The 72089-nt window shown below is 46.0% G+C and overlaps 1 pseudogene; it reads right to left on the minus strand.

Moving 5' to 3' along the window:
• Nucleotides 1–25363: 25363 nt before the first annotated feature.
• LOC102413304 lies at nucleotides 25364–56556 on the minus strand (annotated as a pseudogene).
• Nucleotides 56557–72089: the final 15533 nt, after the last annotated feature.

Raw genomic sequence — 72089 nt, forward strand, 5'->3', positions numbered from 1 at the left:
ATCAATACTACAATCAAGATGGTACTTTACCTACAAAATGCTCTTAATTTTGCTTGGGGATGTGAATGTCAGAAAGATTATCACTGGTGAATTATTGGAAAGTGGTGAAAAGAGGATTATCTGAAGTTGAAGGAAAGTTCACCAGATGTGGGTGAGTGGAGCTTACCACACACGCGATGATTGCAAGAGCTGGTAGTCTTAAGGTGTGTGTGTGTGTGTATGTGTGTGTTTTATGTGTTCCTACTGTGGTTTTTCCAGTAGTCATGTATGGATGTGAGAGCTGGACTGTGAAGAAAGCTGAGCGCCAAAAAATTGATGCTTTTGAACTGTGGTGTTGGAGAAGACTGTTGAGAGTCCCTTGGATTGCAAGGAGATCCAACCAGTCCATTCTGAAGGAGATCAACCCTGGGATATCTTTGGAAGGAATGATGTTAAAGCTGAAACTCCAGTACTTTGGCCACCTCATGAGAAGAGTTGACTCATTGGAAAAGACCCTGATGCTGGGAGGGATTGGGGGCAGGAGGAAAAGGGGATGACAGAGGATGAGATGGTTGGATGGCATCACCGACTCGATGGATGTGAGTTTGAGTGAACTGCAGGAGTTGGTGATGGAGAGGGAGGCCTGGCGTGCTGCTTCATGGGGTCGCAAAGAGTCAGACACGACTGAGCGACTGAACTGAACTGAACTGAACCGTGCTTGGTTAAGCTGGGGCCAGATTTCTGCATTCACTTGATGTTTCTTGTGAACAAAATTGCAAGCAAACAAATGCAAAATTTTCATTATGCTCAAATTTCTCCCCAATATTAAGCCACAGTTGGAAGAAATATGTTTTTAAAATAAGCATGATGTAGTCGAACTATTATATGAATATTATAGAGTACTTTATTTTTGTTTTTTGCTAATTTATTGTTCTTATCAAGGACTAGGGGTTGGCCAATGGCTGTTTATTACTCTGTGACTCCACTTTTGTTGTTGTTATTGTGTATTCACTCAGTCGTGACCGGCTCTTTGTGACCCCACAGACTGAAGTCCGCCAGGTTCCTTCTGTCCATGGGATTTCCCAGGTAAGAACACATCTGGGTTATAGAGTATTTTATAATGCATGTTCTTCTGTGCAAATGACAAAGTGACAGATCTGCACTCATACACAGTATTCTTTTTTCCCTTTAAAAACGGTTATACCACACTTCCTGTGTGTTCAGTTCAGTCGCTCAGTCATGTCTGACTCTTTCTGACCCCATGGACCACAGCACGCCAGGCTTCCCTCTCCATCACCAACTCTTTGAGTTTGTTCAGACTCATGTCCATAGAATTGATGATGCCATCCAAGCATCTCATCCTCTGTGGTCCACTTTGCCTCCTGCCTTCAATCTTTCCCAGCATCAGGGTCTTTTCCAATGAGTCAGTTCTTCACATCAGGTGGCCAAAGTATTGGAGTTTCAGCTTCAGCATCAGTCCTTCCAATGAATATTCAGGACTGATCTCCTTTAGGATGGACTGGTTGGATCTCCTTGCAGTCCAAGGGACGCTCAAGCGTCTTCTCCAACACCACAGTTCAAAAGCATCAATTCTTCAGTGCTCAATTTTCTTTATTTGGAGCTCAGTCTTCTTTTTCTTCCTATGTGACTTTATGTTATTTTATTTACTTACTTGTATAGCTTGGCTTCCTCATTCTCTGCCAGTATATGTAGATTGTCTCAATTTTTTCTCTGAGGTTCAGTTTTCCAGTGTCTGGATGTAAACTAATTCATTAAAAATTTTCCTTTTTGACGGTCACCAAACTTTCCCATTTATTTTCCTATTATAAGTTGTGATGAGGACTCTTTTGTCTTCAGTGAAGTCTCCCAGCTTCCACTCAGGATGTAGAAAGCTACAGAGAACATCAATTCCACCTTTACAACAAATAAGTTAATTGCTGAACAATTTCCAACCCACAATGTTTCCTGAATTCATTAACGAGCTAAAACCACAGGGCAGCTGACTAACCAGAAGTCTAAGGAAATACTTGCACATCTCAGGAGGTGTGGGATGGGAACATTTGCTTGCTTGCTCACGTGAACACTTACTTGTCTGCAACCAGACACTGTACAGGCCAGTTCTCTTTCTCTCTCTAGTCACTAAGTCGTGTTGGACTCTTGGGACTGCATGGACTGTAGCCCGCCAGGCTCCTCTGTCTATGGGATTTCCTAGGCAAGAGTATTGGAGTGGGTTGCCATTTCCTTCTCCAGGGGATCTTCCCGACACAGGGATCGAACTTGGGTCTCCTGCACTGCAGGCAGATTATTTACTGACTGAGCCACAAGGGAAGACCAGTTAGAGGAAATTAAATTTCTAATGAATCGCTAAAGCCCTAAATTTCTAAAGAGTCACGGGCCAGCATGGGAACACAGCCCGGGGAGCCATGGAGACTTGCTCCTTCTCATGGACTCTGCTCCGCACACCTTTTGGGGTGTCCCCAAGACAGACTGGAAACCCAGAGAGGATCTCCAGAAAGCCCCCCTTGCTGGGCAGACCCAGAGGAGGAGGAGATGCAGGAAAGGTGTGGACCCTCCTCCTCCGTCTCCCTTGCAGGCCAGGATCCTTTAGCCGTGCAGGGACATGCAGGAAACCCTGTCACCCCTGGGGCCCTGATGAAGACCCACATCTGGTGGAAGGGGACAGAAAGAAAGCATGGTCACGTGAGGGAGCAGCCAGAAGTCATCCTGGGTTAAGGCCATTGGAGACCTCCCGCCCCTTGGAGCAGTGCAGTGTCACTGAGAAGCCCCCTCCCCAGGCCTGAGGGCACAGCGCTGGCCTAAGACTTAGACTGAAATAGAGCAACAGAAATGGACCGCTCTGCCTCCTACCCAGTGCTGGGGGAGGAGAAGGAGTGTGGAGGAGACCAGCCCGAAAAGAAGACCTAGAGACACCCAAAACCCTGTAGGGCTTCCCTGGTGGCTCAGTGGTAAAGAATCTGCCTGCCAAAGCAGAAGACTCAGGTTCAATCCCAGGTCCGGGAAGATCCTACATGCTGTGGAGCAAATAAGCCTGTGTGCCACAACTATTGAGCCTGTGCTCTAGAGCCCGGGAGCCACAGCTACTGAGCCCACATGCAGCAGCGACTGAAGGCCATGTGTCCTAGAGCCTGTGCTCTGCAACAAGAGAAGCCACCACAGTGAGAAGCCCATGCCACGCAACCAGAGAGTAGCCCCCACTCACTGCGACTAGAGAAAGCCCTCATGCTGCAGCGAAGACCCAGAGCAGCTAAGCATAAAGAAAGAAAGAAGTGAAAGTTGAAACAGTAAAAAACAAAAACAAAAACAAAAAACCAACTTTTTTTTTTAATTGACAAGATTTAAGATTAAAAATTTATACTGAGGTATAACATACATATGGGCTTCCCGGGTGGCTCAGCTGTAAGAAGTCCTCTGGCCAATGTAGGAGACACAGGAGACTCAGGTTCAATCCCTGGGTTGGGAAGATCCCCTGGAGGAGGAAATGGCAAGCCACTCCAGTATTCTTGCTTGGAGAATCCCATGGACAGAGGAGACTGGCAGACTATAGGTGCAAAGAGTTGGACACAAATTAGTGACTAAACAACAACAACATAACATATATAAAGCAAAGGGCACAAATCTTAAGTGGACAAGTTGATGAATTTTTACATTGTTTTGGTGATTGCAGCCATGAAATTAAAAGACGCTTACTCCTTGGAAGGAAAGTTATGACCAACCTAGATAGCATATTCAAAAGCAGAGACATGACTTTGCCAACAAAGGTCCGTCTAGTCAAGGCTATGGTTTTTCCAGTGGTCATGTATGGATGTGAGAGTTGGACTGTGAAGAAGGCTGAGCGCCGAAGAATTGACGCTTTTGAACTGTGGTGTTGGAGAAGACTCTTGAGAGTCCCTTGGACTGCAAGGAGATCCAACCAGTCCATCCTAAAGGAGATCAGTCCTGGGTGTTCTTTGGAAGGAATGGTGCTGAAGCTGAAACTCCAATACTTTGGCCACCTCATGCGAAGAGTTGACTCATTGGAAAAGACTCTGATGCTGGGAGGGATTAGGGGCAGGAGGAGAAGGGGACGACAGAGGATGAGACAGTTGGATGGCATCACTGACTCAATGGACATGAGTTTGAGTGAACTCCGGGAGTTGGTGTTGGACAGGGAGGCCTGGTGTGCTGCAGTTCATGGGGTGGCAAAGAGTTGGACACGACTGAGCAACTGAACTGGACTGAACTGACAAGATCAAGATAGAGAACAGTTCCAGAAGGTTCCCTAGGGCCGCTCTCCTAAGTCAGGACTCTTCCTTCCTGCACATCTCTCAACCAGAGGCAACTAACTTTGTGACTTCTATCGCTGCTGATCAGTGTTACTGTCAGTGAAGCTCCTGTACGTTGTGTTGTTATGTGTGCAACTTCTGTGTGTCCCGCCGTCTTTTGCGTACAGTCCATGGGGTCACAGAGCTGGACACGACTCAGTGACTTTCACTTTTCTCTCATCTTTGCTCGTTATGTCTGTGAGATTCATCCATGTTGTATATGGAGGAGTCGTTCATTTTTTTTATTGTTGTGTGCTGTGTAATTATAGTGAATAGCTATAGCAGAATATTTTAATCCACTCCATTGTTAATGGACAGTTGGAATGTTTCCAGTTTTTGAATTTGACAGATAAAGCTGTGATATATCCTTGGATAGATCTTTTGGTAGCAATATATGCCAATGTTGGGTGCTTATGTATTTATAGTGAGAAGGCAATGGCACCCCACTCCAGTACTCTTGCCTGGAAAATCCCACGGATGGAGGAGGCTGGTAGGCTGTGGTCCATGGGGTTGCTGAGGGTCGGACACGACTGAGTGACTTCACTTTCACTTTTCACTTTCATGCAGTGGAGAAGGAAATGGCAACCCACTCCGGTGTTCTTGCCTGGAGAATCCCAGGGATGGGGGAGCCTGGTGGGCTGCCGTCTCTGGGGTCGCACACAGTTGGACATGACTGAAGCAACTTAGCAGCAGCAGCAGCAGCATAGTGTATTGTGAAGTCACTCAGTCATGTCCGACTCTTTGTGACCCCATGGACTGTAGCCTACCAGGCTTCTCTGTCCATGGGATTCTCCAGGCAAGAATACTGGAGTGGGTTACCATTTCCTTCTCCAGGGGATCTTCCTGACCCAGGGATCGAACCCGGGTCTCCTGCATTGGAGGCAGACACTTGAACCTCTTAGCCACCAGGGAAGCCCAGAATACTGGAGTGGGGAGCCTTTCCCTTCTCCAGGGGATCTTCCCAACCCAGGGATCGAACCCAGGTCTCCCACATTGCAGGCAGATTCTTTACCAGCTGAGCCACCATCTTATATTCTTTTGATGAATTGACCACTTTATCACTCAGTGATGACCTTCTTTATCCCTGTGACAAGTTTTGACTCTTTTGTCTAAGCATAGCACCCCTGCTCTCTTGTGGTTACAATTTGCCTTGAATATCTTTTTCCATGCCTCTACTTTCATGTGTGTCTTTAATATTAAAGTGAATCTCTCTCTCTTTTTTAAAATGCGTATGTGACTGAGCTGGGTCTTAGTCTGGCACTGGGGGTCTTTGCTCTTTAGTTGTGGCCTGTGGGATCTAGCTCCCTGACCAGGAACTGAACCTGAACCCTCTGCACTGGGAGTGTGGGGTCTTATCCACTGGGCCACCAAGGAAGTCCCTAAAGTGAGTCTCTTACAGGTAGCATATACCTGGATCTTTTAAAAAAAATCCCTTCTGCCATGCTATGTCTTTTGATTGAGAATTAATCCATTTACGTTTAAAGCAATTATTTATAGATAAAGCCTTACTACTGCCATTTTATTGTTTTCTGATTATTTTGTAGTTTAAAGTTCATTCTTTCTTGCTGTCTGTCTTTTTGAGTTGACGATGATTTTTTGGTGGTGGCTCCTTTTCCTTTCAGGTCTGCTAATTTAGTGATCGGAATTAGCATGAGGCTTACAGAAGTGTTCTGTTGTAGCAGTTGCAGAGGTAAGGAGATGGGCTTGTCCTCACGTACTGAATTTGAGGCACCTGTGGGTCAGTAGATGGGGCTGTCACTGGGAGCTTCGGAGAGAGAACTGCGGTACAATGATGGCCTAATGGTGTAATCATGACCAATAAAAATTTAACACTGGAGGCTCAACAATATTCTTGACCACAGCAGAGACAGCTGTTGATTATGAAAATGGATTTCCATCATGAGAATGATTTTTCTTATAGGTGCAGAAATAGAAAGGTCTTCTTGATCTCATGACCTTTCAAAATTGGTGTTGGCTTTAGCGCTCTGCTTCATAACTGGTTTTGCCTGCCAACTTGTTCTGTGTGGTCCCTTGGTCGGGCTCATTTGTCTCACTTTGGCCAATCTTGGTCTCCAGCCTCCATATTGATCCATTTACTCTGGGTGTGGAACAGATTACCCCAAAACTTAGTGGCTTAAAAAATGAACATATATTTTTCTCGTAAATCTTTGTTTTGTGTGGGAATTGGTGAGATACCTGGTGTTTACCCACTACAGCATCAGCTGGTGAAGCCCAGGGCTGGAATCTCCTAAAGGCTCACTCAGTCACATATTTAGTAGTTGATGCTGGATTTTGGGGCCAATCTGGAGTTGGTCTCTTGTCTGAAACACCCTCCATGTGGCCTCTCTATGTGGTTTGAGCTTTGTATAAATATTGTGGCTGGTTCCAAGGGCAAGGTGGTGGGGGGAGGAGAGAGAGAGAGGATGAGAGAGAGGGAAATGTAGACAGGACTGTCTCTGATGATAGCTTGGCAGGCATGCACCATTACTTGCCATGGCTTCTATTCATCGAGGCATTCACAAAGTCCCTCCCAAGTTCAAAGTCAATAGATTTCCCTTCTTGATGGGGAAATGTTGTTCCCTACAATGTTGTGGAGGAGCAGTGGGACTGGAAGTACTGCTGTGGGTGTTTGGGAGGATGCATTCTGCCACACTCGTGTTTGTGGTTCCCATCATTTCCTGAACCCACTCCCAGCCCTTCCTCTCCCCTCTCCTGGCACCCGCTGGTCTCTTTCCTTCATACACTGCTGATATGGCTCAGACTCACAGGAAGGATGGGGGTGAACGTTGTCCTTTTTTACATTCTCATGTTCAAACAAACAAAGTGATCAAAGTGACAGCATCAACTTGACAACCCCGGTGGGAAATGCCAAAGCCAAGAAAAATGTCTGCAAAGTCTGGGCCTTCCAGATTTTCTTCTCTTGTCAGCAAAAACAGTTAGATTTAGGGACTTGTAGTTAGCAGTGAGATTTAAGATGTTTGGTCACACAAATCAAAAACCACAGATCTTCTTGGGTTAACCAGGACAAATTTATGATGGAGAATTATGTTTTTTTTTTTTTTTTTTTAAAGTCTCTGTGAGATGAGCTAAGATTCCCTCTGCCTGCAGGGTAATTTTTCCTTTCGAAATTTTAAATTTCTCATCAAGGTGAAAGGCACTGCTAGTGACCTTGTTTATGACCAAGAGAGCAATATATTTGCAAAGGGAAGTTCTTCCCAGGAAGTTAGTCTGTCCCTGACTCTTGTTGCAGAGCTGCTTTGATTTATCCACAAGCCAAACTTTCCCGACAGTAGGGATGATTAAACTGGCCAGCTATTGAAATATGATACAGGGTAACCCTGAATGGGAGAAAATACATGACTGGGACAGTTATTCTCCACCAGCACCTGGTGACCCTGGGCCAGGTGTTTTGAGAAAATTTACAGGATGAATGGAAAAACAAAAAAGATGGATGGAAATGGAAAAAGGAAACCCCTGTTCTGAAACCATGGAAAGTCAGACAGTTTGAAGGACACTCTGAGATAAAAATGATTCCTTTGCCAGCATTTTTCTAAGTGATTATGCAACACATGGTATAAAGCAAGTGATATATTTGTCTAAGACAGTGACTGAGCACCAGCCATGGAAACGCAAAAGTAGCGGTCTTGATCATAGAAGTAAAGGTGTGTCAGTTCATTCACTTGGCAAACTTTGTTGAGCACTATTTACGTTATGAGATACTGTACAAAGATCCTGCAAATACAGAGCCTAAAAGGCTGTTCTTGCCCCCTAGGAATTCATAGTTCATTAATACTGTTGTGCAACCATCACCACTGCCCATCTCCATAACTCTTCTTGTCTTGCAAAACTGAAACTCTGTATTCATTGAACAGTAACCATTCTCCACTTCTCCAATCCCCTAGAGCTTTCTTTTAGATTAGTTTTAGGGTTACAGAAAAATTGAGCAGAAAGGCCAGCAAGGTTCTATGAACTTCTCCTCCTCCTGCATGCCATCGTTTTGAAGACACTGTAACCAGCAAATACAGTCATGTAGGGTGGACCATGCATGCTACTCAATAGCAGTGAGGATAGGTGAGCAGTCAAGATGGGTTTTGAGGACAGGTGATGGCAACTACCATATGAGATGGTTGGATGGCATCACCAACTCAACAGACATGAGTTTGGGTAAACTCCGGGAGTTGGTGATGGACCCCTGTCCGTCACCTGGCATGCTGCAATTCATGGGGTTGCAAAGAGTTGGACACGACTGAGCAACTGGACTGAACTGAACTGATGGCAACTACGCTGGGACCATCACTCAGGAGACAGTGGCTGTTGGATCATACACGGTACAGTAGGAGGTTGTAGAGCAGGGATGGTAGGGCATCTTGATCTCAGAGAGGTTGAGATGTGACAAAAAGCATGCTTGTCGGTATCCCTGGAATTTATTGCCTTTGCGTAAGATCGTGCAATTTAAAATCCAAGGATAGCATCTTACTGCAGACATCATTATTCACCATATTATGAATAAGTGGCAGTCTAGAAAGTGAAGAGATTTGCTCAAGGTTAGACACATTCAAGGACATTGACCCTGGGCCCAGAGTCAGTAGGGGAATCATTCTGATTGTTTTCTTTCTTTTTGTAGAGATAGGATGTCTTAGAGCAAGCTGTTCTTAACAATTTTTGAGAAGTCTGTGCAGACACATTTCACACAGGAAGGCAAATCCCCTTGCTCTCCATGTTGGTTCCTGCATGGTTGATAGTAATTGCAGAGGAAGATTTATGGATGTGAAAGTTCAATGGAACAGAAAAGGGTCTTTATGTGTTCGGTTTAACATGTTCAAATGGTAACTGAGTTTTTAGATAGCAGAAGACAATTCTGTTTCCTTCTCTTACTCTCTCCTTTTGTTGTCTAGTTACTCAGTCATGTCTGATTCTTTGCGACCACATGGCCTTTAGCCTGCCAGGCTCCTCTGTCCATGGGATTTCCCAGGCAAGAATACTAGAGCAGGTTGCCATTTCCTTCTCTAGGGGATCTTCCCAACCCAGGGATGGGAGTTGCATCTCCTGCATTGGCATATAGATTCTTTACCACTGAACCACCAGGGAAACCCTTGCTCTCTTCTGCTTGTGAATTTATCCTCAAATGTTATCCCCAGTAGGAATGGATCCCAGTTTTTATTTAAGCCCTTTAAAACACTTCCATTTAAAAACCTCATTTGCAGGGACTATTGATTTAATTAGCCTGAGGTCATTTGTTGGATTACTAACATCTCTGTGTTCTCTTCTGAAAGTGGAAATTTTGGTGCAAGGAGAGTTTATTAGCTCAGCTCTGGTGAACAGTTCAGCTAAGTTCTCCTGATGATGTCTACCCTGATTTCCCCCCATTATTTAACTACTTGATTTGCTTGACTCCTGTAAGAGGCACATAAATTATTGGTAAACACTGAAATATATGAAGTTTAGAAGAGATGGTGTCACAGGCTATTGCTGCTGTTCTTCCAGTTCATGGAGAAGTTGTATTTGGAGGCTTCATCCTGAATTAGCTGCAGTTTATTAACACCCAGTTGTGGATGTGACTGGTGATGGAAGTAAAGTCCAATGCTGTAAAGAACAATATTGCATAAGAACCTAGAATGTTAGGTCCATAAATCAAGGTAAATTGGAAGTGGTCAAACAGGAGATGGCAAGAGTGAACATCAACATTTTAGGGATCAGTGAACTAAAATGGGTGGGAATGTGTGAATTTAATTCAGGTGACCATTATATCTACAACTGTGGGCAAGAATCCCTTAGAAGAAATGAAGTAACCCTCATAAAAAAGTCTGAAATTTAATACTTGGGTGCAATCTCAAAAATGACAGAATGATCTCTGTTCATTTCCAAGGCAAGCCATTCAATATCACAGTAATCCAAGTCTATGTCCCAACCATTAATGCCAAAGAAGCTGAAATTGAATGGTTCTCTGAAGACCTATAAGACCTAGAACTAACACCAAAAAGAAAAATGTCCTTTCCATCATAGGGGACTGGAATGCAAAAGTAGGATGACAAGAGATACCTGGAGTAACAGGCAAGTTTGGGCTTGGAGTACAAAATGAAGCAGGATGAAGCCTAACATAGTTTTGCCAAGAGAACGCACTGGTCATAGCAAACACCCTCTTCCAACAGCACAAGAGAAGACTCTACTCATGGACATCACCAGATGGTCAATACCAAAATCAGATTGATTATATTCTTTGCAGCCAAAAAGCTTCTCCATCTTGGAGAAGCTCTATACAGTCAGCAAAAACAAGACTGGGAGCTGACTGTGGCTCAGATCATGAACTTCTTGTTACCAGATTCAGAGTTAAATTGAAGAAAGTGGGGAAAACCACTAGGCCATTCAGGTATGACCTAAATCAAATCCCTTACGATTATACAGTGGAAGTGACAAACAGATTCAAGGGCTTAGATCCGATAGACAGAGTGCCTGAAGGACTGTGGACAAAGGCTTGTGACATTGTACAGGAGGCGGTGATCAAGACCACCCCCAAGAAAAGGAAATGCAAAATGGCAAAATGGTTTTCTGAGGAGGTCATACAAATAGCTGAGAAAAGAAGAGAAGCTAAAGGCAAAGGAGAAAATAAAAGATATACCCATCTGAATGCAGAGTTCCAAAGAATAGCATGGAGAGATAAGAAAGCCTTCCTCAGTGATCAATGTAAAGAAATAGAGGAAAACAATAGAATAGGAAAGACTAGAGATCTCTTCAAGAAAATTAGAGATACCAAGGGAACATTTCATGCAAAGATGGGCACAATAAAGGACAGAAATGGTATGGACCTAACAGAAGCAGAAGATATTAAGAAAAGGTGGCAAGAATGCACAGAACTATACACAAAAGATCTTAATGACCCAGATAACCATGATGGTGTGATCACTCACCTAGAGCCAGACATCCTGGAGTGCAAAGTCAAGTGGCCCTTAGGAAGCATCACTACAAACAAAGCTAGTGGAGGTGATGGAATTCCAGTGGAGATATTTCAAATCCTGAAAGATGATGCTGTGAAAGTGCTGCACCCAATATGCCAGCAAATTTGGAAAATTCAGCAGTGGCCACAAGACTGGAAAAGGTCAGTCTTTCATTCCAATCCCAAAGAAAGGCAATGCCAAAGAAATCTCAAACTACCACACAATTGTACTCATCTCACACGCTAGCAAAGTAATGCTCAAAATTCTCCAAGCCAGGCTTCAGCAATACATGAACCGTGAACTTCCAGATGTTCAATCTGTATTTAGAAAAGCCAGAGGAACCAGAGATCAAATTGCCAACATTTGTTGGATCACTGAAAAAACAAGATAGTTCCAGAAAAACATCTATTTCTGCTTTATTGACTAGCCAAAGCTTTTGGCTGTGTGGATCACAATAAACTGTGGAAAATTCTGAAAGAGATGGGAATACCAGACCACCTTACTTGCCTCCTGAGAAATCTGTATGCAGGTTAAGAAGCAACAGTTAGAACCGGACACGGAACAACAGACTGGTTCAAAATTGGGAAAGGAGTACGTCAAGGCTGTATATTGACATCTTGCTTATTTAACTTCTATGCAGAGTACATCATGAGAAATGCTGGACTGGAAGAAACACAAGGTGGAATCAAGATTGCTGGGAGAAATATCAGTAACCTCAGATATGCAGATGACACCACCCTTATGGCAGAAAGAAAAGGGGAACTGAAGAGCCTCTTGATGAAAGTGAAAGAGGAGAGTGAAAAAGCTGCTTAAAACTCAACAGTCAAAAAATTAAGATCATGGCATCTGGTCCCATCACTTCATGGCAAATAGATGGGGAAACAGTGACAGACTTAATTTTTTGGGCTCCAAAATCACTGTAGATGTCATGGTGACTGCAGCCATGAAATTAAAAGACGTTTGCTCCTTGGAAGAAAAGCTATGACCAATCTGCTGCTGCTGCTAAGTCACTTCAGTCATGTCCGACTCTGTGCGACCCCATAGATGGCAGCCCACCAGGCTCCCCCGTCCCTGGGATTCCCCAGGCAAGAATACTAGACTGGGTTGCCATTTCCTTCTCCAATGCATGAAAGTGAAAAGTCAAAGTGAAGTCGCTCAGTCGTGTCTGACTCTTAGTGACCTCATGGACTGCAGCCTACCAGGCTCCTCTGTCCATGGGATTTTCCAGGCTAGAGTATTGGAGTGGGGTGCCATTGACTTCTCCATGAGCAACCTAGACAGCATATTAAAAAGCAGAGACATTACTCTGCTGACAAAGGTCTGTCTAGTCAAGCTATGGTTTTACCAGTAGTCATGTACTGATGTGAGAGTTGGATCATAATGAAAGCTGAGCATGGAAGCTTTGATGCTTTTGAACTGTGGTGTTGGAGAAGACTCTGGAGAGTCCCTTGGATGGCAAGGAGACTAGTCAATCCCTCTTTGATTGACTAGTCAATCAGAAAGGAAATCAGTTCTGAATATTCATTGGAAGAAGTGATGCTGAAGCTGAAGCTCCAATATTTTCGCCACCTGAAGAACTGACTCATTGGAAAAGACCCTGATGCTGAGAAAGATTGAAGGTGGGAGGAATGGGGACGTCAGAGGATGAGATGGTTAGTCGGCATGACTGACTCAATGGACATGAGTTTGAGAAAGTTCTGGGTGTTGTTGATGGACAGGGAGGCCTGGTGTGCTGCAGTCCATGGGGTTGCAAAGAGTTGGACATGACTGAGTGAATGAAGTGAACCTTTCCTGTCCTATTAAGAGGAGTTTCATTCTCAAAAGCTTTGAGTTGCTAAGTGTATTAGTTTCCTAGGGTGGCCATGGCAAAGCACCACAAAGTGGGTGGCTGAAGACAACAGACATATATTCTCTCACAGTTCTGGAGTTCAAGGTGTTGGCAGGGCCATGCTCTCCCTGAAGGCTCTAGGGGAGGGCCCTTTCTGGTTGCTTCTTGCTTCTGGAAGTGACCATCCATCCTTGGTGTTCTTTAGTGTATATCTGCATCACATTGTCAAGTGGACTCTTCTGTGTCTCTGTCTCCAAATCTCTTTCCTTATGAGGCCACCAGTCTTTGGATTCAGGGCTCGCCCTAATCCAATATGACCGTGTCTTAAGTTGATTACATCTGCAGAATCCCTTGGGCATGCAAGGCAGCATATTTTCAGGGTCTGGAGATTAGAATGTGGGTATCTTTGTGTGTGGAGGGGCACTGTTTTGCTTGCTGGACCATCTAATATCAAAGTGAAGAAATACCTACGGGCAGCACCATGGTGGCCATCGTGGTGCCTTACCCATGACGGACACTGGATGCATGTTTTTGAATTAAATTGGAGTTTATTCAGAATGTTGCTCGCAAGCTGCCATCAGTAACAGGAAAGTTTTTGGTTGATCTTCCTCCTGGGAAACAGTTGAGTGTGAGGCCATACAGGACTGGCCCATGGGCTGTGAGGTGGGAGCTGAGATTCCTAATGGACTCATGATGGATGGCTTTGGGGAGAAAAACCAAATAGGTACAAAGCAGAGGGACAGCAGCTAAGGCAGCAAAACATAACAAGGAAGGGTGGGAGGCCTGAGAAGGGAGAGACTAATACTGATGTTAGTAATAATAGTTCATTATGTGAACAATCATTCTGTACAGCCACTGTGTTCAGCTCAGTTCAGTTCAGTCAGTCAGTCGTGTCCGACTCTTTGCGACCCTGTGAACCGCAGCACGCCAGGCCTCCCTGTCCATCACCAGCTCCCGGAGTCCACCCAAACCCATGTCCATCGAGTCGGTGATGCCACCCAGCCATCTCATCCTCTGTCGTACTTGTCCCACATCAAGAGCTAGCAAGGAGAGTGATTTTTTTTTTTCATTTGTTTATTTATTTGGTTGCATTGGGTCCTAGCTATGTCATGCGGGGTCCTCACTGCCGCGTGAGGGCTCTCCAGTTGCAGTACACAGGCTCCAGAGCTTGGGGGCTCAGTAGGTACAAGATCCAGGCTTAACTGCCCTGCGGCTTGTGGAATCTTAGATCCTGGACGGGATATTGAAGCCTTGTCCTCTGCATTGTGTTGACTAAAAAAATAGAGTCACAACCTGAGAGTAGAGAGCTGTTTTATTTGATGGGAATGTTTAGGACTCCGAGACCAGGAGACAGCAACCCTGCAGCTCTGAGAAAACTGCTCTGAGGAGGCTAGAGTTGGGGGAGTCAGGCTACATACAAGTTTGAAACAAAGGGTGTAGGCAGTCTGAACATCAAAGATCAGATATCAAGTTAAGGAATTTAGTATTTTTTGTATGGGAAGATGTAAGCTTCTGGACTCACTGAATTTATTCCTTTCCTATGCACCTCAGGGCTTCCCCTTGGCTCAGTGGTAAATAATCTGCTTGCAATCCAAGAGCCGCAGGAGACACAGGTTTGATCCCTGGGTCAGAAAGATCCCCTGGAGAAGGAAATGGCAACCCACTCCAGTATTCTTGCCAGGAGAAGCCTGGCAGGCTACAGTCTATAGGGTCGCAACGAGTCAGATATGGCTGAAGCAACTTAGCATGCATGCATTTGGGGCCTCAGCTATCTGGGGCCAAATCCTGTTTCCTTGTTCACCTCTGCATTGGAAGGTAGACTCAACCATTGAAACACCAGGGAAGTCTCAAGTGGGATGATTTCAACTGAGGTCAGTTCAATTGCATGTCCACAAGATCAACCCGCTTTCACTTGTCTCAGTAACATTTCAGTCCTGATTCTTTGTATATTGCATCTGCTGCTTTTTCCATTGGCCAGGCCCCCAGAAAAGCTAGCCTGAGGGAGCTAAACCCAAGATGCTGGCTCCGTTTGCACCAAATCCTAAACAGCTGAGCTGTCTACACTCAGTTCATTGAGAATAATTTGGTTTGCTTCTTAACAATCAGTTCTTTTATTATTATTATTGTTATTTTTATTGTTGTTATTTTCCATTTGCAAAATATCTCTTAAAGTGTTGCTTGCAGTTCTGATAAATCGATGGCTTTTAAATTAAGCCTGGTCCAGGCTGGCTGTTATGAATTCTCCTGGAGCTGCCCATTGCATTCTGGCAGGAGCACCCAACTGGGGTGAGCCCTGTATTAGCATTTTAATTGCTGGCTGTTTGCCTTCCTGTTGCAAGACTCAGCCACAAAGGTATAGCAAGCAAGTTTCAATTAGTTCTTATCCCTGATTTACTGGGTCTATAAAGAACCTCTCCCCGTAGCACTGGGAAAGTAATACCCTTCATGTACTGAAAGCAACACAGAACATTAAAGAAAGAATCGCCTTGACTAGAGTGTGGGCTTCCAGGATCCCAGGGAAAATTCCTGTTTGAATGACAGTAAATTTTCTTGGATGGGTTCTTCACTGAAACAAAACAAAATAAACTAAAACACCCTGGAGTTCCTCTAAATTCCAGGCTCCTCTCAATTCCAGGCTGGGTGTCATCTCTGTAAGGTTAACACGGAGAGAACAGTGCTGAGATTCACCACCTGGCCAGCTTTATTTCGTAGGGGAGCTAGTTCATCAAAATGACATTTGTGAGGCTCAGCAAATTCATACACCAGGTTTCTAGTTAGTTGGGCTATTATATCTAAGACCTGGAAGGTTGACACCTTTTGGAAACTTGGATAGCTTGTTAAAGAACAGATTCCTGGGCCCAGTCCACTCAGATCTGGTTTAGGAATTCTAGAGTGTGATCCAAGATGACCTTCACATTCCTTTCAGCTTGACTAAACTTTAGACAGAGCTGTTCCTGACTCTTGCCCTCTGACCTTCCTTTCCTTACAGCATTTACTTTAGAACACTAGCCTGTGTGCGTATGCGCGTGTGTGCGTGCGCACGTGTGTGTGTGCTCAGGCGCTAAGTCGTGTCCGACTCTTTGTGATCCCATGGACTGTAGCCTGCCAGGCCCCTCTGTTCACGGGATTTCCCAGGCAAGCATCCTGGAGTGAGTTGCCATTTCCTTCTGCAGGGGATCTTCCCCACCCAGGGATCAAACCCACATGTCCTGTGTCTCCTGCATTGGCAGATGGATTCCTTACCACTGGGCCACCTGGGAAGTCCCTTAGAAAACTTAACATTGTGAATTCTTTCTCTGTCCCTTGAGACATACATCTTCTAGCTTCTTGCCAGCTTTACAGTCCGGGACTGTCCTTCTTGAGGACAGGGGAGCCATCCCTTTGAAATGCCATCATCTGGAAAGATAATGCCCTATTTCTCAGTGTCCCTGAGAGAGCAGGGGCCTAACTACACTAAGTGTAAATTAGCAAACTCAGAAGCTTCATCACATTGCCCACCCACTCCCTAACTTCCTCCAGCACTTTTCTACTAGTTCACCCCAGGGATTAAAAACTCTCCTGCCATGTTTCAGCTGAGTCGGTTCAATCTCTCTCTCCTACAGCAATAGCCTAGAATAAAGCTTTCCTTGCTTTTGTATATATACATATATATGTATATGCACATACACACACATGTATTTATATATATATGTGACTGAGCAACTTTCATGGTTCATATATATATAACTGAATCACTTTGCTGTATATGTGAAATTATCACAGCATTGTAAATCAACTATATTTTAATTTAAAAAAACCCTTAAAAAAAGGAAAAAAGTGAAAGTGAAAGTTGCTCAGACATGTCAGGCTCTTTGTGACCACATGAACTATACAGTTCATGGAATTCTCCAGGCCAGAATACTGGAGTGGGTAGCCTTTCTTTTCTCCAGTGGATCTTCCCAACCCAGGGGTCAACCCTAGGTCTTCCACATTGCAGGTGGATACTTTACCAGCTGAGCCACAAGGGAAACAACAACAAAAAAAGGAAGTAATTGTGAAAAGTAGCTCAGTGGTCAAGGTACAGGCTAGGAATCCAGGCGGCCTGTCTGATCGTTTGGTGCAGGTATGGCTTTGGGCAAGTGATTCACTTCTCTGGGCCTTAGACTCTCAATCTGCAAAATGAAGGTAGTAGTGTATACCTCCCAGGGTTTCCTGAGGAGTAAGTGGGTTAAGATGTGCCAAGACCTGAGAATGGTACTTGCCCCTTGGCGCTGTATAAGGCATTGCCTCTGTCATTGCATTCTGTGGCCAGTTTCTTGACAGTCTGGAGGTGAAGGTCAGCCTTTCTGGGAGTTGGGAGGAGACAGAACTGAATGGATGTCCTGTCTTAAAAGCATTCAGTCTGAAAGCAGGTTTTTTGGTTTAGAGATGAAGGAGAAGCTGCCTGTAATATGTGGAAAGAGGCAGATTCTGTAACATTGCAGGTTAGTCTCTCTTCTTCTAGAGAAACACTTACTGGAGTTTTAAGAGACAAATAGATAACCAGGGATGCCAGGATTTGTAAAACCTTGGCTGTACTTTCTCTAGAGCAGAGTTTCCCAAACAGGCTTCGTTTGAATCACTGTTTCATAGAACCTTTTAAGAAATGAATTGTTGATTAAATGGAATTTAAAAGGATCTTTTTGTTGCTGGATTCTACAGTCCTTATTTTGCTGATGTACGTTGTAAATCTGCAAAGGAGATTTTTTTTTGCAGGACGAGGAGGATGAGATAGGCAGCACTTTTGAAACATATTTGAGTTTGTAACCTCTCTTTTTTTAAAATATAAAATCTCTCACAGAACATAGTCAGGTGCCCTGGAGAGGTGTAGATTACCTGCATCTACCTAGCTACATTTTGCAGTCTCAGCAGGGATTCTGCAGCATCAGAAAGAAATTTTCACCCATTTCCAGAACCATCAAATGGCACTTCTGGACGTGGGTGAGGGTATCTATGGGAGTGCAAGGGTGGGCGACATCTCAGTGAGCATGCGTTGTTTGTTGGAGTCTCTGTTGTTTTAACCAGTACTTTCATGGTTGATGTCATCTCTTTTTACATTGTGTGATAATTCCTCCATGTTTGGGAGTCGATTCTATACAACTTGACTTTAATGAGTACTAAAAAGTTTCCTGCCACCAAATCTCTAACTACATCTTCCACTAAACTTTTCTTGGGTTGAGTTATCATTCTGGAAGGCTTGTGGGAGGAGGCACCCCATGGGTACCATTTAAACATGGAACAATTGGCCAGATTATGCTAGGCGGCGGGTAGGGTGTCCAGTCACATTCAAGGCTCCTCAATGGGATGGAAAGAGATGCTGGGTTGGTGCCATGACTCCCAAGCAGCCTGGGATTGCAGCAGGGTTCCTGGTCCTTGAGGGAAGGCACTTCATCATTCATCTCCACCATCTTGCTTATCTCCAGGGCTCAGGTTCCCCCAGCTCCATGCTTTCCCCATGTCACCCCTTTATCCCTTCCTACAAGAAATCTGGGCTTCCCTGGCGGCTCAGAGGTAAAGTATCTGCCTGCCAATGCAGGAGATGTGGGTTCAGTTCCTGGGTCAGGAAGATGCCCTGGAGGAGGAAATGGCAACCCACTCTAGTACTTTTGCCTGGAAAATTCCCAGAAAGAAGAACCTGGCAGGCTATGGATCCTAGGGTGGTAAAGAGTTGGACATGATGGAGCACGCACACACAAGGAGTTGACTCTTGGCTTGCCACGCTGAAGCTTTGGGTTGTCAGGAAGCATTTAATAGGAGGCCTCTCCCGGGGCTGAGGGATCCAGGCATTTCCTTCATCAGTTTTTCTATATGGTGATACGTACCCTCTTCCTTCTTGTGAAACATATGGTAGAAGTGATTGCTTACAACTCTATGTTTTCTAAGACTGAATTTTAATCTTTATCTTTGCTGAGAATAACTACAGTATATATGCCCACACCATGTTGATTAAAACACCTTTGCTCCATCAGAGCTCTGATCCCCATGTCTTTCTTTTTCTCTCTCTATCAGGCTATTTCTTTGGAGCACAGAGGCCCTCTGAATTCACTTTTCTGCCCGGGCTGCTAAGACCCTCTTGAGAAGGCGCTCTGTGCCTTCACCCCATCCAGAGGGTGCCCGAGGCCTCCGTGAACAGAGCAAGCCCCATGCCAGGGGCTTTATTGGCTTTCTGCGTAAACCAAGGACTATCAGCCTCTTTCTCTCTATTTTCTTTTTGGTCAACTCTGGACCACCAGGTTCTGGTCCATTAAAGGACCTCAACATTGGGTCACTGAAGACCCAAGGTCTGGGGAAGAGATACCAAGTTCCAGCTCCACTGCCTCTCCTCTTCCTCCGGCGTCTGCTTCTCTAGAGAAGTGACTTGGCCCACACACCTGACCCTGGCCATCTCACCTTCTCCTCGAGGTACATCTCAAAGTTTTCTTTTCCCTCCAAGCATATACTGTTCTTTTCCTACAAGCATTTCCAGAGCCATCTGTTAAGATTGTTAACATCTCCTCCACCCTATCAGTTAGGATCAGCCAGAGGATGATGCTGTTTAGATACTAAAATGGGAAGAGTCTTCGTAGAGAGAATTATCAGATTAAACTTCCATTAGGTGAGGACATTATCTTCAGGAAATCTCCAAGTGCAGAAATGGCTGGAATTCTCACCTGCAAATAGCATTAAAGTGGAGACTCCTGGGAGGATATCTAGAGATGCTGCAAATGACCTCAGTGCAGAACCAAAGAGAGGTGATCTCAAAGAGCCACTGTTGTTGACCTGGCAAAGCACAAACCACCAGGAATAATGGCTTTCTTTGTTTATTCTGCCTGCAAATTCTGCAGTACTGCACCTTCTTGAAAAGTGAAAGTGAAAGTCGCTCAGTAGTGTCCCACTCTTTGCGACCCCATGGACTACACAGCCCATGGAATTCTCCAGGCCAGAATACTGGAGTGGGTAGCCGTTCCCTTCTCCAGGGGATCTTCCCAAGCCAGGGATCAAACCCAGGTCTCCCACATTGCGGGCAGATTCTTTACCAGCTGAGCCACAAGGGAAGCCCAAGAATACTGGAGTGGGTAGCCTACCCCTTCTCCAGGGGATCTTCCTGACCCAGGAATTGAACCGGGGTCTCCTGCATTGCAGGTGGATTCTTTACCAATTGAGCTATGAGGGAAGCCCAGTGCACCTTGTTGGAGGAAACCAATTGGAATCCCTCCCTGGAGTGGGAGTCTGGGAAATGTAGTTCCCAGTCCAGGGGATGGCTAAGAAGGGGAAAGAGTGCCATGGATCAGTCTGCAGTAGCCAATACAGCTACTTATTTACACGTGGTTTCAGTAGGTGAAGAAAAGGGCAGGTGGATCCAGGCAGGTAGAGTTGTGAGCACAGGGAAGGGAGGTGTGTTGGAGACGATGCTAATCCGATGGGAGCTGAGGGTGCCTATCACAGGAGAGGGGGCTGAACTTCAGAGGGTGGGCAGGTTACGAGGGCTCAAATGCCAGCCTCCAGTCCCTAGGAGACCTCGTGTAAGGGAGCCTTGTGATTAGAAAGGCCAGAGGAAGAAGCTCACTGCAGCCCCTGATGGCTCGCTTCTCCAGGACTTGATTCTGGATTTGGAATGTTCCCCTGTCACTGAGGGGGTGATAACTTGAAGGAGACAATGTCATCTGGGCGGGAGCAGTCAGGGCTGCTGTGAAGCCCTAGCATTAACGTTTGTGGACTTGTCACCAATTCCACGGGGTCCCGAACAAGGTCAAAGGAAATAGTTCCCCCCCTGATGAACTGCTGATGCACAAGATCTGTTATTGTTGTTGGAAAAATAAATCTGCTTTTATAGGCTATTGGCTTTTGAACGTGAAAGCTCTTGGAAATTACATTTATGTCACTTTTTCTGTTGCCATTTATTTATTTATTTGATACATGCATTATAATTTATTTTTTTATTGGGAGTGTAGTTGCTTTAAAATATTGTATTAGTTCCTACTGTGCAACAAAGTGAATCATCCATATGTATACATGTATCCCCTCTTCTTCAGATTTCCTTGCCACTAACGTCTTCGAGTGGCTCAGTCGTGTCCGACTCTTTGTGACCCTGTGGACTATACAGTCCATGGAATTCTCCAGTCCAGAACACTGGAGTGGGTAGCCTATCCCTTCTCCAGCAGATCTTCCCGACCCAGGAATCGAACCAGGGTCTCCTGCAATGCAGGCGGATTTTTACCAACTGAGCTGTCAGGGAAGCCCACTTAGGTCACCACTGAGTACCAGCTAGAGTTCCCTGTGCTGGACAGTGGGATCTTATTAGTTACCTATTTTATCTGTAGTGTGTATATATATTTGTTGTCCTTTTAACAGTGACGTTGTTGAGTGTTTTGGGGGATTGTTGCTTACCTCATAGCATCGCTGATTCTAACCCAGCCAATCAGCAGTCAGTCAACTAGCTCATCCCCAAAAGCTAAGCTCAGAAGGGCAAGGTTGTCTGTTGGGATAAAGTGGGAGGAATCATAGTCTGGAAGGTTCTGAATTTCCCAGCAACGAGATTGGGCTCAATTCTGATGCAGCACTGAGCCTGGGGACATGGGGCAGGGGGGAAGGAGACACAGATGTGTTAGATGCTGTGTTAGAGTCGCCGTGAACTCTCAGGAAAGACCCTAAACCATGTGAATGGCAGGAACCCAACATCCCGCCCTCCACATGACCCCTTAAGTCTAGTGAAGAAATGAAACAGGGGGCAGTAGTCCGCAGTAGTCTACAAAGAGTGATTTTTTCCTTGATGGTTCTTTAAAAATTTGATGTTGAGGCTGAAATTACGAGACTTGAATTTGTTCTCAATACATACACCTCTGCAGATGTGTGTACTCGATGGATTACTGATTGAATCTAAATTGTGGGTGATGAGTGTTACCTTAGAAACTGTGGCTACATGTCCCCCGGCCAGAACGGCAGGTTTATAAAGCCTTTGCCTGTTGTTCACAGGTACAGTAGGCTTATTAGTGAGACTGATGTGTTGCCTTCACATTGATTGAATAAAAAGTCTATCAGCAACTAATAGCCAAATGCTTACAGTGAAAATATTACCGTGGTGGGCGTTTGTTCAACACCTACCCTGTGGCCTCAGCAACAGTGACTCTGGTGGCATCAGGCCTGCTCACTTAGGAAACACTTGCTCACACACCAGTAAAGCCTGAGACAACCTGCCAGATGAGAAGAGGGGAGTGTTGGCTCTTCAGTTTTGTTTGAAGGTGACAAAACTAACTTTGAGTGAGGTCAGGGTAGGTGTGGGGGTCATAGAGCTACTCCACGGCAGCAAAATTCGTAGCAATACCACGAAGCCGCCACATTGTTAGCTTTGAAGCATGTTTTATCAAACCTTTGAGATTTTATTTACTTTGCTTTTTACCCCTGATCATCATGTTTAATGGCATATGTCAACAGAGAATGAAATCTCCTTTCCTATAATCAGATTGTCCTTAGCAATGGGATGGTAGTCTTGAAAAATTGTCCTTTCTTCTGGCCAGTCTTTAGATCACATTGCTTGTAAATGATCCCCTAGCCTCCTTTTTCTAGGCATCTGTTCTTTTTTTGAAGTCTCAGTGTTTATTATTATTTGTTGTTGTTTCTTAGTCCCCATGTCATGCCCAACTCTTTGCAATCCCATGGACTACAGCACACCAGGCTTCCCTGTCCTTCACTATCTTCCAGAGTTTGTTCATTCCTGTCCATCAAGATGGTCATGCCATCCAACCAACTCATCCTCTGTCATCCCCTTCTCCTCCCACCTTCAATCTTTCCCAGCATCAGGGTCTTTTCCAATGAGTCAGCTCTTTGCATCTGGTCGCCAAAGTATTGGAACTTTAGCTTCAGCATCAGTCCTTTCAATGAATATTCAGTACTATCACCTTTAGGATGGACTGGTTGGATCTCTTTGCAGTCCAGGGGACTCAAAAGAGTCTTCACTAACACCACAGTTCAAAAGCATCAATTCTTCAGTGCTCAGCTTTCTTTATAGTCCAACTCTCACATCCATACATGACTACTGGAAAGACCATAGCTTTGGCTATACTGATCTTTGTCATCAATATGATGTCTCTGCTTTTTAATATGCTGGCTAGGTTTGTCATAGCTTTACGTCCAAGGAGCAAACATCTTTTAATTTAATAGCTGTAATCACCATCTTCAGTGATTTTGGAGCCCAAGAAAATAAAATCTGTCACTGTTTCCATTTTTCTCCTTTCTATTTGCCATAAAGTGATGGGACCAGATGCCATGATTTTAATTTTTTGAATGCTGAGTTTTATACCAGCTTTTTCACTCTCCTCTTTCACCTTCATCAAGAGGCTCTTTAGTTCCTCTCTACTTTCTGCCATTAGAGTGGTATCATCTGCATAAGGGGCTGATATTTCTCCCTGTAATCTTGATTCCAGCTTGAGATTTATCCAGCCCGGCATTTCGCATGATGTACTCTGCATATCACTGCAGATGGTGATTGCAGCCATGAAATTAAAAGACGCTTACTCCTTGGAAGGAAAGTTATGACCAATCTAGATAGCATATTCAAAAGCAGAGATGTTACTTTGCCAACAAAGGTTCGTCTAGTCAAGGCTATGGTTTTTCCAGTGTTCATGTATGGATGTGAGAGTTGGACTGTGAAGAAAGCTGAGCACCAAAGAATTGACGCTTTTGAAGTGTGGTGTTGGAGAAGACTCTTGAGAGTCTCTTGGACTGCAAGGAGATCCAACCAGTCTATTCTAAAGGAGATCAGTCCTGGGTGTTCTTTGGAAGGAATGATGCTAAGGCTGAAACTCCAGTACTTTGGCCACCTCATGTGAAGAGTTGACTCATTGGAAAAGATGCTGATGCTGGGAGGGATTGGGGGCAGGAGGAGAAGGGGATGACAGAGGATGAGATGGCTGGGTGGCATAACCAACTCGATGGACATGAGTTTGAGTGAACTCTGGGAGTTGGTGACGGACAGGGAGGCCTGGTGTGCTGAAATTCATGGGGTCACAAAGAGTCGGACATGACTGAGCGACTGAACTGAACCGAACTGAACTGACTCTGCATATAAGTTAAATAAGCAAGGTGACAATATACAGCCTTGACGTATTCCTTTCTCAATTTTGAACCAGTCTGTTGTTCCATGTCTGGTTCTAACTGTTGCTTCTTGATCTGCATACAGATTTCTCAGGAGGCAGGTAAGGTAGTCTGGTATTTCCATCTCTTGAAGAAATTTTCCCAGTTTGTTGTGATCCACACAGTCAAAGGCTTTAACATAGTTAATGAAGCAGAAATAGATGTTTTTTTGGAATTCCCTTGCTTTCTCTATGATCCAACAAATGTTGGCAATTTGACCTCTGGTTCCTCTGCCTTTTCTAAATCCAGCTTGTAGGTGTAGAAATTCTTGGCTCATGTACTGCTAAAGCTTAGCTTGAAGGATTTTGAACATTACCTTGCTATCGTGTGAAGAGTGCAATTGTATGGTGGTTTGAATGTTCTCTGGCATTGCCTTTCTTTGGGATTGAAAATGAAAATCGACCTTTTTCAGTCTTATGGCCACTGCTGAATTTTCCAAATTTGCTGGCACACTGAGCATAGTACTTTAACAGCATCATCTTTTAGAAGTTTAAATAGCTCAACTGGAATTCCATCACCTCCACTAGCTTTGTTCATAGTGATGCTTCCTAAGGCCCACTTGACTTCACACTCCAGGATGTCTGACTTTGGATGAATGACCACACCGTCATGGTTATCTGGGTCATTAAAGCTTTTTTGTACAGTTCTTCTGTACAAAGAACTAGAATACACAGAACACTCTTCTGTGTATTCTGGCCGCCTCTTCTCTTCTTAATCTCTTTTGCTTCTGTTAGGTCCTTACTGTTTCTGTCCTTTACCGTGCCCATCCCTGCGTGAAGTGCTCTCTTGAGATCTTCAGTTTTCCTGACGAGATCTCCAGTCTTTCCCATTCTGTTGCTTTCCTCTGTTTCCTTTTTTTCTTCTTCATGTTTCTCACTGCCTCTTTGTTCAGGTCGTTATTCAAAATTGTCTGTCCAAAATGATTTGGTGTTAAATGAACAAAATTAAGGCTTCCCTGGTGGCTCAGAGGTTAAAGCTTCTGCCTGCAATGCGGGAGACCCGGGTTCGATCCCTGGGTCAGGAAGATCCCCTGGAGAAGGAAATGGCAACCCACTCCAGTATTCTTGCCTGGGCAATCCCATAGATGCAGGAGCCTGGTGGCCTACAGTCCACGGGGTCGCAAAGAGTCGGACACGATGGAGCGACTTCACTTTCACTTTCAAACAAAATTAAGTCTATGCAGCAGCCTTCTCTTCCTCTGCGGTGGGTTTCTTTTCTGTGGACTTCTTTTCAGCCACTGGTTTCTTGGCCCTTGTGGCCTTTTTTCCCACTAAAGGCTTCTTCAACATCTTATCACCAACAGCTGTCTTTGTTTCCCACCACAGACTTCTTGCCCGAACCCCCTTCTCATCTGATTTCACTTCTAGTGCCGCTGCTGCCCTATCCATCTGGATTTTGTGGCTCTTGGCCTGTCCAAGAATGGTGTTCTGGTGCATGGTCTTTGCATATGGGTTGAGCTTCAACACGATTCTCAGGTTTTCCAGTGGAATTTTCCTTCAGGGCTCTGTGATGAATCTTCTTGCGTGGTGCTTGGAGCTCTCTTTGGATTTCTGGGCTTTTTAAGATCCTGCTGAGGTCTGTATTGAGCATCTTGTGCCTGGGGAGGTTATAGTTTCTCTTGTGGGAGGCTGCTTAATGCCAAGTGCCATAGAGCTCATCTAAGTTCGGAAGGCCCTTTAGGTCCAAATGCAGAAACGTCCCACGTGACCACTAGGAGCAAGTTTCAAAATGTTCAGCTTGCTTCTATTAAGCAGAGTAATTCCAGGGATGTTTCTGAAGGCCTTGATGGTATCATTGTCCTCGTTATAGATGAGGCAGGGTCCCCTGGGCCGGATATGTCGATGATTTCTCATTTTGCCTTTGCCAGCTCTCATTTGCTGAGAGGCGTCGACCTTTCTGATATCATTCCAGGCCTTAAGTTTCTTCAGAAGCAAAATAACCTCCTTGGTCTTCTTGTGGCCTTCAACTGTATCTTCGACCAGCAAAGGGAGCTCAGGAACTTCCTCTGGACGATGACCTTCAGACACGACTGGCACTGGTAAGGCCGAGGCAGCCAGTGCAGAGCAGATGGCATATCGCTGCTGCGTCGGATTCACTCAACAGTGCCAGCATTGCCAGGACTTGGTGGGTGCGAACATGCGCCCCCCACGACACATACTTCCAGAAGCACCCTGGCCAGAATGGTGAGTCCCACCCCCTTGAACCCTGGGAATTTGAGCCACAGCTCTGCCGGTACCCCAAGCCTCAGCATGGGTTTGATGACCTGCTAATTCACTGAAAGCGTAGGGCTGTCTGCTGTTTCTCTGCAAGTTGGTGTGAACACAGTTAACAATATCTGGTCGAATGGGAGCCTTGTGCACAGCAGGCACAGCGACCTTTGTGCCACATGACTCCCGCTTTTAGGAGCACACGTGCCAACGGCAGGGAGGGCCAGGCCACGCTCCTCTCCTGTTTTCCTTGATTTCTTTGCACTGCTCACTTGAGAAGCTTTCTTATCTCTCCTTGCTGCTCTCTGAAAATCTGCGTTGAGTTGTGTATATCTTTCCCTTCTCCTCTGCCTTTTGCCTCTCTTCTTTCCTCAGCTATTTGTAAAGCCTCCTCGGACAACCACTGTGCCTTGCATTTCTTATTCTTTGGAATAGTTTTGGTCACTGCCTTATGTACAGTGTTATGAACCTCTGTCCCTAGTTCTTTAGGCATTCTGTCCACCAGATCTATTACCTTGAATCTATTTGTCACCTCCATTGTATAATCATAAGGGATTTGATTTAGGTCATACCTGAATGGTCTAGCCACTTTCTTTAATTTAAGCCTGAATTTTGCTATAAGGAACTCATGAGCTGAGCCACAGTCAGCTCCAGGTCTTGCGTGTTGATTGTGTAGAGCTTCTCCATCTTTGGCTGCAAAGAATAGAATCAGTCTGATTTCAGTGTTGACCATGTGTAGAGTTGTCTCTTGTTACTGTATTTATCTATTCTTTTTCAAATTCTAACTATCACAGCGAATTTCTTTTATCAGCACTTATATACACTTTCAACAATGTGCACAGTTTTGTACTTTTTTCTTTTTCCCTCCATTGTTTGATTATATTTATTCAAGTGGAATTTTGTGTCTCCTGAACCAGTAACACTGAAGAAGCTGAAGTTGAATGGTTCTATGAAGACCTACAAGACCTTTTAGAACTAACACCCAAAAAAGATGTCCTTTTCATTATAGGGGACTGGAATGCAGAAGTAGGAAGTCAAGAAACACCTGGAGTAACAGGCAAATTTGGCCTTGGAATACAAAATGAAGCAGGGCAAAGACTAATAGAGTTTTGCCAAGAAAATGCACTGGTCATAACAAACACTCTCTTCCAACAACACAAGAGAAGACTCTACACATGGACATCACCAGATGGTCAACACTGAAATCAGATTGATTATATTCTTTGCAGCCAAAGATGGAGAAGCTCTATACAGTCAGCAAAAACAAGACCAGGAGCTGACTGTGGCTCAGACCATGAACTCCTTATTGCCAAATTCAGACTTAAATTGAAGAAAGTAGGGAAAACCACTAGACCATTCAGGCATGACCTAAATCCAATCCCTTATGATTATACAGTGGAAGTGAGAAATAGATTTAAGGGCCTAGATCTGATAGATAGAGTGCCTGATGAACTATGGACTGAGGTTTGTGATATTGTACAGGAGACAGGGATCAAGACCATCCCCATGGAAAAGAAATGCAAAGAAGCAAAATGTCTGTCTGGGGAGGCCTTACAAATAGCTGTGAAAAGAAGATAAGTGAAAAGCAAAGGAGAAAAGGAAAGACATAAACATCTGAATGCAGAGTTCCGAAGAATAGCAAGAAGAGATAAGAAAGCCTTCTTCAGCGATCAATGCAAAGAAATAGAGGAAAACAACAGAATGGGAAAGACTAGAGATCTCTTCAAGAAAATCAGAGATACCAAAGGAACATTTCATGCAAAGATGGGCTCGATAAAGGACAGAAGTGGTATGGACCTAAGAGAAGCAGAAGATATTAAGAAGAGGTGGCAAGAATACACAGAAGAACTGTACAAAAAAGATCTTCACTACCCAGATAATCACGATGGTGTGATCACTCACCTAGAGCCAGACATCCTGGAATGTGGAGTCAAGTGGGCCTTAGAAAGCATCACTACCAACAAAGCTAGTGGAGGTGATGGAATTCCAGTTGAGCTATTCCAAATCCTGAAAGATGATGCTGTGAAAGTGCTGCACTCAATATGCCAGCAAATTTGGAAAACTCAGCAGTGGCCACAGGACTGGAAAAGGTCAGTTTTCATTCCAATCCTAAAGAAAGGCAATGCCAAAGAATGCTCAAACTACCACACAATTGCACTCATCTCACATGCTAGTAAAGTAATGCTCAAAATTCTCCAAGCCAGGCTTCAGCAATATGTGAACCGTGAACTTCCTGATGTTCAAGCTGGTTTTAGAAAAGGTAGAGGAACCAGAGATCAAATTGCCAACATTTGTTGGATCACTGAAAAAGCAAGAGAGTTCCAGAAAAACATATATTTCTGCTTTATTGACTATGCCAAAACCTTTGACTGTGTGGATCACAATAAACTGTGGAAAATTCTGAAAGAGATGGGAATACCAGACCACCTGATCTGCCTCTTGAGAAACCTGTATGCAGGTCAGGAAGCAACAGTTAGAACTGGACATGGAACAACAGACTGGTTCCAAATAGGAAAAGGAGTACGTCAAGGCTGTATATCGTCAGAGTACATCATGAGAAACACTGGACTGGAAGAAACATAAGCTGGAATCAAGATTGCCAGGAGAAATATCAATAACCTCAGATATGCAGATGACACCACCCTTATGGCAGAAAGTGAAGAGGAACTAAAAAGTCTCTTGATGAAAGTGAAAGTGGAGAGTGAAAAGTTGGCTTAAAGCTCAACATTCAGAAAACTAAGATCATGGCATCCGGTCTCATCACTTCATGGGAAATAGATGGGGAAACAGTAGAAACAGTGTCAGATTTTATTTTTCTGGGCTCCAAAAGTACTGCAGATGGTGACTGCAGCCAAGAAATTAAAAGACGCTTACTCCCTGGAAGGAAAGTTATGACAAACCTAGATAGCATATTCAAAAGCAGAGACATTACTTTGCCAACAAAGGTCCATCTAGTCAAGGCTATGGTTTTTCCAGTGGTCATGTATGGATGTGAGAGTTGGACTGTGAAGAAGGCTGAGCACCGAAGAATTGATGCTTTTGAACTGTGGTGTTGGAGAAGACTCTTGAGAGTCCCTTGGCCTGCAAGGAGATCCAACCAGTCCATTCTGAAGGAGATCAGCCCTGGGATTTCTTTGGAAGGAATGATGTTAAAGGTGAAACTCCAGTACTTTGGCCACCTCATGTGAAGAGTTGACTCATTGGAAAAGACTCTGATGCTGGGAAGGATTGGGGGCAAGAGGAAAAGGGGACGACAGAGGATGAGATGGCTGGATGGCATCACTGACTCGATGGACGTGAGTCTGAGTGAACTCTGGAGTTGGTGATGGACAGGGAGGCCTGGCGTGCTGCAATTCATGGGATCACAAAGAGTTGGACACGACTGAGTGACTGATCTGATGTGATCTGATCTGAAGCTTTGAGAATTTAAAAATCATCATTGAAAACATTTTTCCACCTGAAGTTACAACCCTTTTCTCCAGAGGCAGCTCACTGGATTCAGAGAACCAACCCCTCCCCTTTACACTTGGACTGAGGGTCAGGGACCCCCTGAAGAACTCCATCCTGGCTAATTCATCTTCCTTTTCTGATTTCTCTGAACCCTGCAGCCAACTTTGGGAAGACACCTTCATTAAACACCCCTAACTTAATTTTTGGAGACGTGCTGTTCACATCAGTGTCCTGACCGACATAGTCACTGGTGCCTGAAGCGTGGGAGGCAATTGGAATTTCAAAAGGGGACCCTGGGATTGTGTGCTCATGCCTGGCTTGAATGTATCGATTATCTCCTCGTGGTGAGAAAATGGCTTTGAACAGAATGGGCTGAGCCTATGAGAAAGGTACATTGGACACCAAGCGGGGGGAGTGTGGTGTCAGTTTATGATATTTTCAATGACGAATGCGGGAGACATGACAATCAAGGAAGGGATAAAAAGACCTTGTTTCATTCATTCTCACTGAGCCACCTTAGCGATTCCATAGGAACATCTGGCCTCGAGGAAAGACTCTAGTACTTCGAGTCAGAAAAAGAGAGTTCTGATTCCATTTCTTCTAATAATTTACTCTCTGACCTTGGGAAATTACCCTTGCACTTTGAATGGCACGTGATTCTACATGAATGCAAGTTATTTCTATTATTATATTTCTCTCTCTCTCTCTTTCATTACTACCTAACTTAGAAAGTATCTCTTTCTCTGTATTTCCTTAGACGTATTTTGAAAGCTCTGTATTATGACTTGTGGGAAACAACGCTATTACAGAACAAGAAACTACTGGAAATGCCATGATTTTCTCTGCTGGAGCTGGTAGAACTTGGCACTCTAGTGCTGATGGAATTAGATCTGAGAAGCCAGCAAGATTTTACACTCTTGACAAAACGAGTTAGGTCCAGCCTTGGCCACGTTACCCACTGAGAGACGGTCTTCACCGGCTCAAGGGGAGAGAGGACCGGGGCAGATGTGACTGGCTTAGCTGGGTTTGCATGTGGCTCAGGGGTGGTTTGGGGAGGGAGTGATGCTAGGGACGGGGGAGGGGAAGCTCTCCCCCACCCCGTGCACCCTACTGCCTGGACTGGGCTCCGCTGAGGCTTGGTGCCTCTCCCGCCCTCTTCCCGGCCTCCCTTCCTGTGGCCCTCCCTCCTCTCCTCCATCTCTTCTTCTCTCCTTTCCACGTTCTTTCCCACCCTTTGTCCTCTCTTTGCTCCTCCTTCACTTCACCTCCATCCTGGTTCTGCTGCCCGCATCTCACGCCCTGCTCCTGACCACACAGCAGCCTGAAAACCCTAACTCCCCCTTGCAGAACCAAAGCCGAAGTGGCATGTTCCCAACCCAGAAGGTCGGGGTGTACGGGGCAGTCACCTTCGATTTCCGTAAGTGCAGCCAAGAAGAACACCCAGTTTAAAGCTGGTTCACAGCATCCACACGTATAGTTCTCTGGCAGAAAGACTGATGTGTCAATGTGTCCTTAACTGTTCCTCAGACCAGGGCACAGTAAAAGTGGGGTAGCGGGGGATAAATTACAGGATGGTTGAAAATATACACAGGACCTCTGCGATTTTGTCTGAATCAAAGGCTGGCTTCTAATCAATATAATGTATTTTTTTATTATTAAGTAGCCCATTATAATATAATAGAGCAATAAATACTGATAAAAGTGTTCCCAGTGAGCAATTCCTTTTGGAATAATGACTATTTGATTGTAGAATGATTTGGCTTTTAATTTACACCAGCACTTAATGTGTTCCTCTTAACTTAATATTCTCCCAGTGCTGAGCGGAGTCCAGTCACAGGGAGTGATGAACATGCGCTGCTGGGAACTTCATTAAGGAGCAGCTCCGGTGTGGGGGCCACTCTGAGTCCTGTGGTCCAAGGGCTTCCAGATCAATCCAGAGAGAGACTTGCTGTGGTGTTGCTGCTGGGGCCCAGTCAGGGCCCAGGGGATGGAGTGCCACGTGCTTCTGCTCACCTTTAACTTTCTTTATCTGTGGACTCTGGATAACATAATACCTGGGCATTTGATCATTCAAAAGACCTTCTTTAAGAGCCTTCTATGTACCACACATACATTAAGCAGTATTTAAGGGCAGTGTTGAAAGAAAACAAACAATAAACCAATCACAAAACAAGAATCCTAAAGGTGAGGGAACAATGCAAAGAAATAGAAGAAAACAATAGAATGAGAAAGACTAGACATCTCTTCAAGAAAATCAGAGATACTAAAGGAACATTTCATGCAAGGATGGGCACAATAAAGGACAGAAACAGTAAGGACCTAACAGAAGGAGAAGAGATTAAGAAGAGGTGGTAAGAATACACATAACTGTACAAAAAGGTCTTAATGACCCGGATAACCATGATGGTGGGATCACTTACCTAGAGCCAGACATTCTGAAGTCCGAAGTCAAGTGGGCCTTAGGAAGCATCACTACAAACAAAGCTAGTGGAGGTGATGGAATTTCAGTTGAGCTATTTGAAATCCTAAAAGATGATGCTGTGAAAGTGCTGCACTCAATATGCCAGCAAATTTGGAAAACTCAGCAGTGGCCACGGGACTGGAAAAGGTCAATTTTCATTCCAATCCCAAAGAAAGGCAATGCCAAAGAAAGTTCAAACATGACTTAGTGACTGAACAACAGTGAAGGTGAGTGGGATCTTGGAGAAGACAGCCACTCCCAGTGGTGTGGGATCTGCTTCATCTGTAGCTCAGCCTTCTCTCTTTCCTTCTTTACCTCCTACAGCTGCGCCTAGAGACCCCTGCTAGTTCCAAAGATCAGACTGGGTCTCCTGTACCCAGTATTCCAAGCACTGGACCAGGGCAGCCACTCCATTCTCTGGGACAGAAGAAAGTGAGAATCGTGTAGCTAGAATTGCTGTTTTCCTGGGTAACTTGTGGGCTAACTAGACATTGAACATCGTTGTTCTCAACCTCAAGACGTCAAAAGCTGAATTCACCATTCACTGAATTCACCGTGCCTCCTAGAATATCCTCCTCGTCTTGTCTTACCCATTTATATTGGGTTGGCCCAGAAGCTCATTTAGATTTTTTTGTAAGATGTAACAGAAAAACCGGATGGACTTCTGGGCCAAGCCAGTGGGGAGATGCTCCTGCAGGGGTGTGCTGCTAAATGTGTAACCATGGGCTCTCAGCAGCTCTCCGGCTGACCAGGGCTTAGGATTCAGCACTTTCACTGCCATGGCCCCGGGTTCAGTCCCTCACCGTGGTGCTAGGACCCCACAAGCTGCATGGTGTGGCCAAAAACAAAGACGCCGGGCTCTTTTTTTTTTTTTTTTAAAAAGAAGAGTTCCCCTTCCCTGGTGCAAATGCTTCCACTGGGTCTGATTCCCAGCTTCCCACGTGGTGTCCTGACGTGAGGATGGGAGAGGTATGGGAATGGGCTCTTTGGGGCTGGCGTGAGCCAACCTTAGCCACGTACTCACTGCACCACCATCCAGACCATTCGAGCCGAAAACCTAACCTGCAGCTTTGAGTCTTCATTTCCCTTTCTTCCAACGTCCGGTGTGGGGAGAAAAGGCTGACTTTCCCCTGTGTCCCAAGCCCTTTCACGGTCCCAGCACACTCATGCAAGCTCGCCACCAGGAGAGTGAGGTCTCTGTCTCTTTGGCATTGGTTAGTTAAGGATCCACAATGCAGCTCTTTTGGAATTTGGGGGACCACACCCGGCTGTCACCAGGAGGGGACCACCACCAGCATTCAGATGGTGAGCTCCAGGGTCATCTTTGGGTGTCCTGGAAATTACTGTCCAAGGATGCTATCTTAGCATGACGTTCAAAGTTCATTCAAAAAGGTGGAAATTTTGTTTATTATTTCTGAACCTAGAACCAAATTCCAGTTTACCTAGAACCTAATTCCAGTTTATTCATAGATTATCTGTTAGTATTATTATTTTATTTTTAATGCATGCTGGTTGTACTGGGTTTTATTTTGGTGTCCTCTCTCTTTGGTTTTTCTGTACTTGTCACAATGGCTTCTGATCCTTTTTCCCCCTTTTTCCTAGTCCAAACTCATTCATTATATGTATGGCCAGGACAGCATCACTTATTTTTATTTTTGAGCTTGGTTGTGCCCAAGTATGAAACACATATCAATGCCTTAGAAATTGTTTTCTTTTTTATCTCTAATAAAGTCAGGAGTTATATTTATTTTTTTGAATTATGTAAATAAGAAATGGCACCCTACTCTAGTATTTCTTGCCTGGAAAATTGCATGGACAGAGGATCCTGGCAGGCTGCAGTCCATGGGGTCTCAAAAAGTCAGACACAACTGAGCACGCACACAGGTATCTTATATTGTCTATAAATTGCTCTACGAGAACAGAAGATTGGACCTTGGGAATATCAAATGCCATGGATCCAGTAGTAAATCATCACCCAGCTTTTCTACAAAAGTCACAACTTGAAGCCATCCTGATTCTAGAAACATAAAGAAAACTGTGTGCGTTTGTTCAAAACATGTATTTCTGGACCTGATAAATGGACTTTTCTAAGGGGTAGAAAGAAAATTTTTGTGTAAGCATACTTACATGTCACAACTGACTTTTCCTGCTCCACTCTGCATCTTTATAGGCGGGTCTGCTCTGTTTTGTGTGATATAAATTAAAGCAGTGCAGATGGCAGGGATACTAGAAACATATAGCTATCAGGGCAGCCAGCCACCCACCCATCAGGAAGGGCTCCACCACAGCAGGACGGCCGGCTCCCGGCTGTGCCAGGAGGGCCTTACGCTTGCTTGGTGGTGGGGAGGTTTACTGGGGCACGGATGAGGTCAGGGGGTGGTGGGGATGGCCAGAGGCTTTGGGACCTTGGTGCTGTGGATATTTGTCATCTGGTGTCTTAGACTGTTCAGGCTGCTATCTCAAGTGCCACAGACTGTGGGGCTTGAACAACGGACACCTGTGTCTCACTGTCTGTGGGCTGGGAGTCCAAGGTCCAGGTGCTGGCAGATTGGGTGTCTGCCGAGGGCTCTCTTCCTGGTTGGCAGATGCTGTCTTCTTGGAAAGAGAGTGCTGGGGTCTCTCTATCCCTTTATAAGATCATGAACCCCATTCCCGAGGGCTCCAGACTCACTAATCACTCCCAAAGTCCCAAATTTCAAGCACCATCACATTGGGGATTAGTCTCCACACATGGATTGGGGCAGAGGGACACAAACATTGAGTTCATAGCATCTGCTGGGAACCATTTCAATATTTTATCAACAGGTACACCACCCTTATGGCAGAAAGTGAAGAAGAACTAAAGAGCCTCTTGATGAAAGTGACAGATAAGAGTGAAAAAGTTGCCTTAAAGCTCAACATTCAGAAAACTAAGATCATGGCATCTTGTCCCATCACTTCATGGCAAATAGATGGGGAAACAGTGGAAACAGTGGCTGACTTTATTTTTCTGGGCTCCAAATTCACTGCAGATGGTGATTGCAGCCACGAAATTAAAAGACGCTTGCTCCTTGGAAGGAAAGTTATGACCAACCTAGACAGCATATTAAAAAGCAGAGACATTACTTTGTCAACAAAGGTCTGTCTAGTCAAGGCTATGGTTTTTCCAGTGGTCATGTATGGATGTGAGAGTTGGACTATAAAGAAAGCTGAGTGCTGAAGAACTGATGCTTTTGAATTGTGGTGTTGGAGAAGACTCTTGAGAGTCCCTTGGACATGCAAGGAGATCCAACCAGTCCATCCTAAAGGAAATCAGTCCTGGGTGTTCATTGGAAGGACTGATGCTGAAGCTGAAACTCCAGTACTTTGGCTACCTGATACAAAGAGGTGACTCATTGGAAAAGACCCTGATGCTGGGAAAGATTGAGGGCAGGAGGAGAAGGGGACGACAGAGGATGAGATGATTGGATGGCATCACCGACTCAATGGACATGAGTTTGAGTAAACTCCGAGAGTTGGTGATGGACACGGAGGCCTGGCCTGCTGCAGTCCATGGGGTCACAAAGAGTCGGACACGACTGAGCGACTGAACTGAACTGAACTGAACAGCTGAGCAGGTGCTCTGTTGTTCAGTTGCTCAGTGTCTGACTCTTTGCGACTCACAGACTGCAGCACGCCAGGCTTCCCTGTCCTTCACTATCTCCTGGAGTTTGCTCAAACTCATGTCCATTGGTTGGATGCCATCCAACCATCTCATCCTCTGTCACCCCCTTCTCTTCCTGCCTTCAACCTTTCCCAACATCAGGGCCTTTTCCAATGAGTCAGTTCTTTGCATCAGGTGGCCAAAGTACTGATGCTTCAGCTTCAGCATCAATCTTTCCAATGCATATTCTGGTTGATTTCCTTTAGGATTGACTGGTTTGATCTCCTTGCAGTCCAAAGGACTCTCAAGCGTCTTCTCCAGCACTACACTTAGAAAGTATCAAGTGCTTATGGGCTGAATATAGCCCTAAACCTGGCTTCTAGCCCTAGATCTAGGACTGAGCTCTCAGGGAGAGGTATGGGGTTAGGCGTGGCTGTGGCCGTGGATTCCAGGCACTCACTCCCCACTAGGCCTTTCCCACTGGGCACTGCCAATGCCCAGGTGTCCCTGAACCATCCATGCCATCTGGCTTGGCTCTTGTCCTATGGCACTGCCATGCCTTCAGGGACTTGTCTCGCTGTCGGGAGCTGATTTATGGTTTTATTAAAATGCGATTAAGAGGGGACCGATGATGAATCATTCCCACCACTTGCCATCTAAACGCACAGAGCAGCTGCCAACCGCACGGGAAGGACACACGGCGCAGTGCTGGGTCAGCCTGGCAGCAGGGCCCTAGAGGGCTCCCCGAGGGCAGCGAGCTCTGCCCTCTGGGGCTCGGCTCTCCGTCCAGCCACGACCTTCAGGCGTCAGCCTTTGAGCTTCCTTATGCATCGGTTACATCATTTACAGGAAGCTACTGGGATGTCATGCTAAACATTCATGATTCTTTTGTTTTTATAAAAACATAATTAAAAAAACCCAAGCAGCTCAAGACAGCAAAGGGTAGACATTTTTAAAAGGAGTATTTGCTTAGATAAATGTCCAAATATATCTATTTCTTGGGCTCAGCTTGGTGCCTTTCTTTCTTTCTTTTTTTTAAAAAATTACTATGAAGTATAGTTGATTTAAATTGTTGTGTTAATCTCTGCCTTACAGCAACGTGACTCTGTTATGCACATATATACATTCCTTTCCATATTTCTTTCCATTATGGTTTATCCCTGAATATTGAATATAGCTCCCTGTGTTATACAGTAGGACCTTGTTCATCCATTCTCTATCTAATAGTTTGCATTTGCTAATCCCGAACTCCCACTCCGTCCCTCCCCCAGTCTGGTGCCTTCCTTGCTTTGTGTTAGTGTTCACCAGCTGACGCTGATGAATCTAGCCTGTGTTCTCTGCGGTGATCTTGGCATCACCGTGGCTGTAATTAGAACTGGGACAGGAGCTGCAGAGACGGGGCTATGGGAAGAACAAGCCAAACCTCCCTTTGGATGAGGAGGGAACATGTGGTCCCCTGGGCATGGTTGGCCCCCATTCCTTGTCTGTCCCCAGGTATCAGGCTCCTTACTTTGGTGAATCCTTGTATGTCCCATCCTCCACTTAAACCCCAGGCCCCAGGGAACAACTTTAAAATGTTTGACCTCTTGTTAGTCTTCTCCCCTAACATTTCAATCTTCTTCTAGACTTTTTCCATTGTGTAAATTGCACAATCTTGAATGTACAATTGTGTACAATTAAGTACTTTCATGGACTTCCCAAGTGGCCCTAGTGGCCTGCCAATGCAGGAAACCTAGGACATGTGGATTTGATCCCTGGGTAGGGAGGATCCCCCACAGGAGGGCCTGGCAGCCCACTCCAGTGTCCTTGCCTGGAGAATCCCATGGACAGAGGAGCCTGGCGGGCTACAGTCCACGGGGTCGCAGAGAGTCGGGCATGACTGAAGCGACTTAGCACACGTGCACAAGTACATTCACACTGCTGTGCAGCCATCCCACGCCCATCTCCAGAACTTTTTCACCCTCCTGAATGGAACTTCTGTCTCTGCTAACACTAACTCCCCGTCTCACTCTCCCCAGCCCCTGGTAACCTCTATTCTACGTTTTCATCAGGAATATGCTTATTTCTGGGACCTCATATGAGTGGCAGAGAAGGCAATGGCACCCCACTCCAGTACTCTTGCCTGGAAAATCCCATGGACGGAGGAGCCTGGTAGGCTGCAGTCCATGGGGTTGCTAAGAGTCGGACACGACTGAGCGACTTTGCTTTCACTTTTCACTTTCATGCATTGGAGAAGGAAATGGCAACCCACTCCAGTGTTCTTGCCTGGAGAATCCCAGGGACGGGGGAGCCTGGTGGGCTGCCGTCTATGGGGTCGCACAGAGTTGGACACAACTGAAGCGACTTAGCAGCAGCAGATGAGTGGAATCACTGGATTTGTCCTTTTATGTCTGGCTTATTTCACTTAGCATATTAACCTTACATGGAAAAGCTGGTTCAAAACTGGGAAAGGACGTGTGTTGTCATCTATTTATTTAACTTATATGCGGAATACTTCATGTGAAATATGGGGCTGGATGAATCACAAGCTGGGAAACCAGATCGCTGGGAGAAATATGAACAACCTCAGATATGCAGATGATAACACTCTAATGGCAGAAAGTGAAGAGGAACTAAAGAGTCTCCTGATGAGGGTGAATGAGGACAGTGAAAAAAATGGCTTAAAACTCAACGTTCAAGAAGTTAAGATCATGGCATCCAGTCCCATCACTTCATGGCAAATAGATGGGGAAAAAGTGGAAATAGTGACAGATTTTATTTTCTTGATCTCCAAAATCACAGTGGACAGTGGCTGCAGCCATGAAACTGCAAGATGCCTGCTCCTTGCAAGGAAAGTTATGACAAATTAGACAGTGTATTAAAAAGCAGAGACATCACTCTGCCTACAAAGGTCTGTAGAGATAAAGCTATGGTTTTTCCAGGAGTCATGTATGGATGTGAGAGTTGGACCATAAAGAAGGCTGAGTGCCCAAGAATTGATGCTTCGAATTGTGGTATTGGAGACGACTCTTGAGAGTCCCTTGGACAGTATGGAGATCAAACCAGTCAATCCTAAAGGAAATCAACTTTGACTCTTCACTAGAAGGACTGATGCTGAAGCTGAAGCTCCAGTACTTTGGCCACCTGATGTGAAGAGCTGACTCATTGGAAAAGACCCTGATGCTGGGAAAGATTGAAGGCGGGAGGAGAAGGGGATGACAGAGGATGAGATGGTTAGATGGCATCACCGACTCAAAGGCATGAATTTGAGCAAACTCTGGGAGATAGTGGAGGACAGGGAAGCCTGGCGTGCTGCAGTTCATGGGGTCGCAAAGAGTCGGATATGACTTAGCAACTGAACAACAGGAACAATTGTCCTCAGGATTCATTCATGTTGTATCCGGTGCCAGGATTTTCTTCCTTTTCAAGACTGAACAGTATTCTATTGTATGGATAGACCACATGGTGTTTGTTCATTCAGGGCTTGATGGGCATTTGGGGGTGTTTCTGCCTTCTGCCTATAGTGAGCAGTGATGCTGTGCACACTGATGCATTTCTTCCAGTTTTGATCATTGAAAGGTATGCCTGCCGTATCCAGACCCTCTCAAATGCACTGAGGTTGTCCTGTGGATCCAATAGCATCTTCAGCTCCTGAAACATGCACGTGCAGACCAGGTGTATGAGCCCTGTTCACCTGCATGTGCTCTTGCCCTGCCCTCGGTGTGGAGCGGTCTCCACCCTCTTCTGTCCTTTCTCCGGCCCTCTCTCTGCTCTGCAGCAACCGGCTTTCTGAAATGCTGGCCTTGTTCGCTGTCTCTAGAACTGCACTTAGCCCTTTGGTCTACTAGTAAACTTCTTTTGGCTACGTGTTTCCTGGCAGGTGTTCCTGGGCTCTGACTCTGCCCAGGTTTCAGCCCTTCCTAACCCTTTTAGGGGCTTCCCCTGTGGCTCAGCTGGTAAAGAATCTGCCTGCAATTCAGGAGACATGAGTTTGATCCCTGGGTTGGGAAGATCCCCTGGAGAAGGGAAAGGCTACCCACTCCAGTATTCTGGTCTGGAAAATTCCAGAACCTGTATAGTCCATGGGGTCACAAAGAGTTGGACACGACTGAGTGACTTTCACTTTCACTTCACTTTACCCTTTTACAGCCATGTCCTCCAGACCATGAAGGCTGAACTCACAGAACAGGATTCAGTATTGATAGCAAATAAGCACAACAAAACTAATCAAACATGTTATTAATTACATGTATCGTGATCATATGCTACTTGGTAATTAGGCATGACTGATAAGGGGCTCATAAGTGGCTATGCTTAATTGTACTCTGACCTGAACTGCCCAATCATTTTTGGAGTCAGTAGGGAGTGTGTTTGTTGGCTAACAAAACTCCATCTAGTCAAAGCTATGGTTTTTCCCTAGTCATGTATGGATGTGAGAATTGGACCATAAAGAAAGCTGAGCACTGAAGAATTGATGCTTTTGAACTGCAGTGTTGGAGAAGACTCATGGAAAATTCTGAAAGAGATGGGAATACCAGACCACCTGACCTGCCTCTTGAGAAGCCTGTATACAGGTCAGGAAGCAACAGTTAGATCTGGACATGAACAACAGACTGCTTCCAAATAGGAAAAGGAGTACGTCAAGGCTGTATATTGTCACCCTGCTTATTTAACTTATATGCAGAGTACATCATGAGAAATGCTGGGCTGGAGGAAGCACAAGCTGGAATCAAGATTGCTGGGAGAAATATCAATAACCTCAGATATGCAGATGACACTACCCTTATGGCAGAAAGTGAAGAAGAACTAAAGAGCCTCTTGATGAAAGTGAAAGAGGAGGGTGGAAATATTGGCTTAAACCTCAACATTCATAAAACTAAGATCATGGCATCTTGTCCCATCACTTCATGGCAAATAGATGGGGAAACAGTGGAAACAGTGGCTGACTTTATTTTTCTGGGCTCCAAAATCACTGCAGATGGTGATTGCAGCCATGAAATTAAAAGACGCTTACTCCTTGGAAGGAGAGTTATGACCAACCTAGACAGCATATTAAAAAGCAGAAACATTACTTTGTCAACAAAGGTCTGTCTAGTCAAGGCTATGGTTTTTCCAGTGGTCATGTATGGATGTGAGAGTTGAACTATAAAGAAAGCTGAGCACTGAAGAATTGATGCTTCTGAACTGTGGTGTTGGAGAAGACTCTTGAGAGTCCCTTGGACTGCAAGGAGATCCAATCAGTCCATCCTAAAGGAAATCAGTCCTGGGTGTTTATTGGAAGGACTGATGTTGAAGCTGAAACTCCAATACTTTGGCCACCTGATGCGGAGAGGTGACTCATTTGAAAAGACCCTGATGCTGTGAGGGATTGGGGGCAGGAGGAGAAGGGGACGACAGAGGATGAGATGGCTGGATGGCATCACTGACTCAATGGTCATGAGTTTGAGCAAGCTCCGGGAGTTGGTGATGGACAGGGAGGCCTGGCCTGCTGCAGTCCATGGGGTCACAAAGAGTCGGACACAACTGAGTGAACTGACTGACTGAGGGAGTGTGTACATTTGTGTGTACACGTGTGAGTGTGTCTGTGTTGATGGGAGAAGAAAGGATGGGGAAAGTTATTTGGAGAGGTGGTGAGTCTAGGAATAACTGGAGAGGGAGGCTGGGACCCCTTTCCTGACCCCCTACGAGGGGGCAGGACAGGAAGTGTTCTTCTGAAGCCTCAGTTAAGACCCTGTTCTCTTTCTCCCACCTTCTGCCTGCCTCAGCCCTGATTAAAATCCTCGGATCAATTTCCTGTTCTCTTTCATTTTTCTTGTTCCCTGCCCTGACAAGGACTGTAAATACTGACAGTTCATGGTGGATATTATGGTGAAAGGAACTCCATGCTGAAACAGTTCTCTGTGCAGCTGCTTGAAATTCTAGCCACTGATTTCCTTGGCCAAGTCCAGTGACAGGGGTCCACAGGGCTGTTGGAACTTGGGGTGGATTATGGGACGTCCTAAAATAGTGTTCCCAACCTGCAGGCAGTGGAGTTACTGTGTGGGATCCAAACATTGTCTAGTTTGAATGCTTATCTTGCCCATATTTACCCAAATTAAAACAAAAAACCTGCCCAAGGACGCATGGTGATCAGTAAACTATCTAAGATGTTTATTGAATCCATAGCTGACACTGAGAACAACTAGTCAAGAGCAAGTAACTCTGTGCCCCGGTCAAGGGGTCAGGTGGGTAGCAGTCACATCATTTTCGGCTCCTGCGTGGACACCTGTGCAGTTTCCCTGGTAGCGTCTGTGGGAGGAAGTGGGGATCAGCTTCCTCTAGCATGTCTTTCGTGGTTTCTTGGGATTCCCTTCGGTCGGTTCTGAGGGAAAGGTTTAGATAGATTTGAGAATGAGGGTGTGACCATAACTCACTCTCAGCACCAGGGTGGCGAGAGCCACTCGGGGTGGACACTCTCTGTTCTCTAAGGGAGCCCAGGCTGCAGCTCCCACAAGTCACAGTGAATCTGCTCCCATCTCTGTGGCACTGAACCGAAGCCAAAAGAACAAGACGCCTGCCAGACGCCCAGGAACGAGCTGCTGCTTCTGCTCAGGTTTAATTGAAGCACTGTTGCTACAACAGCCTATCGCCAGAAGCGAAGGCAAACAGCTGGTTAGACTCTCATATTCCTCACGATTTTAAATCACATTCACGCCAACGTTTTTCTTCATTGTCTACTTGTCACTTAGTGTGAGAGGCCGAGCAACATACGGAAGGCACGGGGGAGCAGCCTGCAAGTCCACAGATGTGGGTTCTAAGCCAGCAGCCTCTTGCGGAGTAGTCACTGTGTGACAGGAAAGCACAGATCTGACTCCATATCTTATCTGTTTCTTTTACTTAAACCTCTGTATTCTATTGTTTCTGCTCAAGTTAAGAATGTTGCTTGTAGCCTGGAGTGTACAGGGCAGTGCATTAATGGAGGCTCTGAGCTTTTAAGGTCTGTTTCTCATTCATATGGATATAAAAAGTTGCAGAACAGAGTAACATGTATCTTGTTGGTGGTTTATAAGAACATTATGACCGTATGACCTGATTGAGGTGGGCAGCTGCAGGAACAAAGGATTCCACTATAAAAGGGGCCTCAGTTCTAACTGGGGTAAAATGGTTCTTTGGGAGACCAGTCTACCATCTCCTCGGTCTGCTGGCTTTCTGAATAAAATCTCTATTCCTTGCCCCAGCAACTCATCTCTCGATTTGTTGGCCTGTCATGTAATGAGCAGTCTGAGTTTGGACTCGGTAACAACTGGCTGTGTGTGACCTTGGACAAGCCCCTCACCTTGCCAGACCCCAGTTTCCTCATATATAAAATAACCTAAAATTCGATGGTGGTGTCCTGACTTTAGACCTGTATTCTTTGCGCTACAACTCCGGACTGACTTCTGTCAGCCTCATTCAAAATGTGAGTGGAGAGGGAGGAGTGAAGGATCATGGCAGACAGGAGGTGTGTTTGGAGGACCCACAGGAGGTCACTGGCTATGCTTTCTCTCCCCTCAACCCCTCACTCCGCCGCTTTGCTTCATGTTCGGACTTGGTGCCCTCCTCTTCCAACACATGCTTCATTCTAATACATGGTTCATTCAATGCTCACAATAACCTGCCCAGCTGGTATTATTATTATTTCCAATTTATACCTTGGGAAACAAAATGTAAGGAGGCTCATGTGCTCGGGGACACAAAGTTAGAAGTAGCAGGGCAGGGATTTAAACTGAGGAAGTATGACTTTCAAATCTAACCGTTAATCACTATGAACAGGCAGCGATGGGAATCCCTTTGGTCTTTGGGAATTGCTTTCCCATTGGAAGGAAGTGACTGGGAGTGTCAAGAAAGCAGGAGAGAGGGACCACGGAGGCGTGAGGAGCATGCCTTCACCATCTTCCCATTGGCACTTGGCTGGGAACCGGTCCTGGGTAACTGGCCTTGGGCATTTTCAGGGAAGAAAAATGTCTGCTCCATTTGGTTCTGTCTTTGAGCAGATGACAGAAGTCTACTGGGGAAACTGAGCCTTGGTCTTCCTTTGTTCCTCCTCTTCTTCAGGGAAGTTCTTGTGATGAAAGTGACAAGCTGGATGCCAGGTGACTAGCAGTGGCTGTTCTCTATGACCCAGAGAGTGGTTCATAGTTTCTACGCACATCACACATCTATCCTTTTAGGAGCTACCGTGGGTGGAAAGGAGAGGGTGGGAGAGCAGAGGCTTGTGCACGACAGGCCTGGTGTGGAAGCAGGGTCTGCCTCTTTGAGGTGTGTAGTCTTCAGCCTCCTTTTCTTTGCGTGTAGGAGAGGAAGATTCTGTGTGTCTTCTTGCAGTGTCGTGGTATGGATGAGAAAGACTGCACCCAGCACAACGCCCAGCATTACAGGCATCTGGGTAGATGAGTTCCCCTTTCTGTTTTGTCACATCTTCCTACTAACCTGACTTTCTTCTATTTGTCTCTGGTCTCCTTTTTCTCCCCCTGAGCTGTTCAACACCGTCTGTTCAGCCTCACATCTGAGATCCTTCATGTGTCAAACTCTTTCCCTTCCAACTCTGGGTGTGTGCCGGCTCAGGTCAGTCCTTCCTGCAGTCATTCTGACGACCTTCTTCACCTTCTCTGCATCTGCCCAGGAGCACCCCTGTCTGGCTTGCAGACAGCTGCTTCTACTGTGCTCTCATGTGGCAGAGACAGCAGGCCCTCTGTGTCTCAGACTCTGAGGGCACTAATCCCACCATGGGGCCCCATCCTCATGACCTCAACTAACCCCAATCGCCTCCCGATTGTCTCTCATCACCAAATACCATCACTCGAGCATTAGGACTTCAGCAGATGAATTCTCAGGGGATACAAACATTCAGTTTGCCACAGAGCAAAAACTGAGGCTTCCCTGAGAAGGAGACTGCAGACTGAGGACTTCCCTGGTGGTCCAGTGGCTAAGATGCTGTGCTTCCAAAGCAGGGGGCCCAGGTTCAACTCCTGGTCAGGAAACCAGATCCCAGTGCAGCCAAGTAAATAAAAGAGTAAAAAGTATTTAAAAATAAAATAAAAAGTTAAAAAAATGACTGCAGCCTCAGCTCCTACCTGGATTTCCAGTCCTACAGATTTCAGACTGGGAAGCCCCTACAGTCTCACACGCCAGCTCCTCAAAACCTCTCCCTCCGACAGCTCATGGGTAGGAATGTTTCCTATTGGTTCTGTTTCTCTGAAGACAGCAGACCAATACAAGCTTAGAGGCGGCTTGGAGTTAATGTTTTTCTGCCTTTCACATTTGGGCTGGGGGTGACTTAAATCAGCTCATACCAAGAAATTTAAAATCTGCCTCATCTTTGGGAAAATAGTGAACCTGTTTGCCCAAAGCTCCTTTTCCTACTGTGGAATCAACCTCCAGGTTTTCCGTCAACCACGCTTCCTGCTGCCTTGGGAGGCTCAGCCATTGAGTTTTTTTCATTGAAAAGTTTCGTGGAGAGCTGCGCACTTCTTTATTCTCAATCCTCGTATTATTTTAGAAATTTTTAGAAAAAGGTGCGTTAGAAAAAAGAGATGCAGGGTGACTGGAGGGTGTGGTACCTGCTGCCCGGGGATGTGTCTTTTGTTCATTTCATCCAGTTTTATCTGTTCCATTATAAATTACTTCTCTAGCAAACTTCCTCACGTTAGAGTGGACTGTTTCACTGAATTTTCATTGTCCACAATGTTTGTTTTTAACCATGCCAGGCACCTTTTGGGGTCTTATTTTCCTCCCCAGGGATTGAACCCACACCCCTGGCAGTGAAAGTGTCAAGTCCTGACCACTGGACTGCCAGGGAAGTCCACACAATGTGTTTAGATGCCTCTTTTGGAGACATGAAGGACCAATTATTATTAATAACATTAATGATGCATTGAAGTTGTACAGCTTTGCACCTCAGAAAGCACTTTTATAAATCTTAAACCTTCCTGCACAGGAGCAAAGGCTTTATACAATAATCTGTTAATATTTATGAGCGCTCTTTTTTTCCAGGAGCCTTCTCAAGTCTTCAAAATCAATTTGTCATTTCCCTTTGAAAATGGAATAGAATGTAGTGGAAATGTTTGAAGGATACCTTCACACAGGCTAGACAGAGAATGACGATGCTATAGGGTGAGGAAGAGGCTGGACCCCCAGGGGCTGAGTTTGGGGCACCGAGACCTTGGTGACCTTCCTGCCTGTGATCAGTGACCTCACTCAGCCTCTCAGTCCAGTTCAACCGCTGTCTTTTATTTGACATGTCTTGGCTGAGCAATCACCTGTGACTGTTGAAACTGACAAAGTTGGATTTTTAAGGGTTTACTGTAGGGCTGACAAATATGGTACTTATTGTCAACATTTCCACACTCTAGACCTTCTGACAGACACAATTATTCATGAAAGTACTCCCCACTTCTCTTTGGACTTGGCCTCAGATCCTTCTTTGATGTAGTCATTTTAAATAGCCACTGCCAATCGATGAGAATTGGTGCTAGATTTAGTCTCTCTTTGCTGCTTGGTGTGATAGTATTATTCTGCCTCCCTAAAGAGATAAGGAGGATCCCACATGACTCACCCAGGCTGAAGAATTGTGGAATTTCAGAATGAGAAGAGCCTTAGGGAATGCAAACAACTTCTCTACTTAACAGATGGGCATCCCCCATGGACACACACAGAACCTACATTTCCCTGCCCAGTGATCTGTTAACATTCTTAATATCTTTCCAAAGAGGAGGAGAATCCTCTTGTTCCCCCTATTCTGAATTAATGGTAAAATAAATTACAGGACATCTGAGTCAGAAGGAACCTGGGGCCCATCTGCTCCAGCTTCCTACCCAACATAGGAAGAAGACCATCTGATCATTATCCAAATGTGTCCTGTGATCGAGGAACCCTTTCTGTGTTGGGCGCTCGTGGAATTAAAATATTCTTTCCTAGAGCTCTTGACAACTGGCCCTAGTCTTTCCTTCTAAATGAACACTACAAAATGTTGAATGTACTATCTTTCCCTGGGAAGATAGACATCTAACTTGGTTTAAAAGCAGAGACGTCACTTTGCTGACAAAGGTCCATATAGTCAAAGCTATGGTTTTTCCAGTAGTCATGTATAGATGTGAGAGTTAGACCGTTAAGAAGGCCAAAGAATTGATGCTTTCAAGTTGTGGTGCTAGAGAAGACTCTTGAGAGTAACTTGGACTCCAAGGAGATAAAACTCCTTGACTCCAGTCAATCCCTAAAGGAAATCAACCCTGAATATTCATTGGAAGGACTGATGCTGAAGCTGAAGCTCCAATCCTTTGGCCACCTGATGCGAAGAATTGACTCATTGGAAAAGACCCTAATGCTGGGAAAGACTGAAGGCAATAGGAAAAGGGGGCTGGAGGATGAGATGGCTAGAAAGCATCACCGACTCAATGGACATAGGTTTGAGGAAGCTCTGGGAGATGGTGAAGGACAGGGAAACCTGGTGTGCTGCAGTCCATGGGGTCGCAAAGAGTCAGACACGACTGAGTGACTGAACAACAGCAAAGGCATCTAACTCCACATGGCTCTCAAAAAGTAAGTCTAATGGTGGATGTTTGTGCACAGTGTTGGGTGGGTGGGGAGGTACTCTCAGGCAGGTGTTCTTTGGGGAAATATCACACACTGCCTCCTCCTCTACGCACAAGACAAGGCCTGGTGGTCTCGGGGAGCACGAGGGCTTAGTGGGGTATCAGCAACCTGGGAGCCACCGAGCAATCTGCTGTTACACAGGCTCCATGATGCTCCTTTATCCACCGAGTCACCTTCCAGGTGTTTTCCGAGGGCTGAAACGGCTTCCTCTAGGTATGTGAGCTCCTCCCTCATGTGCCATTTTGACCGATCGTCATTTTTTCTGCAACGTAAGCCGTTTCGACACGAAGCGTGTGCTTTGCCGAGGCACTTTTGCACTGCTCGCTGGCCGTCAGCCTTTGACAAAGCTGCATTTTTATGGGAGATACACCAGAGGAGCAGCCCCACGCTCCACTATAACTCAGGGAGCATATTAGACGCTGAAATTCTAATACCTCATTTTCATGACAAATGACCCAACAAGAGCCCCAGATGGCTACCGTGCATCTTCCATTCTGCCTGCAGCCGGCCAGGGAAAAGGAAAGTGCTGAATGCTTCCCCTCTCTGCTCTAGCCCATGGCAATGCATAGTGCTCGGGGAGAGCTGGCCGCAGACTAGGGCCGCTGCTCACGAGGCTCTTGTGGCCTGATAACTTGGAGTGGACTCAGTCTTCAAGCACAGGAACACGCCTGAAACCAGGGTTGTGATAGTTACCCTTGGGGCTTCCCTGGTGGTCCGGTGTTTAAGAATCCACCTGCCAATGCAGGGGGTCACAGGTTTGATCCCTGGTCAGGGAAGATCCCACACGCCATGGAGTTTTTAAGCCTGTGCATCTCAACTATTGAGCCTGTGCTGTAGAGTCTGAGAACCACAGCTACGACTGAGCCCACATGCCATAAATCCTGAAGACCTCATGCCTGGAGAACAAGAGAAGCCACTACAACGAGGAGCCCATGAACCACAACGAAGAATAGCCTCTGCTCACCACAGCTAGAGAAAAGCCCGTGCAGCAATGAAGACGCAGGGCAACCAAAAATAAATCCATAAATTAAAAAATAGCTACACTTGACATTGCCCTGGATATAGATGCCTCGGCAAAGGCTCGGTCAATAGGCACAGCGGGAAAACATGCCATCTAAGAGCGTACATTCACTGAGGTTAGAGTTAGTCCTCCCTGGATTCGGTGAGAGGATCACAAGGTCTGCAAGTAGCTTGCAAGCCTTTGTTTCACTCACTTGGTGTGCAGGCAGGAATAGGACTCAATGTTTGTATCAACCCTGGACGTCCCCAAGTGCATTCAGGCTTAGGACAGTTTTCACCGTAGAGCAGAAGTAGGACATAGGCGAACTTGACCCTCATGCAGAAGGGTCTAGCAATTAACATATAAAGGCTTATATCAGGGTTATGCAGCAAAAGAAGACTAAAAGGATGTGTGTGGGTGTGTATGTGGTACATGTGTGTGCACGTGCTAAGTCACTTCAGTCGTGTCCAACTGTTTCTGATGCTATGGACTGTAGCCCTCCAGCCTCCTCTGTCCATGGGATTCTTCAGGCAAGAGCACTGGCATGGGTCTCTGTTTTCTTCTCCAGGGGATCTTCCCCACCCAGGGATTGAACCCTCATCTCTTAGGTCTCCTGCATTGCAGGGGGTTCTTAACCACTAATGACACCTGGGAAGCCTGGTATATATGTATGTATGTAAAATAAGGGATTGGTTCATGTCATTATGGAAGCTGACAAGTCCCCAAATCTGTGGTCAGCAATCTAGAGACTCAGGGAGAGCTGATATTTCAGTTCAAGTTCAAAGGCAGGGAAAAAAATCCCATGTTCCAGCTTGATAGCAGCCAGAAGGAGAACTTCCTTCCTACTCAGCATTTCTTTCTTTCTTTCTTTTTTCCTACTCAGAATTTCTGTCCCATTCAGAGCATCATCTGATTGAAGCCTGTTACATTAGGGAGGGCAATCTGCTTTTCTTTATCAGTTCAACTGTTAACTTCATCCAGAAACATCCAGAGTGATGTCTGGCCAAATATCTGCCCCTGTATCCCCTCCCCCCACTGATAACCCAGTAAAGTTGACACAGAAAATTAACCATCACAAGTCTACCCCTTGTCTACTTGGCACCCACACACATCTCCTTACACCATCCTTAATCTCCAAATAAAGACAATACTTCTGGTCATAATTCTGCTTCCGAAGGCCAAGAGGAAAGCCTTCTGTTGTTCTGGGCCCCACGCAAAACCAGTAACTTTCCAGGTTGCTCGGTAAGTGGGCAGAAGTGGCACATACAATGTGAAGTGTGTGTTGACACGGAGACCTGTGGACCTAAAGCGTCATCAGGTGTCCCCTCCTCCCCCCAGAGAGGACTGACTGATTAGTGGAAACTTGGCCCAGAGTGGCTAGCAGTGGGTCCACTGAGTTTGGGTTCACCCTGTGGTTAATTTCCCTGCCCTTGAATTTATAACTGGGCTAGACATACATGGTAATTGGCAGAATTCAATATTGGTATTTCATCCTGAAGGAAAGAGCTATTATCGTTGCAGGGGAAGCCAAGCCAAAGCTCTAACATTGCCTTGCCATGACCGAGATACAAGTTCCCCACGCAGTGCCACACCCCAGGGGGAGGACACATGTTACCGGAACCTTTAAAAACCGAGGGGCTGCACGGGCCGTGATACTCATCATCCATTCATTTACTTTACCAGCTCTCTCCCCCTCTCTGTCTCTCATCTCTAGGGGGATGAAAGTGGACAACAGCCACGTTACCCAGGTAGTAGCCCCACGTGCAGCTGACATCCCACGCACGGCATTGTTGTTGGAGCAGATGAACATGCATGCATGCACGCGTATTTCGGCACATGGTCATTGATCTGCCCTGATCCTTATCAGAAAAGAGTATCAGACATTCTTCCCATTTACTTGGGAAGGACAATAGTATACGTTTATAGTCTTGTCACATGGTTACATTAACTTCCTATTTTCCCAAGGAATTTGAAGGGGCCTGAACCAAGTGGCAAATGGCTTGGGTGGTTAGGGCCCTGGAAAGAGCTACAGTGCGGCATCGGTAGCAAGGAGAGAGGTGTAGAGATGAGCCAAAGGCAGCGAGCGCGAAGCCTGAAGAGCTTTATCACATGGCAGTGCTGGTATCATGGAAGAAGCTACTTCAGAAGGCTCGGTAAACCAACTGTACAGAAAGGCCTGGCTGGTTGGAGTCGGGCCACCAGGGCTGACACCGTACATGCATGCATAACATGGCCATGGATGGCTGGGATGGAGACCAGGCAGCGTGGAGACCACTTGCCGAGGCTGATCTAGCTACCGCCTGTGCTGGTGTCCATCATGTCAGCAGCAAGTTCAGTTCAGTTCAGTCGCTCAGTGGTGTCCAGATCTTTGCGACCCCATGGACTGCAGCACACCAGGCCTCTCTGTCCATCACCAACTCCCGGAGCTGGCTCAAACTCATGTCCACTGAGTCAGTGATGCCATCCAACCATTTCATCCTCTGTCATTCCCTTCTCCTGCCTTCAAATTTTCCCATCACCAGGGTCTTTTCCAATGAGTCAATTCTTCACATCAGGTGCCCAAAGTATTGCAGCTTCAGCTTTAGTATCAGTCCTTTCAGTGAATAGTCAGGGTTGATTTCCTTTAGGATTGACTGGTTGGATTTCCTTGCAGGCCAAGGGATTCAAAACAGTCTTTTCTAGCACCACAGTTCAAAAGCATCAGTTATTCGGCACTCAGCTTTCTTTATAATCCAACTCTCACATCCATACATGACTACTAGAAAAACCATAGCTTTGATTAGATAGACCTTTGTCAGCAGAGTAATGTCTCTGCTTTTTAATATGCTGTCTAGGGTGGTCGTAGCTTTTCTTCCACTGAGCAAGCATCTTAACTTCATGGATGCAGTCACCATCTGCAGTGATTTTGGAGCCCAAGAAAATAAAAAGTCTCTCACTCTTTCCATTGTGTCCGCATCTACTTACCATGAAGTGATGGGACCGGATGCCATGATCTTCATTTTTTGAATGTTCAGTTTTAAGCCAGCTTTTTCACTTGCCTCTCTCACTTTCATTAAGAGGCTCCTTAGTTCCTCTTCCCTTTCTGCCATAAGGGTGGTGTCATCTGCATATCTGAGGTCATTGATATTTCCCCCAGAAATCCTCATTCTAGCTTGTGCTTCATCCAGCCCCACATTTTGCATGATGTACTCTGCATATAAGTTAAATAAGCAGAGCAACAATATACAGCCTTGACGTACTCCTTTCCCAATTTGGAAACAGTCTGTTGTTCCATGTCTGGTTCTAACTATTGCTTCTTGATTTGCATACAGGTTTCTCAGGAGGCAGGTCAGGTGGTCTGGTATTCCCATCTCTTGAAGAATTTTCCACAGTTTGTTGTGATCCATGCAGTCAAAGGCTTTAGCGTAGTCAGTGACAAACCCTAAACCCCAGTATGGGTCCATCCCTTGAAGAGACCAAACAGATGTCTGGTAACAAAGTGACTGCCCTGGACCAACTACATCCATGAGAGGGAAGCCACTTGTCTTCCTAGAACTGATGCATATTCTAAGTATGCGTTTTTCTTTCCTGCCTGCTGGGTCTTAACTGGTACCACTGACCAAGGGCTTATAGGATATTTGACCCACTGCATAACATTGTTCACTTCCCAGCAGAGGAGGTGCAATGGTGTGTACACTGCATATGCTGGAATAGACATCGGAGAAACTGGATGCATTTTCCAGGTCAAGGAAGACTATTTGCAAATGCACGGAAGTAGGAAAAAAATCGCGGACACTGTGGGATAACAAGAATTGGGCTCTGACAGCCAGCTCTGATGCCCTACCTGCCTATACCTGGGGTGGAGTTTGCCTCGACCCTCCTTCCTAATCCACAGTGAGATCAACCCTCGTCTCAGTAAGGGTGAGGAGAGCATCCTTTGCAAACGGCACTCTAGTGGCTCCCACAGCCTCAGGGCTCCTCGTGGTACTTATTTGCTTTCCGCCATCCCTGTTTGTTCCCGGCATCAGCTGGGAGCACATGTACAAAGGGGACCGTGTGAATAAATCTGGATGGACAGAAAACACATCAGTTATTTCTTAGCCCCATTCTGAAGCTTAGCTGAGTTTATTAGATTTGATTAAAGGATTTTATGTCTGGCTTGTTGGAGAGATAGGGATTAAGCAGTAAGGGGCTTTTCCCTTCCGGGGATCACCAAACCCATCCCCGGAGAATGGTGACGTGCTGAGTTCTGGGCTGCTGTTCTTAAAAAAATGCCAGATTCTTTCCCTTCATTTGTATTAATGAGATCAGTCAAAAATGATGAAGCCTTCTGCGGTTTTGCAAGCCATGAATTATCGAAGAGAAAAGCTGGAGGGGAGATTAGAAAGAATCATAGCCCCCAACTTCACTGTGTAGATAAGAGAGCCAGAGAAGTTAACTAACTTGCTGGAGGTCACACGGCGAGTTCCAGGCACAGCGGAGAGCACAGCCCAGGTCCCTTGTCTCCTAAATCAGCACCGTTTAGTTCTCTCCTTCCCCAGAAATAGATACTGAACCACCAAGGGATGGATGCCCAGAGGAAGGGATGAAGGGGAGGTTCTTGCCGCACTTTTTCTGCTTGAAATAAGATACACGGTTGGTTTTCAGCAACACACAGCTCTGACAATTTACCGCAGACACCAGGGTAGTGACGTGAGGGGAAAGTTACAGGGTTATGAGATGGGGAGAGAAGGGAAAGGGGCCATGAGAGACTGTGTCCAGAAAGTGCTCCTCGGTGATCAACACTTCGGCCTCACCCACCAGGGGCCCTGGATTTCTGCCACCGTCCTCCCCATGCAGGACAGGCTCCCCCGGCGAGGAGGGGACCTCCACCGGGCTCTCAGGAGTCCTCTCTCCAGAGAGCAGAGGACAAGTCCTGGGAGGAATGAAAGGCTCGTTCTCACTCCAGGCAGGACCAGGATGTGGGTCCCCCCTCCTCCTCCAGGCTCTTCTCAGCCTCAGCTCTGCCCTCAGTGACCATCCATCTAGTTCAAGGCAGGTGCCAGCTGCCTGGGTGCTTCTGAGCTCAGAGTGTCCTGGGCTTATTTCTTGAGAAGGTGCCCATTTTTCTCCATTTTGGCTTGTTTGTTGATCATGGCTGCAGGGCGTTGACATAAATAGATGTTGAACGTTTAACTGAAGCGGGTTGACTCCGCGCTGTCATAGGTGAGCGTGGGCACGACTCTGGGGGGAGTGTGGGTCCAGGGGCAGGAGATGCAGGCATCCACAGGTGGGTAAAGCCCTGCACGTAGGTGACGGCCTCCCCAGTGGGGAGGGACAGGAGGGACGGGAGAGCCCGGAGCAATGTGCCGTCCCGGGCAGACAGGATGGGGTGCTGGAGCTGTAAGCACGGGCTAGTGGGTATCAGGAATGTCTGTGCCTGGCATCAGAGGGCCAGGCATGGCATGGGGTGATGTGGGGGAGGGGGCATGGGGCGGGTGGGTGTGAGACTGAAGCAGGAGACTGAGGCTGGTGCGGAACCAGGCACGGCGGTCATGGCCAATCGCCAGGTGAGAGGAGGTCATGGTCACAACCAGGGCCCCTGGCTCCCAGGCTGTGCCCTGTCCAAGCCTGACAGCCTGGCCTGGCTCTGCGTGTCCTGCCTGGTGACTTCCTGCCGTAGACTTCGGACTGGTACCCGATTCCTCCTCCTGTTCAGTCTTTTCCAGGCATTCAGTATATTTCCTGAATGTATATTACTGGGGAGCAGTGACCCTGGGGTGCGTGGACCACAAGCCTGCTGGACCGGGGACGGGGATTACACTCCACTCAGCTTCCCACAGCACCAGGGGCCTCAATCCCTGGGAAGAGGGGCTGCAATCCTTCGGAGCCCCAGTGTTCCTGGATGTTTCCAAGACCGCTCTTGTCTCAGACGGCTCTGCATCCCAGACTGCCTGCTGGGAACCCCGCTAACAAAACTGCCCTGACACTTGTCCTGTAGGACAGACCCCCCCCTACACACACACACAGTGCATCTACACAGCTCCTTGGACTGTTCCCCAGTTGAATCTATTACCCCCACTCGCTGGGTGAAGAGGTCCTTGGTTCTGCTGCCTTCTAGCTGGTGACATAAAAGGCAGACAGGGAAAGGGTAGGGCGGTCAGAGAGCACGTTGGGGAAACATCACCACCTTTGCCAGGTAAGGAAGGGGCCCCGAGTCAGATCTTAAACAATGGGTAGCATTTGCACACAGCAATTACACAGTAGACCTGGATCCACGCGCCTTGTCTATCAAGGACAGATTTCCATCCAACTTACATTACCTGAATGATGTTCAGACAATGCATAATTGTAAGCAAATCCAAGCCAAGTGAAGCAGGTGAAGGCTGAGCAGATGGTGCAGGAAGAGGAGGAAGCTAATGACAAAATCAGATGGCTGTTTGGCTGAAACAACCCCCCGTTCCCCCCACCCGCTTCAGAACGTTATCTTGATCGGTCAATTACATGCTATACGATCAGATTGAATTCCACGAAGAAACACTTGGATGGAAATAATTATAGGTAGAGTCATTTTATTAGTATTCCTAAAGACCTCTAATGAGGAATGGGGATGGTAAATCATTAATATATATTTTCAGCTGCTTTAAAAATTAAATCTGTTCCACAATGTGTTTCACAATTTTATAGCCATTATGTGGAGCCCTTTGGGATCGTCTCGTAAAAGGCATTCCATAAATTTGATCTGTCCTTGTATCACATTGCGTTTTATGGCAATAATCTGGCATCTTAAAGAGCTCCGAGGCACCATCTCTTTCAGAAGCAGCAATGAAGGAAAGTGCAGGAGGGTGGAAGGGAGTGAGCGAGTTCTGGGGAAGGGGTCGTCAGCCTCTTTTCAGAACGGTACAGGGGAAGGAATCAGATTTAGAGAGATTTATTTCACTCTTCGCTGAGGCTTCCTGTTAAACATTACCAGATATATCTCTTCTTCAACTCTCCTCCTAAAAAACAAACCCACGCAAGGATTCCTCTATAAGACAGTGTATGACATGGATCATTCTTGCTTCATTGCAGTGGGGCTGAAGGACACAGCACAGGTGAGTCCAGCCCAAAGTGGAGACAGTAATTCATCCCCTCTGCTTCCTCAGCTGCTACTTACTGCATCACTGCCAGGAAACCCCCCAGGCTCCATTTCTGTAGTGACCATGATGCAAACCTCTCCAGGCATTTGAAAACCTAGACAAAATGTACAGAGTAAATTTACAGGGAAGGCACGAAATGTCCTAATCTATGGCATTTTTAAATTTTTTCATTCATCTAAGATGTTTGCTCCTGAGAAGGAAAGCTATGACCAACTTAGACAGTGTATTAAAAAGCAGAGACATCACTTTGCCAACAAAGGTCCATGTAGTCAAAGCTATGGTTTTTCCAATAGTCACTTATGGTTGTGAGAGTTGGACTATAAAGAAGCTGAGTGCCAAAGCATTGATGTTTTCAAACTGTGGTGTTGGAGAAGACTCTTGAGAGTCCCTTGGACTGCAAGGAGATCCAACCAGTCAATTCTAAAGGAAATCAGTCCTGAATATTCATTGGAAGGACTGATGCGGAAGCTGAAGCTCCAATACTCTGATGCAAAGTGCCAATTCACAGGGAAAGACCCTGATGCTGGGAACGACTGAAGGTAAAGGAGAGGTGGGTGGCAGAGGATCAGATGGTTAGATAGCATCACCATCTCAGTGGACATGAGTTTGAGCAAACTCTGGGAGACAGTGAAGGACAGGGGAGTCTGGCATGCTGCAGTCCATGGTGTTGTAAACAGTTGGACATGACTTAGCGACTGAACAACAATACTCATGGAGGCATGATGATTTAGTAAAGACATTATATATCAATAAATCATGGGCTCTTTCACAGTGGGTCACACGTGACACAGAAATGTTGTGGGCTAGGGTGAGGGGCTGCTCACCCTGTAAAGTGATGCAGGTTCTACTCCGTAATGTCTCACCTGTGGGGTTAGGTTCTCTGGCCCTATGGACTCACACCTGCCCTGCGATCAACCAATCAGAATCCACGTTGTTGGCCATGTTTCACCCCATCAAGCAGAACTTCTTATCCTTGTTGGCAGTTTTAATCAGAGTGCTGAAGCCAGAAGAAAACTATTTAAATATGCTAATGGCCTGGCAGGAGATTAAATGGGCCCCTTAACAAATGACTCTCCATCCAGCCCCCAGAGTCCCCACCTGACACAGTGGCACATTAATGGCACTGATATTCCCGCCTGCCAGGGGCATTCCATGCATCTCCTGTGAGCCCATGACAGCTGGAGAATCAGCACACCTTCTTTGCACGTTATCCATTGATCTCTCAGTGGCCGTGGAAGTGGCTTCGTGAGGCTGCCCTGAGAAGTACTGCCTTGCTGATCTTCCTGTTCCTGGACCACTTTCCCGGGCTAGTGACAGATGCTCTCTAGAGGGAAAAACCACTTAGAGCACTTAAGAGAGCAGAGACAGATTTCTCATATTTTGGGATCATTTGAGGAGCTGTAAGAATGAATGTTTCCTGTAAAATCTTGAAACGCGCAAGAGGTTGAGACCTAAAAGGTATGTTTGGGGTAATTCCCGACTCATGCTTGCTGTGTGGAGGAGACGTTATGATGGGGTAACTTAACTGATACATCCACTCCTTGTTTTGTTTCGGTTGGTGATAAAACCTGCTTGTGCCCCAGGACAGTGCTCCCACAGGTATGCATGATGTGGGTCTCCTCTAAAGGACCCTCTGCTCCCCACGTGGCCCCCATTTCCTCTTCCACTTGGAACTCCGAGGTCCTCCTGAAGTCTCAAGGTGGGAAAAAGCAGTAGACTCTGTTCCCAAAGAGGGCTTCCCTGGTGGCTCTGATGGTAAAGAATCTGACTGCAATGCGGGAGACTTGGGATCTATTTCTGGGTCAGGAAGATCTTCTGGAGAGAGAAATGGCAACCCACTCCAGTATTCCATGAACAGAGGAGCCGGGTGGGTTTCAGTCCGTGGGTCTGCAAAGACCTGGACGTGACTGAGAGACTAACACTATTCACAGAGAACACTTCTGCTATGACCTGGAGACCATGATGAGATCTTAATTAGGCCAATACCTTGAAGATGATGCTTTTCCTCCTCAAAATCTGCTCCCATTTCCCTCATTGTCTCCAGACCAACAGCTGAATCAGTTTCCACTCTAGCCCAGCTGGAGAAATCCAGTTTCTGCTATGGGAAGAGATGCCTCCTCAGTGAAAGAGGACCTGGGTAGAAGGAATGGACAAAAGTAAGAGAATGAATGGGGATGGAGCTTGAAGGTGATGGTGGGAGGGATAGACTCCAGGGTGAAAAATGGTGAGCTGATGAATGTGGAGCATCCTTCTGGGATTCATAACTGAGTATAGGCAGGAACTCCTGGAGCAGGTCCTAAGATACAGCTGAGCTGACTCCCCGAAGTTTGAATACGAGGGAGAACACAGGAAATGAAAGATTTAGAAGTCTGTTGTCAGGGATTTGCAAAACAGGTCAGGAGGTTCAGGGAAGTATGCAGTTTGGAGAGGATTTATTGCATGAGGAGGAAACCTGCTTGTTCCCTAAAAGAGTCTGGAGGACACTCAGTCACCATGCCGATAAAGACTGCACGAGGGAGTCACCAGCATCTTTGAGAAGCCAGTGGTGGCTGTCTTCTGTAGGCCAAGATTAACGGTAGAAACTACTGCCCAGGAGCCGGGCTTCCTGTGGCCAAGGGGAAGGAAGGATTCTGAAGAAACACAAGGTAGGATGCAGCCATTAAGTGTTAGAGGCTAGTGGATGTGTTGAGTTGGCCAAAAAGTCCATTTGGATTTTCCGTAACATTGTCTAGAAAAACCCAAATGGACTTCTTGGCCAACTCAATAAATAGTACAGTGGGCAACAGGGCTGAACAGGTGACTGAAGATCCCAACCCCCAGGGACACTGGTGATGAAAAAGGGCTGGACTGGCCACCAAGTCTCTCTGACCTGCAGAAATCTGCGGCTATGTCCAGTAACTCATGATTATCTCAGGTGAAGACATGTAGTGCTGACAATCTGGCTTGCCTTGCGTGAGCAGAAAAAGCTGTAGGCTCCCACCAAGAGACACTGTGATGCCTCACCAGGTTGCTGCCAAGTTTCCAGCTTAGATTTTATAGGTGAGTGGACAGCTGAGTTCCCATGAAGAAGGACCCTTCCATTTCTCCACACATATTAAAATAACCTTCCCTGACCCCTTCCTGAAAGGCCGTGTGAACATTTTCTAGAAGAGCCGTACCCTGGGGTGGGAGGAAACTGCAGAACTCAGGCTGGCCATGGCGTCAGGGCCTCGAACCGGCATTGGAGGTATTGGCAGTCCAATGAGAGGTGAGGCTGTGGCCAAGTCCATCCATCTCTGGCTCACACCGCAGACTCACAGCGTTCTATCTGTCTCCACTGAAGCCACTCAGTCTCCCTCTGTTAGACAATGTCAGACGCGGTCACTGCTGGATTCTCAGCTTTGGTTCTTTCCAGACTGACTTCCCCAGGGCATGTTCCTGTGTGGAAGTGTGAGGGCGGAGCGGGCAGGGAGAGATTTTGTCTTTTACTGAGATTTCACTCACCTTACAGTAAAAAATAATAATAATCCATTTCAAGGACGCTGTCCCTCTTGTCCATTAAATCATGGCAGGAACAAAGCTTATTCGCTCCTTAAGCTTTCATTCTCGGAGTTCTTGAATTCATAAGAAGGTCATAATACACGGCTCCAGTCTATGAAGAGAGCTCTTTACAGCCAGTTCTTAATCATGGTCTTAGTCACCAGGAGTATCACTAAATCTCATTTGTCATTCTTCCGTGACATGATAAGCCCTAATACATTTAAAGTGTGCTCATGCCAATGTGAAGCTACCTTGTTCCTTCTGAGGGTGTGTAAACAAAGCTCTTCCCCACATACTTCTGTACTAATTTTTTTTTTTTTGCATATGTGCAAAGAGAGTGGTAGACACACGTTGAGAGGCCAATTGGCAACATCTACTTTGAGGGAGAAGGAGTAAATGACCTTTGACATTCTTGTCGAGGGGTTTTGGGATTTTTGCTCCCAGTGGATTCTGGTCTATGGTGATAATACCAAGTTGGTCACTGTGATTGTGAGTTTATACAGCTTGATTTCTGGCTTAACTTCGTTATAATTTCTATTGCTCAGAAGGTGGAGGAATGTTGTTTTGAGAACAGAGAGGACCTGGAACCAAGTGCCTGAGCCTTGGAGAAATTCACAGAAAGCCTCGTAAGGGCACTGGCAGACATCGGGCCTGGAGCTCAGCAAGGCGACTTCAGGTTGGAGGAAAAGGCCCATGTGACTCCAGGTTAGAGAATTAACAACAAAATATTTCTTGAGAGGAAAGAAAAACTAGAGAAACCTTATTTGAATTCTGGTGATGTAGCTATGAGAGGAAACATGGGATAAAGCAAAAGTGCAGGTTTGGGGGCATTTTCATCTGAAATCCTGTCTCTGTGACTTTCTAGTTTCCCTTTTCTGGGGCATCTATAGGCTGGCTTCATCCTTATTTCACTCCTCAGAATGTGATTTTATTTGAAAATAGGGTCTCTGTTGCCATCTTCAAGTTAAGGCCAGATCATTAGGGTGGACTCTAATTCCCAATGGAACCTCCTTGATGGCTCAGATAGTAAAGAACCTGCCTGCAATACAGGAGACACAGGTTTGACCCCTGGGTCAGGAAGATCCCCTAGAGGAGGGCATGGCAACCCACTCCAGTATTTTTGCCTGGGAAATCCCATGGACAGAAGAGCCTGGCAGGCTACAGTCCATGGGGTCACAAAGAGTCGGACATGACTGAGCTAACACTCTGGTGTCCTTGAAAGTGAAAGTCGCTCAGTCGTGTCCGACTCTTTGCGACCCCATTGACTGCATAGTCCATGCAATTCTGCAGGCCAGAATACACTGGAGTGTATTCAGTAGAGTGGGTAGCCGTTCCCTTCTCCAGGGGATCTTCCCAACCCAGGGATTGAACCCAGGTCTCCTGCATTGCAGGCAGATTCTTTACCAGCTGAGCCACAAGAGAAGCCCCTGATGTCCTTAAAAAATTGTAAATTTGGACAGACAACACAGAGGGAAGACGATGTGCAGAGACGCAGGGGAAACGAATGCCGAATGACTATGAAGATAGAGATGAGGGTGATGTGTTTTCATCCTGCAGGGACCCTTGACTGAAATGCCTCCTGATTGGGGCTCTGAGTCATGCGCTGTGCTGGGCACCACCTTGCCATGGTCTGTGGGGCATAGCGCCCTGGTGGTCAGCCTCAGCTGGGTAATAAAGAAGCTGGGGGCTCAGAGGGGCGGGGCTGGGACCCTGCCTCTGGCCTCCGGTGGTCTGCAGAGGCAGCATGACTTTTGCCCAGCATCTCACACTCACCCTTTCCCACTGCCTCCCTTCCTTCCTCCGGTGGTCATGCCCCACCCCCACCAACTTCACAAAAATCTTCCCAGCTCCGGCTTTAGTTCTCCAAACACCATGCATATTCACTCACTCATTCAATAAATATTGATTGATTACTCACTAAATTTCAGGCATTGCTTCAGGCACATTTCAAATAACCGTGACACGGGGGCGGGGGGGAGGGCGGGGGTCTCTGACTCCACTCATCAGAAACATCAGAGCCCAGGGAACTGTATTCAAAGCCTTGTGATAGTTATGAAGGAAAAGAATATGGAAAAAAATATGTATATACATATAACTGAGTCACTTTGCTGTACAGCAGAAATTAAACACAACATTGTAAATTAAAAAGACTTCATTTTCAGAAGGCATGAATAATGAATATTTATCAGTCGCAATAAAACAATTTTTGGTGGTCAAAAAGGAAATATCCAAGCCCAGACTCTTGTTGAAAACGGCTGGTGTTCTCGTCTGGGTAAGTCAGGCGGAGCTAATTGGACTTTGAGAGGAAGTTGCGGGTCCAGGATTGTGTTCTGGGCGTGTGATGGGGCGGGGAGCTTGTGTTGGGGACGTGGACACACTCAGTGTGTTCACACCTGCCTTCCACGAGCAGTGCCCTGGGCTTGTTCTGCACACACACACGAACAGTTGTTAGACACTTCTCTCCTATTCTTAAAGACACTTAAATCTGTTAATCTTTCTAGTTGTCTACTTTCCTCAAAACAGTCAGTGAGGACTCCTGTCAGGCATTTGGTTAAGTTGAATATTTCTTTGTTAATATGAAAATTCATTCCCAGAACTAATGTTCATGTTCACAGCATCAGACACAGTGACCAAACCCACAGTCTAGAGTACAAAGTATGTTCACTGTTTTGGGGGTACTCAGGAATTTTTTCTTCTTCTTTTTCAAAATCTTAACCAGAAATATATATATTTTTTCATTTCATGTTATTTATATTTTCAATCTATTTTTAAAAATTGGTTAATTAATCTGGCCTCCGGGGTCTTAGCTGCGGTTCTCAGGATCTCCGTTGCCCTGGGCGTGATCTTTGTTGCAGCGTGTGGGATCTAGTTCCCTGACCAGGGCTCAAGCCCCCAGCATGGGGAGTGTGGAGCCTTAGCCACTGGACCACCAGGGACATAAATCTCTACATATTTTAAGGAATTTTATTTTTTGTTTCACTGAAATGTGGCAGCGGATTTTCTTTCCCAGGTGTGTGTCTGCCCCAGGAACTAGGCCTGGAGATATTAAAAGTCCCACCTTATCATTCACTTGACACCCTCCAACCCTGTCTTGGCTGGAGGGAGAGAGAACGGTGCCATTTATAAGGGATTTGAGATGGGGCAGAAGAGAGCGCTTGGGGGCAGGTGATGGTGTTTGACAGAGCAGGGAAATCCTGGTCTAAACAACTCCTGGAGTTGCTCTTAGCTGTGAGTCGTGAGCAGCTAATACTCCATCCAGGTGCTGTTCAGTCGCTAAGTCCTGTCCAACTCTCTGTGACCTGTGGACTGCAGCACGCCAGGCTTCCCTGTCCTTCACTGCTTCCTGGAATTCGCTCAAACTCATGTCCATTGAGTCGGTGATGCCATCAAACCATCTCATCCTCTGCTGCCCCCTTCTCCTGTTGCTGTACTCCAATACAAAATAGTCCATCTAGTCAAAGCTATGGCTTTTCCAGTAGTCTTGTATGGATGTGAGAATTGGACCATAAAGAAAGCTGAGTGCCAAAGAACTGATGGTTTTGAACCGTGGTGTTGGAGAAGACTCTTGAGGGTCCCTTGGACTGCAAGGAGATCCAACAAGTCAATCCTAAAGGATATTAGTCCTGAATATTCATTAGAAGGAATGATGCTGAAGCTGAAGCTCCAATCCTTTGGCCACCTGATGCAAAGAGCTGACTCACTGGAAAAGACCCTGATGCTGGGAAAGATTGAAGGTGGGAGGAGAAGGGGACAACAGAGGATGACATGGTTGGATGTCACCACCAACTTGATGGACCTGAGATTTTGAGCAAGTTTTAGGAGTTGGTGATAGACAGGGAAGCCTGATGTGCTGCAGTCCATGGGGTCGCAAAGAGTCGGATGTGACGTAGCGACAGAACTGAATAAAAAATAAAACATTTTTAAAAAGTGAGGTGAACTAAACAGGGCTGTCGTTGACATATTCTGGCACAAACTCCTTATCTCCTGATGAACCGGGAGAGTTTGCAAGTTGGCACAGTCAGCAAGGTCCTCTGACGAGCAGTGTTGCCAACCAACTGTGATCCTGTCCAACAGGAAACCACGCTGGGTCGTTTCCTGCTGCTGCTGCTGCTGCTAAGTCGCTTCAGTCGTGTCCGACTCTCTGCGACCCCATAGACGGCAGCCCACCAGGCTCCCCCGTCCCTGGGATTCTCCAGGCAAGAACACTGGAGTGGGTTGCCATTTCCTTCTCCAATGCATGAAAGTGAAAAGTGAAAGCGAAGTTGCTTAGTTGTGTCCGACTCTTAGCGGCCCCATGGACCGCAGCCTACCAGGCTCCTCCGCCCATGGGATTTTCCAGGCAGGAGTTACTGGAGCGGGGTGCCATTGCCTTCTCCGGGTCATTTCCTAATCGGCTCTATTTGTGAAGTCAATCTTCCGGAGTCACTTCCAGTGTGAAGTGACTTCCAGAGTCTGGGGAGATAAGCTTTGCCCACTCTCGGCTTTCCTAACAGTCTTTTTCCTCTTTTGCCCCAGGGTGGGGAGGTTGATTCACCTTAGCAGATCTTGTCTGATTGTGTCTGACGACATCTGTTTAGTCTTCCCCAATGTCCAATCTTTGTCAGCTGAGAAATATTTGAAGTGCTGACGAGGCTCTTACGGACAACACACCTATCACTGCAGAGTTGGGAGGATTAATTCTTCTTAATTATGTGAGTGCTGGGCCATCATTCAAGTTTATTGATGCTGTCTGGCTGTGTCTAGGAGATTTATAGGTATCTAAATCCATCTTACCTAGAAGAGACCTCAAACAACTTGGCTGTCTTTTCAGAGTCTTTGTGCGTGAGGCAAATGCTATATAATTATTACCGAAACTCTTTCATAAATAAGCACTTGCTTCTCTAAGTTTCCTGTCTGGGACCCTGGGGCCCTGGAAGGGGAATTTGGGAATTGGGAACTTTTTTTTTTTTTTTTGGCAATTTTTGTATGTTTTTCTCCTGTGGCTGAGTTAAAAACCCACTCTCTTCAGCCAAAGTGTTTCATTCTGCTGCTGCTAAGTCGCTTCAGTCGTGTCCGATTCTCTGCGACCCCATAGATGGCAGCCTACCAGGCTCCCCCGTCCCTGGACTTCTCCAGGCAAGAACACTGGAGTGGGTTGCCATTTCCTTCTCCAATATTCTTGAGAATTCTATTCAAGTTCATTTGCAAAGCAGAAACAGAGACACAGATATAGAGAACAAATGTATGGATACCAAGGGGAAAGGAGGGGGTGGGAGGAATTGGGAGATTGGGATTGCCATATATACGCACTATTGATGCTATGTAACTTTGCAGGTGGCTCCAGGGTAAAGAATCTGACTGCCAATGCAGGAGATGTGGGTTCGATCCCTGGGTTGGGAAAATCCCCTGGAGGAGAAAATGGCAACCCACTTCAGTATTCTTGCCTGGATAAAGGCAGGCAAATCTCAAGGACAGAGGAGCCTGGTGGGCCACAGTCCACAGTGTCACTAAAGAGTTGGACACGGCTTAGTGACTCAACAACAATATAAAATAACTAATGAGAACCTACTATGGAGTGTAGGAGACTCTGTGTAATGCCCTTTGGTGACCTGTGTGGGAAGGAAGTCCAAAAGGGAGGGGATATATGTACATGTAGAGCTCATTCATTTTGTTGTACAGTAGAAACTAACACGACAGTATAAAGCAACATACTCCAATAAAAGTATGTGAATTGAGAACTTCCAGATGTTCAAGCTGATCAAATTGCCAACATCCATTGGATCATTGAAAAAGCAAGAGACTTCCAGAAAAACCTCTACTTCTGCTTTATTGACTATGCCAAAGCCTTTGACTGTGTGGATCACAACACACTGTGGAAAATTCTTCAAAAGATGGGAATACCAGACCACCTTACCTGCCTCCTGAGAAATCTGTATGCAGGTCAAGAAGCAACAGTTAGAACTGGACACGGAACAACAGACTGGTTCAAAATTGGGAAAGGCGTATGCCAAGGCTATATATTGTTGCCCTGCTTATTTAACTTATATGTAGAGTACATCATGTGAAATGACAGGCTGGATGAAGCACAAGCTGGAATCAAGATTGCTTGGAGAAATATCAATAACCTCAGATATGCAGATGACACCACCCTTATGTTAGAAAGCAAAGAGGAACTGAAGAGCCTCTTGACGAAAGTGAAAAAGGAGAGTGAAAAGGCTGGCTTGAAACTCCACATTGAAAAAATGAAGATCATGGCATCCGGTCCCATCACTTCATGGCAAATAGATGGGGAAACGATGGAAACAGTGAGAGACTTTATTTTCTTGGGCTCCAAAATCATTGCAGATGGTGACTGCAGCTATGAAATTTAAAGACACTTGCTCTGTAGAAGAAAAGCTATGACCACCCTAGAGAGCATATTAAAAAGCAGAGACGTTACCTTGTCAACAAAGGTCTGTCTAGTCAAAGCGATGGGTTTTCGAGTAAGAACTACGGTGTTGCAGAAGACTCTTGAGAGTCCCTAGGGCTCTCAAGGAGATCAAAGCAAGGAGATCAAACCAGTCAATCCTAAAAGAAATCAGTCCTGAATATGCATTGAAAGGACTGATGCTGAAACTGAAGCGCCAATACTCTGGCGAACTGATGTGAAGAACTGACTCACACTTGTAGGTATTGTCCAAGCTTTTCTTCAATACGCTAATATGTTTGCCGTAGCTTTTCTTCCAAAGAGCAATTGTCTTTCAATTTCATGGCTGCAGTCACTGTCTGCGATGATTTGGGGCCAAATGCAATTTCAGATTTTCATTAAAATATCATATTTATGTCAACTGACATGATTCTTTTTCATATTTGAATATTTAAAGTGGAAACTAAAGTGTAGCTTCACCCCCCAAATAGGGCAGCCCCTGTGGTCGTGCAGGGTGTAATAGATAACAGTTGGTCACGTGATCCCCTTGAGTGTGATGGGAGGCGTGTATTCGGGTGGAGAGCACAGTGAATTCGAAATGTAAGGGCCCGCGAAGCATTTTATTCAGGCTGGAATGGAAGTCATTTGGAACTTCGTGCAGAATCTTTATTCTTGATTTATAAAGGAAGGTTAGAGTAAGAAGCACTAAAGGAATAGTTTATGGATTCATAGATGAGGGGATAAATTGGAATATAAAGTGGAAAAAAATTGTCATCCAAAGTCACAGGCCTGGATTTGAGCCCCACCTCCATCCTCACTCACGGTGTGGATTGATAGGCAGGTGGTTTCCCCGCCTCCCGCCTCTGTATCCTTATTGGTCAGATGGGGACCTCAGCAGCTGCCTGGTAATCTCACTGGCTGCGGGGAATCAGAGGATGGGTGGTAATTAAAAAAACTGTTTTAGGTCTTAGGACGGGGAGGGTGGGGCAAATTGGGAGGGTAGAACTGATGTATATACACGACTGTATAAAATAGATGGCTACTGGGAAGCTGCTATAGCACAGGGAGCTCAGCTCGGTGCTCTGTGATGACCTAGAGGGGTGGGTGGGAGGCAAGCTCAAGAGGAAGGGGATATACGCACACACTGAGGGAGGCAAGCTCAAGAGGGAGGGGATATACGCACACACTGAGCCGACTCGCGTTGTCGTTCCGCAGAAACTAACACACATTGTAAAGCATTATGCTCCAATAAAAAGCAAATTAATAAAATACTGTTTGAGAAATCGCGTGTGCATCTTTTATTATTTATTGTCTTCAGTAGCAGCCGTGGCAGTTTGGGAGATGGGGGTTCCATTCATTTGAGAGTAGGGGTCGGGAGGCACCAGGTGTATTTCAGGTTCTTCTCTGCATCAAGCACTGCGCATCGTGGAGGCGTTTCGTTCCGTTGCTGAGACAACTGGGGATGAACTCAGTAGGGGAGGCCAGTGGAGAACAGTCAGCATGGCCATGCGGCAGGGGTCCCTGGGGATTAACCAGATGGGGCTGGGAGACGGGAGGCCCGCTGCCCACCCCACCTGTTCCTGTGAGAGGTGCCCGTGGGCCAGACGCTCTGGACGTGCCAGAAGCGATGTGCCAGAAAGGCCGCCTGCCCCCTGGCCTCCCAGCTGGTGGGTGGTGCTGGCAGTCTGGGATGAGAGGGCGGAGGGAGACTTGGGGGGCGGGCGGGCTGACGTCAGAAACTGTGTTCTCTGCAGAAACCTGAGAAGACCAGCGGTCCAAGGCCCAGGCAGCTGGGGTCTGAGGTCTTAGGGAGACCCCCTTAGAAGATAAGGAAACAATGTAATACTTTTGCTTTACCTTTGTCCACATGCCAAAGCCCGGGGTGTTTGTGGGGGCGACACTTAAGTGCACAGGTAGTGGGTGGCGGTTTACATAAACCCTCATGTACTCTTCCCCAAATGCTTGAAGGTGAGTGTTCATCTTTGAGCCTGGGATTTTTCCTTCATCAAATGAAGGGACGTGCCTTGTAGTTCAAGGTGACGGACCTCGTTGGTGGCAAAGTTTACATTCAAATGCAGACAAGACCTGTCCAGCTCATTCGATTATTAGTGCATTCAAGCGGTTGAGTTCCAGAAGTTGAATATAAGCTGGGGCAGTGCCCTGAGCAATGTAAATAAATGGATTGAAGTTCGACTTTTGGCTTCTGTGCTCACATGTGTTTGCCTGCCGGCTGGGTAATCCCATATGACTGGCCCATGGGATGGGATTTACACGGTGTCTGGAATGTGGGCCTATACCACATCCCAGGTGAGAGGGGAGTGAATGGACAGGGTTGGGGGGACCTGGGGGTAAGGGTCCTGTAGGTTTGGATGAAAAGGGAGGGGACAGGTCATGGGTGTGGGGGAAGGGCCTGAGGGCATGCAGGCTGCACATTGATCGCTATTCCTTCTTGTCCAAAACCAGTTTCTCTGCCATTCAGGTCAGAGTGGCAGTGGAGATCTGCCTCTGTTTAATTGGGCAGGGATGCCCCAGGAAGGCACGCACCCCCGTTGACCAGAATCCACGGCTCCTTTTGCAGGACACCAGCCTGTCCATTCATTTGTTACCCTGCCGGACCTTGCTTTCATTTGACTTGGGACCTGATCCAGCTGTTATGTGTAGAGCTCTGGAAGATTCCCTTCTGCAGTAACATTATTCTTTTGTTGAGGTAGGTGGCTCAGATGGTAAGAAATCTGCCTGCAATGCAGGAGACCTGGGTTTGAGCCTTGGATTGGGAATATCTCCTGCAGAAGGGAATGGCTACCCACTGCAGTGTTTTTGCCTGAAGAATTCTATCCACAGAAAAGCCTGGAGGGCTATAGGGGGTCGTAAAGAGTTGGATATGACGGAGCAACTAACGCTTTCACTTTCATAGTAATCCACAATGTTTCAAGTGTACAATAAAGTGACTCAGTTGTGTACATATGCGCATGTATCTATTCTGTTTCAGATTCTTTTTCACTATAGGATATTATAAGATACTGAATGTAGTTCCCTGTGCTACACAGTAGGCCCTTGTTTACCTGTTTTTTTATATAGTAGTGTGTATCTGTTAATCCCAAATTTCTAATTCATCCCTCCCCACCTCCGTTCCCCTTCAGTAACCACAAGTTTGTTTTCTACAACTGTGAGTCTATTTTTGTTTTATAAACAACATTTGTGTCATATCTTAGATTCCACATATAAATGATATGAGATTTATCTTTCTCTGACTGCACTTATTATGAAAATCTCCAGGTTCATCCATGTTGCTGCAAATGATATTACCTCATTCTTTTTTTATGGCTGAATTTGTTGTATATATGTACCACATCTTCTCTATCTGTTCATCTGTCAATGGACACTTAGGTTGCTTCAAAGTATTGGTTATTGTAAATAGTGCTGCTGTGAACATAGGGCATATTTTTATACCCCTATATGTATAGGGAGAGATAGGTGTGCATCTCTTCAAATTAGATACAGTAACATTGTTTCTGCCTCAGCGCCTGGAGTGGTGTTGCTGGCTGGCCCTTGGCACAGATTTTCTCTTTTCCTTTCCTAAAAGGAACTCAGTTTTTGTTGTTCAGTTGCTCAGTTGTGTCTGACTCTTTGCGACCCCATGGACTGCAGCACGCCAGGCCTCCCTGTCCTTCACCATCTTCCACAGCTTGTTCAAACCGATGTCCATTGAGTCGGTGATGCCATCCAATCACCTTGTCCTCTGTTGTCGCCTTCTTCTCCTGCCCTCAGTCTTTCCCAGCATCAGGGTCTTCCCCCTTTGTCTCAGAGTCCAGTGCTACAGGGAAATAACACCCGCTCCTGAGTTTTCTTTCCTCCTCTTTGTCCCATGATTAGCCGAGGAACAACTGTGGTGTAATTTTAGCCAATGGGACATGAGACAGGGTTTTCTAGAGACTTCTAGAGAAGGGGGTTCCTCACTCGTCTGGGGAAACTATTATACTCGAAGTCCCCGAGGTCTCTACATAGCCACTCTGAGGAAGCATTTAGCAGCACACAGATGAGAGAAGAAGCATCTTCCTTGTGAACAGATGAGAACACTGGGACAGCACCTCACTCCCAGTAACCAGTTCTAAGACCTGCCCTTCCTGCAGACACTCAGTTATAGAGCCAAAGTAGCTTCCTGATAAAGAAAGCTGGGTGTTGAAGAATTGATGCTTTCAAACTGTGGTGCTGGAGAAGACTCTTGAGAGTCCCTTGGACTGCAAGGAGATCCAACCAGTCCATCCTAAAGGAGATCAGTCCTGAATATTCATGGGAAGCACTGATGCTGAGGCTGAAATCCAGTACTTTGGCCACCTGATGTGAAGAGCTGACTCATTTGAAAAAACCCTGATGCTAGGAAAGATCGAGGGCATGAGGAGAAGGGGACGACAGAGGATGAGATGGTTGGATGGCATCATCAACTCAACGGATATGAGTTTGAGCAAGCTCCGGGAGACAGTGAAGGATGGGGAAGACTGGCGTGCTGTGGTCCATGGGGTCACAAAGGGCTGGGCACTACTGAGTGACTGAGCAACAAGCACAAAGCTTCCTTACTGAGATCACTCAGTTTGGTTCCATTCTGTCCCCTTTTTAGCCAAAAGTATTCTAACATTCATCACCCTTGCTATAGATGAGTAGCTTTTTGTGCTCTATGCCTTAAATACTCCAAAACCCTTCTTTGTGCCATACACAAGGCAGAAAAGCAAAGGACAGCTTGCGGCTGCACACTCGCCTCTAAGAACCTGGCACAGAAACGGGTGTGATATACACCATCCGCCATGGAAAGCACACGCTCTGAGCACCAGACATCCACCCTCAGAGCAGCAAGAAAAGAAAATAAAAAACCCTCTGGATTTGCAAAAAGGAGAAATAACTGTCTTTTTCATGATATTAGTGGAAATCTCATAAATACTAGTTTAAAATATTAGCAGTGCTGACTTTTTTACACTGCCACCAATAATATCTAAAGCAGCATTAAGACCTCTAAATCAAAACCAGGTTTAATTCTGTAAAATAAATACATATGTGTTTGTCTGGGTAGACAGAGGGATAGAGAGAGAGAGACAGATGTAGGTGTCATCTCAAAAAATCAATGTGATTGAAATTAGGGTGTTTGTAAACTGTAAAAGGTTTACAAAAAAGGTCTACTAATTTTCCTGGGTAATACGAACAATCCCTTTGCCTCCTTATAGAGTTCTTAATCAAATATACTAATTTGTAGAATAAAAAGTAGGTTGAAAGAATTTGAAGCTGTGCATAGACATCATTCTTTCTAGTCCAATGACTTTCTCCAGGAGACAATTTGGATCAAAGTGGCAGCAGAGTATGTCTTCGCAAAGACAAAATTAGATTTTCCTGTTACTGCTCCCCAAGTGGGGAGAGTGTATTGCCTTTCATTTCTTCCCTCACAAAGTCCAGGAGCAGACCGCTGCATCAGTGATGCTAGAAAATGCCAGCAAACACGCAGTTTAATTATTTTAAAAAATGCTTCTGAAACAACCAGGCGAGGATGTGGAAGAGCAAGTGTCGAGCCAGGAGGTGATGATATGAGTCGGCTCGTAATTCTTTTTGCAATTTGTTGCTGACGCAGGTTCTGACCCAGCTAACCAGAGCGGAGCAGGAAAAGAATCAAGCGCAGTGGTAGTTTTGGTCACAGAGCGTGTGTGTCAGTGACTCGCTCGTGCACATGGACTTGCCTCCTGTGAACAGAAAAGAGAAGGGACAGGAGGCCATTTGACTCCAAGATGCTCAGTGTTCAGGAAGCAAACACCCCTCCTTGGGCTTGGGGTGATGACTCTTCCCTCCATCAGCATCAGCAAATGATGCCGACCCTTGTGACCAGTGGTCCCCAGGGAAAGCAAAACCAAACCTGGACCTCCCTGGCCAGTAGCTGTGCCCAAAGCTCCTCTCTCCTCACTCGCTTCTCTTCCAGACTTAGAGCCAATCTCGAACTGGAGAATTTTCTGTGGATATTGACCTCTGTCAAAAGCATATTGAAAAAGGGCTCCACACTTGGTTTTCTTTTGCTTTATTTCTTATTATATGCAATACAAAGAAGAGCTGGTAGAGTTCATTTCCAGTGCCACATCAGAAATCCTTTACATTTGGAATGACTACTTCACCTTAAATCCCTCAGGTGGGTTTTAATCCAAAATTCAATCACACCGAGAGCCCTGTGCAGCGTGGCTTTTTGTGTCAATCCCTTCTTATGTGTCTGCCGCCCAGTGAATGAAATGAACATGAGATCTATCATGCATGGCATCAAGGGTGTGGGTAATCCAGGATGAGGGATGGCTGGAGCCATTTCTCCATCAGATGCAAAGATGGATTTAACTGAAAACCTGAGGTGCTTGCAAAGCTCCTTGAACATTATTGCACTTTGGTTTCAGCTGAGAGCAGGAGATCTGTGCTTTTTCTTCCATGGAAGGTGGAGACCTGCTTTTAGCTTCTAATGTGTGCTTAGTCACTCAGTTGTGTCTGACTCTGTGACCCCATGGTCTGTAGCCTGCTAGGCTCCTCTGTCCATGGAATTCTCCAGGCAAGAATATGA

This window comes from Bubalus bubalis, chromosome 8, assembly GCF_019923935.1.
Source record: "Bubalus bubalis isolate 160015118507 breed Murrah chromosome 8, NDDB_SH_1, whole genome shotgun sequence".
Classification (NCBI taxonomy): Eukaryota; Metazoa; Chordata; class Mammalia; order Artiodactyla; family Bovidae; genus Bubalus; species Bubalus bubalis.